Source organism: Scyliorhinus torazame, chromosome 7 (genome assembly GCF_047496885.1).
Source record: "Scyliorhinus torazame isolate Kashiwa2021f chromosome 7, sScyTor2.1, whole genome shotgun sequence".
NCBI lineage: Eukaryota > Metazoa > Chordata > Chondrichthyes > Carcharhiniformes > Scyliorhinidae > Scyliorhinus > Scyliorhinus torazame.
Genome location: NC_092713.1, coordinates 206,894,377 through 206,966,465, shown reverse-complemented (window position 1 = coordinate 206,966,465; position 72,089 = coordinate 206,894,377). Strand labels below are relative to the sequence as shown.

General features: G+C 46.3%; 1 protein-coding gene across 1 annotated transcript; it reads right to left on the bottom strand.

Annotated features, from left to right (window-relative positions):
* Positions 1–22,015: 22,015 nt before the first annotated feature.
* On the bottom strand, positions 22,016–49,791 carry emx3 (empty spiracles homeobox 3). Its single transcript, XM_072512014.1, has 3 exons — positions 49,091–49,791; positions 35,103–35,287; positions 22,016–23,036 (listed from the first exon to the last, which is right to left on the bottom strand). The coding sequence occupies exons 1-3, from the start codon at positions 49,737–49,739 to the stop codon at positions 22,869–22,871; spliced, it is 1,002 nt and encodes a 333-aa protein (XP_072368115.1). The 5' UTR covers positions 49,740–49,791; the 3' UTR covers positions 22,016–22,868.
* Between the last annotated feature and the right edge of the window lie 22,298 nt (positions 49,792–72,089).

Genomic DNA, 72,089 nt, shown 5'->3' with positions numbered 1-72,089 from the left:
ATCCCAGATGGCTGCACTCCCTCCTTATGATCCTCAACGCGAAGCGTGAAGGATCACATTACTGAATCTTCTTTGTTCTCTGCCTAAGTCGAGCACCCGCAGTCAAGGACAGGTCCTATCCTACACTGTCCTATCGATTCAAACCTTTACCTAAACTGCTTTTATTTATTTCATAGCATTGCAAAATCCTAAGGGGCACTATAACATTCAAGCATGCATTACATTTCTTTCTTTTTAAACACGGGAACCTCTAACTATCTTCCTCTAAACTACATTCAGGCTGTTTAGCCAATAAAAAGAATTTACAAACAGTATAAAACTATACAATAGCAGCGTTACATTTCTCTGCATCTTGGCAGTCAAGTACAGAAAATTCAAATCATTTATTTTATTGGAACAAAACAAAAAAAATAGTCGATGCACTTTATTTACTTAGAGAGAGTGGGGGGTTTGCTGGAGTCCGAAAGTAGGGGGTCTAAGTGTGTATCCTGGAGTGCGGGAGGCTTTCCATTGCCATTTCCGAAGTCTCAGTGTCTGGATGACACTACAGAGTATTGCTATCACTAATAGGGCTTCCACAATGTATGAAAGGGAACACCATTTTATGAAGTTGTCGCATCAGGTTGGTGTGTCAGTGGCTGTTTCTGGGTATGGTGTAGATAGTGATGGGATACATTTCCGGCCTGTGTGGTGGGGGTCAGGGGGGTCACTTCCGCGCGCAACTGTAGTGATCCCACGATGATCCAAATGTAGGTCATTATGTCCATCTTAATTTTTCTCTTGGTCTTCCTCTGTCTCCTGGTGTTTGGATTTCCTGTGGACATAAGCATAATATCTGTTATTACCTTGTTTAATATCTCGTATGTCTGCCTGTCTGTCATTTTATCATCAATTGCCCATTAGAATTGTCACCATATGTAACTCCCTCATTTTTTTTTAAACCAAATATTTTTGGGGACAAGACATCCAAAAAAGAAATACTGTCACAGTGCGAGCAATCTCACAGCCTGCGTGGTCGATGTGCTGAGTGGGCGGACAATTTCTCTGTCCAGCAGCAAATCGTTTCACCCAAGTGTTTGAAGATGTAAATAGCATGTGGGGATAGTGACCTAATGGTCGCGGAAAGCAAACAAACTTGTGGCAAAGAGCATTCTTTAAACCACAACCTAAGAAACAGTAAAAGAGTTTCGAAATAAAAGTGCCGAATGGGGTGTGTGTGGGCCGCAGCGGGGCAAGAATGGGTGGAATCCCCGGGTAGGGCAGTGACCAGTGCCGTAGGTGCACTACCCGAGCTTAGCTGACCAGATGGGGGTCCTCAGGCAGGGCGGGGATCAGTGCCGTTACTCCACTGCCTGGGTGACCAGACAACAACGGAAAGAATTTGTGTTCATCGTGGATAAACTGGTTCTTATGATTGCCGTTGAATCAGAAGAGTAGTTATGACTATATCAACAAGCTGTATCATGAGTTGAACAACATACAAATATTCAACAGTTAAAAACAACAAGCTGAAACAAGAAAGTGGGAAGGCTCCATCAGAAAGAAGGACACCGTAAATCTCAATGGGTTCCTTTTTCACATCATCTGGAAACCTCATTGTTCTACTGTAAACAGAGTCACAAAGGGGCTAGCCTGGTGGGAGTCAGACTCTGAGTCATCATCTTCTCCCGGTTGCCAAACTCGTGACTGGGGGAGGTGTGCCAAGGCGGCCAGGACCGATGTGGGGTCCATCTCATCGTTACAGATGAGTCTGTAGGAATTGTCATGGTGCCAATGCTTAGTGTCTAGGGTGGAGGCGGTAGGGGGCAATCCATCATCATCGGGCGGTGGGTCCGGTTCAGGGGCTTTAACATAAGTGGTCTCATAGGGGTCCAACATATCCTGTTCGGAGTCACTGGGAGTGGGGCTTGGTACAGGATTTAAATCGTGTGGCAGTTCCATGAGGTCTGATGTGTCAGAACTGTCGCTGTCGGTGCTGATCGAATGAAGGGAGGGGTGGAGTCGTGTGCCTGGGGTGGAGTCAAAGTGGTGTCCATGGACGGGCTGGACTGGTTGGGGGAGGGTAGGAAGAGGTCGTTGATGGGTGAGGCGTGTTCATCACCTGCTGCGAGTGCAATGTGGTGGGAGTGGTTGCGCTGTGTCCCATAAGCCTTAAGCTGGTTTATGTGATACCATCCTGACTTGCCATTAGGATAAGTCATCTTATAAATGGAGGGGCTGACTTTGTCTGAAATTGAATAGGGTCCTGCGAATTTGGGGGAAAGAAATGAACTGGGGTTATACAGGGAGAGCATGACTTGCTGTCCTACTGAAAATTCCGTTGGGTGTACCGTTTTATCAAAACATGCTTTACTCTGTTTTTTTCATGTGCCAAGCCGAACAGCTGCGGTGAGCTGGGCTCCTTTAACGTTTTCCAGGATCTGTTGTACTGCTTTCTCATGGGTGAGGGCGGTGACTGTGAGGCTGGCCAAATCAAGCCCCAATAAGTATTCCGTTCCCTTCACGGGTCGTCCGGTCATGAGGGTGTGGGGGGTGTATCCTGTCGAAGTAGATACCGTGTTCCTAATGAACATGAGTACAAATGGGAGAACTGTGTCCCATGTCGTATTATGCTGCTGTACCATTTTCCTAAGGGTTGTTTTGAGGGTTCTATTCATGCGTTCTACAATTCCGCTTGATTGGGGGTGATAGGCTATATGAAATTTTTGTCGTATGCTGAAAATTGTGAGGACATTTTTCATGACGCGTCCTGTGAAGTGTGAGCCGTGGTCTGACTCGATAATATGGGGAAGTCCCCATCTTGTGAAAATTTGCTGTGTTAGAATCTTGGCTGTCGTTTTAGCCGTGTTCGTCCGAGAGGGAAAAGCTTCCACCCATTTCGTGAAGGTGTCGATCACTACCAACACGTATTAACATAGAACATAGAACATTACAGCGCAGTACAGGCCCTTCGGCCCTCGATGTTGCACCGACCTGTGAAACCACTCTATAGCCCATCTACACTATTCCCTTATCATCCATATGTCTTACCAATGACCATTTGAATGCCCTTAGTGTTGGCGAATCCACTACTGTTGCAGGCAGGGCATTCCACGCCCTTACTACTCTCTGAGTAAAGAACCTACCTCTGACATCTGTCTTATATCTATCTCCCCTCAGTTTAAAGCTATGTCCCCTCGTGCTAGACATCACCATCCGACGAAAAAGGCTCTCACTGTCCACCCTATCCAATCCTCTGATCATCTTGTATGCCTCAATTAAGTCACCTCTTCACCTTCTTCTCTCTAATGAAAACAGCCTCAAGTCCCTCAGCCTTTCCTCATAAGATCTTCCCTCCATACCAGGCAACATTCTGGTAAATCTCCTCTCCACCCTTTCCAATGCTTCCACATCCTTCCTATAATGCGACGACCAGAATTGCACGCAATAATCCAAATGCGGCCGCACCAGAGTTTTGTACAGCTGCACCATGACCTCATGGCTCCGAAACTCAATCCCTCTACCAATAAAAGCTAACACACCGTACGCCTTCTTAACAACCCTCTCAATCTTGGTGGAAACTTTCAGGGATCTATGTTCATGGACACCGAGATCTCTCTGCTCATCCACACTGCCAAGAATCTTACCATTAGCCCAGTACTCTGTCTTCCTGTTATTCCTTCCAAAATGAATCACCTCACACTTTTCTGCATTAAACTCCATTTGCCACCTCTCAGCCCAGCACTGCAGCTTATCTATGTCCCTCTGTAACTTGTAACATCCTTCCGCACAGTCCACAACGCCACCGATTTTAGTGTCATCTGCAAATTTACACACCCATCCTTCTATGCCCTCCTCCAGGTCATTTATAAAAATGACAAACAGCAGTGGCCCCAAAACAGATCCTTGTGGTACACAACTAGTAACTGGACTCCAGTCTGAACACTTCCCATCAACCACCACCCTTTGTCTTCTTCCAGCTAGCCAATTTCTGATCCAAACTGCTAAATCTCCCTGAATCCCATGCCTCCGTATTTTCTACAGTAGCCTACCATGGGGAACCTTATCAAACACTTTACTGAAATCCATATACACCACATCAACTGCTTTATGCTCATCCACCTGTTTGGTCACATTGTCAAAGAACTCAATAAGGTTTGTGAGGCACGACCTACCCTTCACAAAACCGTGTTGACTATCTCTAATCAAATTATTCCTTTCCAGATGATTACACACCCTATCTCTTATAAACCTTTCCAAGATTTTGCACACAACAGAAGTAAGACTTACTGGTCTCTAGTTACCGGGGTTGTCTCTACTCTCCTTCTTGAACAAGGGGACAACATTTGCTATCCTCCAGTCTTCTGGCATATTCCTGTAGACAAAGATGACTTAAAGATCAAAGCCAAAGGCTCAGCAATCTCCTCCCTAGCTTCCCAGAGAATCCTAGGATAAATCTCATCCGGCCCAGGGGAATTATGTATTTTCACACTTTCCAGAATTGCTAACACCTCCTCCTTATGAACCTCACGCCCTTCTAGTCTAGTAGCCTGAATCTCAGCATTCTCCTCGACAACATTGGCTTTTTCCTGTGTGAATACTGATGAAAAATATTCATTTAGCACCTCACCTATCTCCTCGGACTCCAAGCACAACTTCCCACTACTGTCCTTGACTGGCCCTACTCTTACCCTAGTCATTCTTTTATTCCGTACTCACTTCTCATGTCCCCTCCTGGCTCTTCTTAGCTCTCTCTTTAGGTCCTTCCTAGCTAACTTGTAACTCTCGAGCGCCCTAACTGAACCTTCATGTCTCATATTTACATAAGCCTCCTTCTTCCTCTTGACAAGTGTTTTGACTGCTTTAGTAAACCACGGTTCCCTTACCCGACCATTAAAACCATTTTTGCAGGGGACCTATATAATCTATCTGTTAATTCGTCCAGGGGCTATTAACAGGGCGGGTGTGACTGAGTTGACCTTTCTTCGCACACCTGTCTGGATTGTTCTGGGCTCAAATCAAACAATTCTCAATGTAATGAGTCACATTGGATTTTAAATCGGGCCACCAGCAGAGAGGTCTGAGGTGGGCAAGGGTTGAATCTATCCCTTGGTGTCCGTGGTTGTCATGGAATTGGCAGATAGTCTGGTTTCTATCTTGGGTGGGGACCACATAAATACCGTCTTTTAAAATTATGCTATTGTGTGCTGTTAAAGCGTTACTACATTAATACCACAACCTGTGATCCTTTTACCATTTAAAACTGTGGAGGAGCCATCCACATAAATCCCAAGAGCTGCGTCTGTGTCTATGGGCTGGGGTCTCTGGGGTGTAGTACATGGTTTCGGGGGAGCTGATTTGGGGATAACGGGTCCTGTATTGCGCTTGGTGATAATGATCTCACACTCATGTGGGGTGCCTGTGTACTGTAAATTGTCTGCTAGAAACGTGTGTGTCTTAGCCCTTTTAACCGTAATGTCTCGTCCTTGTAGGAGTAGGGTCATCGTGCTGCGTGAATTTGGCTGACTGTGCCGTCCTTTAGTCTACCGTCTAGTAGAAGTTGGGTTGGGGTGTGCTCTGTCAAAATGATTACGGGGTTGAGTCCTGTTATGTATGCAAAGTACTGAACAGCCCAAAAAACTGCGAGCAAGTGCCTTTCACAAGCAGAAAATCCTTGCTCTACCGGATCGAGAACTCGTGAGGCGTAGGCTACGGGGCCTAAGCGATCATGTCTTTCCTGAAGGAGCACGGCAGAAAGGGTTCGGTTGGTGGATGCTACCTCTATTGCGTATGGGGAGAGTGCGCCTGGTACCTGTAAAGCGGGAGCTGTGCTCAGGGCGCGTTTCAATGCATCCACGGCATCCGTGTGCTGTGGAAGCCATTTCCATGGGGCTTGCTTTTTTAGGAGCTCGGAAAGAGGGGCTGCCTTTGTGGCAAAACCGTCAATGTGGTTCTTACAGTAGCCAACCAGTCCTAGGAATGAGCGGAGGGCTGTAACATTATGGGGCAAGGGTAATTTAACAATGGAGTCAATGCATTTCTCCTCGATCTCGCATTTGCCGTGGGTGATTACTGTGCCTAAATAAATGAGCTTTTCCTGTAGAACCTGGGCCTTTTTGGGGTTAACTTTACATCCGATTTCGTGAAGGAGTCCTAATAATTCAGTGAGAAGTGAAATGTGCTCTCCCTTAGTGTCTGTCTGTAGGAGTAAGTCGTCTACATACTGAACGAGGCATTCGGGTCGGGAAAATTTAGCTAATTAATTTGCCAATTGTCTGTGGAAAATGGAGGGGGAGTTGTGGAAGCCTTGCGGTAGGCACATCCCACCTGCATTGCTGTCCCTGGAAGGTGAAAGCAAATTTGTATTGGCACGCTTTATCCAATGGAATGGACCAAAAGCCGTTGCTGATGTCCAAAACCGTGAAAAATTTTGACTGGAGTCCCTGTTTTAACATTGTCTCGGGACTCGTGGCCACAGTGGGGGCTGCTAATGGGGTCACTTTGTTTAGTTCCCTATAATCGATGGTCAGTCTCCATGAGCCATTGGGTGTCCTGACGGGCCAAATTGGGGCATTGTTAGTTGAGGCTACCGAACGAAGTACGCCTTGGTCAAGTAAACTTTGGATGGCTTTTGCAATTTCTCCCTCTGCTTGTTGGGGGAAACCGTACTGTTTCTGGGGTTTAGGATCGCGACCTGTGATGTTAACTAAAAATGCGATCCTGCCGCAGTCGTGCTTGTGCTGGGCTTCTGTAAGTTCTTTGTCTTGACTAATGGTTCATGGATCAAACCAGAAGTCTCCTACTGCGCTAATCCTGTGTGCGTAGTCTCCAACTGTGAGCGTGGCGGGGGCTTGTGCTGCCTTTGCCATTCTCCACACACGTCTATTGACGGGGTCGAACGAAAGATTGTGGGAGCTCATGAAATCTATCCCCAAAATGTGTTTGGCTGTCTGCGGTAGATCTACTAGAACAACGGGGTGTTTTGTCTTAATGTTGCCTATCTGAATAGCCGCAGGGGCCATAATGTGTCCCTGCTGTAAGTGTCCTGTGAAGCCGCTACGGGTAATGGTGTCTGTGGTGGGCCCTGTATCCCGTTGGAACATTGTGGAGGAATTTAATGTGGTACGGGACCCTCCTGTGTCCCAAAGAAATTCTACGGGGTGTCCCCGGACTGTGCCTGCTACTACCGATTTTCCGGACTTGTGCCAAAGGGTGTCGCAGACCCAAGTTGGGGAGTCCGAACACCGTCAATCGGTGCCGTTCATGTCTGCGTCTCGGAACGGGAGCTAACACTGTGAATGGGCTTGGCTTTGTTCTTATTTGGGCCATTTATCTTGGATCCTACGTGCTGGCAGCAGCGGAAATTCCCTCACCTGCCGCCTTACAAACGCCCTTACCTGCATGTACCTGAAGGCATTTCCAGGGGGGAGCCCGAATTTTTCCTCCAACGCCCGAAGGCTCGCAAACGTCCCATCTATAAACAGGTCCCCCATCCTTCTAATAGCTGCTCTGTGCCAGCTCAGGAACCCCCCATCCATTCTCCCCAGGACAAACCAATGGTTCTCTTGGATCGGGGACCACACCGAAGCCTCTGCCTCCCCCCTGTGGCGTCTCCACTGCCTCCAAATTTTGAGGGTCGCCGCAACCACTGGACCCATGGTGTACCTCGTCGGCGTGAGCGGCAGCGATGCCATCACCAGCGCTCTTAGGCTCGTGCCCACACAGGACGCCATCTCCAGCCTCTTCCACACCGCCCTCTCTCCCTCCATTACCCACTTGCATATCATCGCCATATTGGCAGCCCAGTAGTACCCACACAGATTAGGCAACGCTAGCCCCCCTCTGTCCCTGCTCCGTTCCAGAAACACCCTTCTCACCCTCGGGGTCTTTTTCGCCCATACAAACCTTATGATGCTCCTGCTGACCCGCTTAAAAAAGGCCTTAGGGATCAGGATAGGGAGGCACTGGAATATAAAAAGGAACCTCGGGAGCACCGTCATCTTCACCGACTGTACCCTACCCGCCAAGGAGAGTGCAGCATGTCCCACCTTTTAAACTCCTCCTCCATCTGCTCCACCAGCCGTGTCAAGTTGAGCTTGTGTCGGGCCCCCAGCTCCTGGCCACCTGGATCCCTAGGTACTGAAAACTCCTTTCCACCCTCTTCAGTGGAAGCTCGCCTATCCCCATTCCCTGGTCCCCTGGGTGTATCACGAATACCTCACTCTTCCCCATGTTGAGCTTATACCCGGAAAGGTTTCCAAACTCCCTGAGGGTCCGCATCACCTCCGGCATCACCCCCACCGGGTCCGCCACATACAGTAACAGGTCGTCTGCATACAGCGATACCCAGTGTCGACCCCCCCGTCCCCCCCCCCAGCACCAGCCCCCTCCAGTTCCTGGACTCCCTCAAAGCCATCGCCAAAGGTTCAATTGCCAATTCAAATAGCAGGGAGGATAGGGGGCACCCCTGCCTCGTCCCCCGGTACAGCCAAAAGTATTCCCACCTCATCCGATTTGTGGCCACACTCGCCACCGGGGCTTTGTAACCTAACCCAACTAACGGACCCCTCCCCGAACCTGAACCTCCTCAACACTTCCCACAGGTACCCCCACTCCACCCTATCGAAGGCCTTCTCAGCATCCATAGCCGCCACTATCTCCGCTTCTCCCTCCACTGCAGACATCATGATTACATTTAGGAGCCTCCGCACATTGGTGTTTAGCTGCCTTCCCTTCACGAAACCCGTCTATTCCTCGTGGATCACCCCCGGAACACAGTCCTCAATTCTGGTAGCCAACACCTTCGCTATCAGCTACGCATCCACGTTGAGGAGCAAGATTGGCCTATACGACCCACACTGTAAAGGGTCCTTGTCCCACTTCAAGATCAGCGAGATCAGCGCCCGGGACATCGTCGGGTGTAGAGAGCACCCCCCCCCCCCCACTCCCTCACCTCATTGAAAATCCTCACTAGTAGTGGGCCCAACAGTTCCATATAGTTCCTGTAAAATTCCACCAGGAACCCATCTGGCCCCGGTGCCTTCCCCACCTCCAAACTCCCCAGCCCCTTAGTCAGCTCCTCCAGCCCTACCGGTGCCCCAAGCCCGGCCACCTGCCCCTCCTCTACCCTCGGGAACCTCAGCCGGTCCAGAAAACGACGCATCCCCCCCTCCTCTGTCGGGGGCTCAGACCTATACAGTCCCTCATAGAAGTCTCTAAATACCCCATTTATTCCCACCACACTCCGCACCGTGTTCCCCCCCTTTATTCCTAACTCCCCCAATCTCCCTCGTCGCCTCCCGCTTCAGCAGCTGGTGAAGGAGGCATATGACGTACATAAACAACTGGGATCAAGTGGATCCTTTGAAGAGTATAGAGATTGTCGAAATAAAGTTAAGAGGGAAATCAGGAGGGCAAAAAGGGGACATGAAATTGCTTTGGCAAATAATGCAAAGGAGAATCCAAAGAGCTTCTACAGATACATAAAGGGAAAAAGAGTAACTAGGGACAGAGTAGGGCCTCTTACGGATCAACAAGGACATCTATGTGCAGAGCCACAAGAGTTGGGTGAGATCCTGAATGAATATTTCTCATCGGTATTCACGGTGGAGAAAGGAATGGATGTTAGGAAACTAAGGGAAATAAATAGTGATGTCTTGAGAAGTGTGCATATTACAGAGGAGGAGGTGCTGGAAGTCTTAAAGCGCATCAAGGTAGATAAATCCCCGGGACCTGATGAAATGTATCCCAGGATGTTGTGGGAGGCTAGGGAGGAAATTGCGGGTCCCCTAACAGAGATATTTGAATCATCGGCAGCCACAGGTGAGGTGCCTGAAGATTGGAGAGTAGCGAATGTTGTGCCCTTGTTTAAGAAGGGCAGCAGGGAAAAGCCTGGGAACTACAGACCAGTGAGCCTAACGTCTGTAGTAGGTAAGTTGCTGGAAGGTATTCTGAGAGACAGGATCTACAAGCATTTAGAGAGGCAAGGACTGATTCGGGGCAGCCAGCATGGCTTTGTGCGTGGAAAATCATGTCTCACAAATTTGATTGAGTTTTTTGAGGGGGTGACCAAGAAGGTAGATGAGGGCAGTGCAGCAGACGTTGTCTACATGGACTTTAGCAAAGCCTTTGACAAGGTACTGCGTGGTAGGTTGTTGCAGAAGGTTAAAGCTCACGGGATCCAGGGTGAGGTTGCCAATTGGATTCAAAATTGGCTGGACGACAGAAGGCAGAGGGTGGTTGTAGAGGGTTGTTTTTCAAACTGAGGCCTGTGACCAGTGGTGTGCCTCAGGGATCGGTGCTGGGTCCACTGTTATTTGTGATTTATATTAATGATTTGGATGAGAATTTAGGAGGCATGGTTAGTAAGTTTGCAGATGACACCAAGATTGGTGGCACAGTGGATAGTGAAGAAGGTTATCTAGGATTGCAACGGGATCTTGATCAATTAGGTCAGTGGGCCGATGAATGGCAGATGGAGTTTAATTTAGATAAATGTGAGATGATGCATTTTGGCAGATCAAATCAGGCCAGGACCTACTCAGTTAATGGTATGACGTTGGGGAGAGTTATAGAACAAAGAGATCTAGGAGTACAGGTTCATAGCTCCTTGAAGGTGGAGTTGCAGGTGGACAGGGTGGTGAAGAAGGCATTCGGCATGCTTGGTTTCATTGGTCAGAACATTGAATACAGGAGTTGGGAGGTCTTGTTGAAGTTGTACAAGACATTGGTACGGCCACACTTGGAATACTGTGTGCAGTTCTGGTCACCCTATTATAGAAAGGATATTATTAAACTAGAAAGAGTGCAGAAAAGATTTACTAGGATGTTACCGGGACTTGATGGTTCGAGTTATAAGGAGAGGCTGGATAGACTGGGACTTTTTTCCCTGGAGCGTAGGAGGCTTAGGGGTGATCTTATAGAGGTCTATAAAATAATGAGGGGCATAGATAAGGTAGATAGTCAACATCTTTTCCCAAAGGTAGGGGAGTCTAAAACTAGAGGGCATAGGTTTAAGGTGAGAGATTCAGAAGGGCCCAGAGGGGCAATTTCTTCACTCAGAGGGTAGTGAGTGTCTGGAATGGGCTGCCAGAGGTAGTAGTAGAGGCCGGTACAATTGTGTCTTTTAAAAAGCATTTAGATAGTTACATGGGTAAGATGGGTATAGAGGGTTATGGGCCAAGTGCAGGCAACTGGGACTAGCTTAATGGTAAAAACTGGGCGGCATGGACTGGTTGGGCCGAAGGGCCTGTTTCCATGCTGTAAACTTCTATGATTCTATGATTCTATGATCCAGCTATCCTTCTCCCCGTATTCATACACCGCCCCTTGCGCCTTCCTCCACTGCACCTCCGCCTTTTTGGTAGTCAACAGGTCGAACTCGGCCTGGAGGCTTTGTCGCTCCTTGAGTAGTCCCTCCTCGGGGACCTCTCCATACCTCCTGTCTACCCTTAAAATCTCCCCCACCAACCTCTCCCTCTCTCTCCTCTCCTTCCCCTCCTTGTGGGCCCTAGTGGAGATTAGCTCTCCCCTAATCACCGCCTTTAGCGCCTCCCAGACCACCCCTACCTGCACCTCCCCATTATCGTTCACCTCTAGGTATCTTTCAATGCGCCCCCAGATCCGCTCGCTCACCTCCTCATCCGCCAGCAAACTCACCTCCAAGTGCCACAGCGGGTGCTGGACCCTCTCCTCCCCTAGCTCGAGCTCCACCCAGTGTGGGGCATGGTCTGAGATGGCTATGGCCGAATACTCCGTGTCCTCCACCCTCGGGATCAGCGCCCTGCTCAAAACGAATAAGTTAATCTGTGAATAGGCTTTATGTACGTGGGAGAAGAAAGAGAATTCCCTGGCCCCCGGCCTGACAAACCTCCATGGGTCCACTCCTCCCATCTGGTCCATAAACCCCCTCAACACCTTGGCTGCCGCCGGCCTCTTACCCGTCCTGGACCTGGAGCGGTCCAATGCTGGATCCAATACCGTATTGAAGTCCCCCCCCCCATTATCAAGCTCCCTGCCTCCAGGTCCGGAATCCGGCCCAACATGCACCGCATAAATCCGGCATCGTCCCAGTTAGGGGCATATACATTCACTAATACCACCCTCACCCCTCGCAGCTTGCCACTCACCATCACATACCTACCTCCATTGTCTGCCACGATGTTCATCGCCTCAAACGACGCCTGTTTCCCCACCAAAATCGCCACCCCTCGATTCTTTGCGTCCAACCCCAAGTGGAAAACCTGCCCTACCCACCCCTTTCTCAGCCTAACCTGGTCTGCCACCCTCAAATGCGTCTCCTGGAGCATGACCACATCTGCCTTCAGTCCCTTCAGGTGCGCGAACACACGGGCCCTCTTGACCGGCCCGTTCAGGCCTCTCATATCCCAAGTTATCAGCCGGATCAGGCCCCCCCCCCGTCCCACCCTGCTGATTATCCATCTCTCTTTCTAGGCCAGCCACGTGCCCGCGCCTCCCGCACTCTCCATTCCCCCCAGCGGCAGACCCCCGCCCCGACTCTGTCTTCAGGCTCCAGCTCCCCTTTGGCCAATACAGCAGCAACCCATTCCACCACCCCCGCCCCCCCAGCTAGGTCCCCCCCTAGCTGCGTTGCTCCTCCCATAGCACTCCCGTATGTCAGCTGACTCCTGCTGACCCCGGCCGCTCCCGCCACTCCATCGACCCCCCCAGTGTGAGAATCTCCCGCCCCCCCCGTCCAACAGCGGGCGCTCCTCTCCAGCACAAACCCTCCCCCCTGAACCTGCCCCCTTCCTTCCCTAGCGCGGGAAAAAAAAACGCGCTTTCCACCAAGCTGGCCCTGCCCCCTCAGGCGCAGTTACCTTTCGCGGCCTGATCCCAGCTCCCCCACCTCGGGCCTCCCCTCTCCCCTTCCCCCCATTGGGGCCCCCTCTTCCAACCACCGACGCCCACACTCTCACCAAACCCCCACTACGAACCATTTCACCCTACCCCATCAAGCACCCAAAAAAAACAGTACCAAACAGATCAGAACATCCCCCCAAGACACAACAATCACATCAATCCCCTCTCCACATCCCCTCGCAACCGACCCTCAATCCGAGTCCAGCTTTTCGGCCTGGATAAAGGTCCACGCCTCCTCCGGCATCTTGAGGTAGTGGTGGCGGTCCTTGTGACCCACAGTCACGCTGGCTGCAACATTCCAAATTTCACCCCCTTCCGACGCAGAGCCGTTTTAGCCCGATTGTACCCCGGTCCTCTTCTTGGACACATCCGCGCTCCAGTCCTGGTATATCCGGACCTCTGCATTCTCCCACCTGCTGCTCCGCTCCTTCTTTGCCCACCTTAGGACACACTCCCTGTCCACGAAGCGGTGTAACCGCACCAGCACCGCCTGCGGCGGCTCATTGGGCTTGGGCCTCCTCGCCAGGACTCGGTGGGCCCCCTCCAGATCCAGGGGCCTCGGAAAGGCACCCGCGCCCATCAACGTGTTCAGCATCGTGACCACATATGCTCCAACATCCTTCCCCTCCACTCCCTCCGGGAGACCCAGAATTCGCAGGTTCTTCCTCCTCGACAGGTTCTCCATGTCCTCGAACTTCTCCTGCCATTTCTTATGCATCGCCTCGTGCACCTCTACCTTCACCGCCAGGCCCAATATCTCGGCCTCATTCTCCAAGGCCTTTTGCCGCACCTCCCGGATCGCTGCCCCTTGGGTCTTCTGGGTCTCGAGCAGCTTGTCTATCGAAGCCTTCATCGGCTCCAACAGCTCTGCCTTCAATTCCATGAAGCAGCGCTGGAGAAACTCCTGCTGTTCCTGCGACCACTGCGCCCACGCTGCCTGGTCTCCATTCACCGCCATCTTAGCTTTCCTCCCTCGCACTTTTCACTGCTCCAAAACTCCATTTTTCACCGCTCCATTCCTGGTCCAATCCATACAGTGCCGGGGAAATCGTACTGTCACCTTCCCACACTGGGAACCATCGAACAAATTCTGCTGGGGGCCCTAAAAAGTGCCCAAAAGTCCGTTTCTGTTGGGAGCTGTCGAATGTGCGACTTACTTCCGCATAGCTGCAACCGGAAGTTCCCATGCGGGGTTTTGATGTGTCCTGACTGGATGCATGTTAGCATCTGCCTGCTCTTCCTCTACTTTTCCTTGTTCTGACCTTCCCTTAAGGGATTGTTCCCAAGCTCGGGATAATCTCTTTAATACCCATTTCTCATTATGTGTGTCATCTGAGGGGTCATAATTGGCGCAAGCTCTCTGTCCTGCTTCGGTTGCGTGGGAGACTAGGATACGAGACCATTTGGCCATATTTTCTGGTGTCAAATGGGCACAGACTAACTCTCCAAATACTGCTGTAAAGTGGGTCCAAAGGCATCCAGCAATCGTTGTTGGGTGCTCGGTCTTTTTCTGTCTACATTTATTGAGTCCTTCTACGGGATCTCCCTTAATGTAGCCGATCGCATCTAGGATCCCTGCATGCATTTCTTGGAGGGTGCCTCCTCCTGTATTTTGTGGGTCGGGAAGGGCTGCCATGACTGAGGGGTCGATGCTCAAAACTGTGAGCTTAACTTGCTTTTTTTCATCCAGGCCGTACATGGCCACCTGTTGCTTAACTCTCGCAAAATAATGGTGTGGGTCCGATGTGGGTTGGAACGGTTTGATTTTGTCACACATGTCCCTTAATTGAGTGACGGTTAATGGGGTGGTGTACAGAAAATCGGGGTCTCCGTTTGTTGTGGCCCTGCGCTGTGTGGTGACAGGGTTCATGGGATTGTGCACAACCTGTGCAGTCGGGGGTGGGGGTGCTTTCCTTTTCTGGGTTTTATCTTGAGTACATGCTCCATGCACATAGCGATGGGCAGTTTCATTTAGCTCCTGCCAATCGGGGCCATTTTCCTGATCTAGCTGGGGTCCAAATGTATCTTGGAAACCATTTTGTACTGAGAGCAGGGATTGCAGGTCTGCAATTTGCTTTTGGCATTTGGCATGGTCCACCGAACTCTGCCTTTGTTCCGTCGTGGAACTGTGGAGTGCTCGTAGGGCTGCCTTTAAACCCTTACATTGCATCTTTAGTTGTTCGACTTGGAGTTCTGTCTCTTCTCGTACCAACACCGCACGTTGCGTGTCTTGGTAGGCCTTATCGTACTGGGACTGAAAGCTGCTTAGGTGAGCGAGACAAGATTGGTGTGCCCGTTTGGCATCAGCCATCTCCTTGTCCTTCGCTGCTAACTGCTCTCTGAGTTGCTTATTAACTTACTCGCATTCAGTGCCGTCTTCCTCACTATTCTTCCCTCTGTCTCGAATCTCTCTGCGGAGCGTCTTCACGACCTCCTCTGTGCCTCGCAATTGTGCCAAGCAGGACACGATTGCCATCGGCTTATGAACTTTTCCTAAACTCTTTTTATGGATCTCGGTCAGGTTATCCCACCAAGTCTATCCTATACTTCCGGGACCTGTTTCCTCATTTGTGCAAAATTCGTTCCAAAGGGGCCATTCTTTCCCTTTTAGATATTTTTGAATCTCCTCTTCCTATATGGGACACTGCTCTGCTCTATTGGTCGCTGCGACCTCGAATTCCTAGGGGTGCATAAGACGTTCCATTGCCTTCATTGCTATCCCTACTGTAATCTCTGGGTTTCTACCGTAAATTTGGGGGAATAAAGCGGTGATGCAAATACGGGTACGGCTCAAGCTATTTTCCGGTCTACAAAACTCCCGACAGTTTTACGCAACAAAATCTATCGAGGTTATCTTATATCCCTTGTTAGTATGCATGCAAAAATACACTTCCGAATCTTGGAGGTTTGATCTATATCGGTCTTATGCTTGTGGTTTTTACTTTTTCCAATTGGGTTTCTAATTCAAAGTTGGGTTCTCTCGGAGTGACAAAGTCACTTCTAGGTCGAATCCCGCAAGTAATGTTGCTATCTTTTAAAGGCTATAAATATGGTGATTAATAAGGTCGCCTTCCTTAATCTTAATGATGAATATGCTTTCAGAGTCGCCCGGTATCTCTTGATACCACGACATGGTTCAACCGAATACCGATCAAAGAGCCAATACACCAGTTAGTTAGTTCAAAGTCAATGGTACTTTATTTACACACAGTATGATTTACTCATGCACAATAACACTACAGGCTAAACTATGTCTATCACTAACACCTATACTTAACTTCGGGTGCCCACTTAGGTCAGAGGAACAGTGGCCATTGTTCAGATCTGAGGCTGTTGGGTTCGAAGAGGTAGCAGGAGTATAGCTATGGTCGTCCGTCTGGTAGCGAGCATTGAACTTGAACGTACTTGCTTCTGGAGGTGTAGGTGTAGGGGTCACTCCAGTTGAGAGCCGATTCCAAGAGAGCGAACACATGGCGGGGTTCCTTCTTATACTCAGAGGGCTTTGCGCGCTTTTAGGTGGGCCTTAAACTTGGTCCCAATCAATTGGGCAACTTCTCGATCACCGCCATCGATCTGAGCCAATAAAGGGGCGGGTGCCCTGAAGGCTGGGCGTGTCCTAATTGGCCGTTGGCCTTGCTTTGTATCTTCTTGCTGAGCTAGTGGCGCCGGAATGTCTGGGACGGTAAAGGCTACCTGAGCACTAGTCTTTTGTTTATCGGAGATGGGCCATCAATATGCAAATCGGCCAAGAGCTTCGGTTCTGTCTGCAGTCTGTCTTCTAAATACACATTCAGGCTCTGTGCCTGCTTGTTACTTTGCATTGTCCATTTTTCCCTGCATGCTCTGCGAGTGTCCATTTTATATGCTGAAAGTGGCCATCCCAGATGGCTACACCTCATACAACACCTTACAAACGAGTGCAAAACTGCTCACAATACTTCAAATGGGGTCTGACCAGAGCCTTATACAGCCTCAGAAGTACATCCCTGCTGTTGTATCCTAGTCCTCTTGACATGAATGCTAACATTGCATTTGCCTTCCTAACTGCCGACTGAACCTGCACGTTAGCCTTAAGAGGATCTTGAACAAGGACTCCCAAGACTTTTTGTGCTTCTGATTTCCTAGGCATTTCCCCATTTAGAAAATAGACAATGCCTCCATTTCTCCTTCCAAAGTGCATAACCTCACACTTTTCCACATTTTATTCCGTCTTCCACTTCTTTGCCCACTCTCCTAGCCTGTCCAAGTCCTTCTACAGCCCCCTCCTTCCTCAATACTACCTGTCCCTCTACATATCTTTGTAACATCTGCAAACTTAGCAACAGTGCCTTCAGTTCTTCTTTCCAGATCGTTGATGTATCTTGTGAAAAGTTGTGGTCCCAGAATGCCTGTGTTCTGAGGGTTCTCATTGTGTCTGCAGCCCCAACTTCGCCCTATGCACAGGTGTGGTCTTGCTCCTCCCTGGCCAGCTCAAGGGCTCTTTCCTCACAGATGGTGAGGCATCTGAACTTGCGCATGACTCCAGATGGCTATGTCCACTGGGGATGGGTGGTCGAGGACTTCTTTTTTTAAACTTTTATAAATTTAGAGTTTTCGAATTAAGGGGCAATTTAGCATGGCCAATCCACCTACCCTGCACATCTTTGGGTTATGGGGGTGAGACCCACGCAGAAACGGGGAAAAAGGGCAAACTCCACACAGACAGTGACCCAGGGCCGGGATTCGAACCCAGTTCCTCAGCGCCGTTGGCAGCATAGAACATAGAACATAGAACATAGAACATACAGTGCAGCAGGAGGCCATGCGGCCCATTTAGTCTGCACCAACCCACTTAAACCCTCACTTCCAGCCTATCCCCGTAACCCAATAACCCCTCCTAACCGTTTTGGACACTAAGGGCAGTTTAGCATGGCCAATCCACCTAACCTGCACATCTTTGGACTGTGGGAGGAAACCGGAGCACCCGGAGGAAACCCACGCAGACACGGGGAGAACGTGCAGACTCCTCACAGGCAGTGACCCATCAGGGAATTGAACCTGGGACCCTGCCGTTGTGAAGCCACAGTGCTAGCCACTTGTGCTACCGTGCTGCCCTAACCACTGTGCCACATGACGCCTGGCCGAGGACTTTGTGATAGACGTTGGCAATCCGCAAGGTGGCTGGGTAAGAGATCACCTTGGAGGTGTGAGAGGTGTGTGAGGGGGTGCAGCAAAATACTGGAGGTGGCAGACGTACCCGAGCAGCATGAAAGAGGTCATTCATCTTTTTGCGGCACTGCTGCCCCATCCTCGCCTGCAGTGAGCTGGCACTGACTAGGGCTGCCACTGCCTCCCCAGCTGGTGTGGTGGCTTTGTTGGATGGACGTCTGCATGGACATGGATAGAGCACGTCCCACCTCTGCTGTCCTCCATCCAGGGGTCTCGTCAGGGTTCCCTCTGAGAAATGTTGTACTTTCCGTGCAGGTCATCCCCTCAAATGGATCTGGACCAAGTGCCGGGGAGTGTTTATATGGAGCTCACCACTGATTGCGAAAATTAAGTTACCCCAGGGCGAGTGAATCAGCAGGCGGCCACCATGAGTGCAGTGTGATTTGCTTGGTAAAAAAAAATTGTTTAAGAGGCTCTGTACTCTGTACAGATTTCCTGCCGACGATGCCAATGGGATTCGCACGAGTCACACCGAAACCGATATTTGGCCAAATTTTGATAAGATTTGGCCAATTGATTGTGTCTGTGCGAGTGCTTTGGATGAGATTGTGTTTATATGTGCATGGTTTTTTGGTTGAGATTCAAAGAATTATAGAATCCCTACAGAGCAGAAGAAAGCCATACGGCCCATCGGGTCTGCACCCAACCTCCGAAAGAGCACCCTATCTAGGCGCATGGCCCCATCCTATTTCCGTAACCCCATCTAACCTTTGCATGCTAAGGGGCAATTTAGAATGGTCAATCCATCTAACTTGAACATCTTTGGACTGTGGGAAGAAACCAGAGCACCTGGAAGAAACACCCACAGAGATAGAGAGAATGTGCAAACTCCACACAGTCAACCAAGGCTGGAATTGAACCCAGGTCCCTGGCACTGTGAGGCAGCAGTGCTAACCACTGAGCCACCATGCCGATTGTGTATGTGTTTTGTGTGAGATTGTGTATGTTTATTTGTAAGTGTATTTTAGGTGAGATTGCGTATGTTTATTTGCATGGGTGTTTTGAGTGGGATTGTGTATGTTTATTTGTGTGTGTTTTGGGCGAGATTGTGTATCTCACCCAAAACACACATGTAAATAAACAGACACAATCTCACCCAAAACACACACACAAATATGTTTTGTGTGAGATTGTGTTTGTGTGTGGGTATTGGTTGAGATAGTGTTTGTGTGTGTATTTTGGATGAGATTGTATTTGTATGAGTTTTGGGTGAGATTGTATTTATGTGTGTGTTTTTGGTGAGATTGTGTTTGCGTGGACTTTTTCTGTAAGATTGTGTGGGTGTTTATGGAATGATTGTATACATTTGTTTGTGTTCTATGAGATTGTGGGGGCTTGTGTGTGTGTTTATTAGATGAGATTGTTTCTATATGTCTTTACTGGGGGAGGTTGTGTGTTTGTGCCTTGGCTGTGATTGTATATGTCTGTGGGTGTTGGGTGAGATAGTGTTTGTTTCTCTGTATGTGTATGTTATTAATCAGATTGTGTTTGTGTTTTTCTTTGTGTGTTTTGCATAAGATTCTGTGTGTGTGTTATTTGGGGTGAGATTACATTGCTGTGTGAGTGTTGGGTGTGATTGTGTAAATGTGTGTACCTTGCATGGGTTTGTGTGTGTGTGTTGAATAAGATAGTGTGTATTGGTGAAATTGGTCTTGTGTGGCTTTTCTGGGTGAGTTTGTGTGTGTGCACCTTGGGTAAGATTGTGAATGTGCATGGGGCAAAATTGTGTATATGTGTGTGTATTCAGTGAAGTTTGTTTGTGTGTCTGTTTTAGATTAGATTGTGTTTGTTTGTGTGTTTCAGATGAGATCATGTGTGTGTGTGTGTTTTGGGTGAGATTGTATTTGTCTGTGAGTGTATTTTGGATGGGAGTGCATTGGGGGAGATTCTGTGTGCATATGTGTGTCTTCAGGGAAAAGTGTTGTTTATATGTTTTGTGCAAAATTCTGTGTGTGGTGCATGTGTGTTTGTGTGTGTATGGGGCAAAAGTGTGTGTGTGTGTGTGTACTTTTGCTAAATATTGTTTGTGTCTGTGTGTTTTGTATGGGAGTGTATTTGTGTGTGTGTTTGAGTTAAGATTCTGTGTGTGTTTGTGTGTGTGTGCTGGGGAAGGTGTGTGTGTGTTTTGGGTGAAATTCTGTTTATATGGGTGTATGTGTTTTGTGAAAAATTCTGTGTGTTGTGCATGTGTGTTTGCATGCGGCTGTGTGATTTGGGCAAAAGTATGTGCATATGTGTGTTTGCCTATGTGTGTGTGATTTTGGCTAAATATTGTTTGTGGCTGTGTGTGTTTTAGATTAGATTGTGTTTATATGTGTTTCTTGGGTGACATTGTGTGTGTGTTTTGGGTGAGATTGTGTTTGTGTATCTTGCGGATAAGATTGGGTTTGTGTGAGTGTTTTGGGTGAGATTGTGGTTGTGTGTTTTGGGTGAGATTTTCTTTGTGTGTCTTTTGGGTGAGATCGTGTTTGTGTGTGTTTTGGGTGAGATTGTGTTTGTGTGTGTGTCTTTTGGGTGAGATCGTGTTTGTGTGTGTTTTAGGTGAGATTGTGTTTGTGTGTGTGTCTTTTGGGTGAGATTGTGTTTGCGTGAAATTGTGTTTGTGTGTGTGTTTTGAGTGAGATTGTATTTGTGTGTGTGTGGTTTGGGCGCGATTGTGTTTGTATGTGTGTTTTAGATGAGACTGTGTTTGTGTGTGTATTTTGGGTGAGATTGTGTTTGTGTATGTTTTGGGTGATATTGTGTGTGTGTGTCGGGCGGGTGTGATTGGTTGAGATTGTGTTTTGGAGGGTGTGTATTTTGGAGTGAGATTGCGTTTTCTGCATGTGTTTTGAGCTATTGTGTTTTGTGTGGCATTGTGTGTGTTTTGTGTGAGGTTGTATTTGCTACTCTGTGTGTGAGTAGCACCCCTACAACTGCGTGGAGAAAGTAAGATCGCAGCAAATTTTTTTGATCAATGCAATCGCCACAAACCCGTCGCACTTCCCCTGCATGAAGAGGGGCGGCCTAATGTGAAACTCGAACAAGTCTGTAGTGTTTCCACCTGACGAGTTTCCACCTTGAGTATAAAAATTGGCAAGTCATGTTGAGTTTAAAAATTGGCAAGTCATGTTGCAGCTGTATTTCAGTATAAAAATTGGCAAGTCATGTTGCAGCTGTATAGAACTTTAGTTAGGCCACACTTGGAGTATAGTGTTCAATTCTGGTTGCCACACTACCAGAAGGACGTGGAGGCTTTAGAGAGGGTGCAGAAGAGATTTTCCAGGATGTTGCCTGGTATGAAGGGCATTAGCTATGAGGAGAGGTTGAATAAACTTGGTTTGTTCTCACTGGAACAAAGAAGGTTGAGGGGCGACCTGATAGAGGTCTACAAAATTATGAGGGGCATAGACAGAGTGGATAGTCAGAGGCTTTTTTCCAGGGTAGAGGGGTCAATTATTAGGGGGCATAGGTTTAAGGTGCGAGGGGCAAGGTTTAGAGGAGATGTGCAAGGCAAGTTTTTTACACAGAGAGTAGTGGGTGCTTGGAACTCGCTGCCAGAGGAGGTGGTGGAATAGTGACATTTAAGGGGCATCTTGACAAAATACATGAATAGGATGGGAATAGAGGGATATGGACTCCGGAAGTATAGAAGATTTTAGTTTAGACAGGCAGCATGGTCGGCGCAGGTTTGGAGGGACAAAGGGCCTGTTCTTGTGCTGTACTTTTCTTTGTTCTTTGGTCCTTTGGCGAGAGTCAGAACTGGCCTGTAGGTGTGTGTGTGTGTGTTGAAGAGACGGAGAAAGCCAAGATGTCGCTGCACAGATCAGGCACGTGTGTAGAGAGCCTGACCTGCTTAGTCTTTTCCAGCATTTTCTGGGGTGGTTTGTTCAACATCTGGAGTATTTTCCTTTCTGGATACTGAGAAGGATTATTTCCAGTTCCTAACCATGAGTAAGCGTGGAGCTTTTTTTTAATATATTTTATTGTGGAAAAAATATTTCCTTATTATTCTGTAGTACAGACACGCCATTCGTGACACACATATATTTACAATCGACATGAAGACCATAATAGAACAGATCTATGGGAGGGGCGAGATAAGACATCAACAGGTACATCAAGAAACAGGAACCGCAAAAGTGTCAGTCATATACACGAGGTCCTCGGGCAAAAACTCCTACAGACCGTCCTTTTTCTTTGTTTAAAAACCCGTAGAAACTTTGTAAATCAGCCTTTCTCACTCCCACTTTCAAGGTGTGTCCAGGCAGCTCGGAGATGCCCCCTTGCTCATGTGGGCATCCTTCCTCTTTCCAAAACGAAATCTAAAATGCTTTTTTTTTTTAAAAAGCACACACCAACCCCGTGGCTCTAATTGGATGCCGGATGCTACTAACCAACTTTAATCAAATCCGTCTTAAAAAGAATTAAATTCTCAGTCTCTAGTGAGGGACGAGGCGGGCTCTTTCCATTCCTGGCCTCTTTGTCCCAAAGACATTTCAAGAGTGGACGGTTCGTCTTCAAATTGTTGCAGTCTTTTATATGAAAAAAAAACATTCTTTTTAATTAAAGTATAATCACACGTTTGAAGTTTTTTTTTAGTCCAGCTTTTGACTTGATTAGAAGTGGACTGGATAACTCCACAATGGGCCAGTATAATAAAAGATGTTGAATATATATATATTTATATATATATTTATATATCTGTGGAATGATCTCCGTCCATGTGTCCGCCTTCACGGGGTGACCATTGCACGAATTATACTGAGAAGTTTGGCTCGGTTGGTTATTTGTTTTGTTGCTTTAAATCCAAACGGCCTCTAATCTTCTGAGATGACATCTATGTCTTCTGGGCTGGTCTGTCTGGTGGCCATTCTCCACCTGTTAACGTGCTGTGTCCCTTTCCGTTTCTGCTGCGTGTCTGGGCTCTCCTCTTCCAGTTTCTGTCGCTTGTATTTAGTCCTTCTGTTCTGAAACCACACTTTCACCTGGCGAGAGAAACGGGAAAAGGTGTCAGATTTTCCGCTTTCCGTTATTGTGCATCGTAAGGGGAGGGGGGTGGGGGGGTCGTATCTGTTTCGCATCCCTCCCCCGCCACTGTACTCGCCGGGGACGCCGTTGATGCAACCACATGTGTTACTGCCGAATAGTTACAGAGGTATCATAACACTGGCTTTGCCCGATTTTAACCTCAGCTGCCCGCAACTTTCCGCTATTCGTTTTAACGGAAGGACTATCCTGGGTTAAAGAGGGCGGGGGTACCCCCCAGGGACCACAAACGTCAACCCCCGACAGTGGCAGCCTTCTTTTCACGTTACTTCATCAATGTTGCTTTTGAAGGGACTTTGAGTCACTTGTCCCCAGTGACCCTCTGTGGTGAACCATTCCACAAACGGAAATCTATTCTTCCCCGCTTATATTCAAATCTCCTACACACTAAATTTAGGATTGACTTCTCTATAGCCCGAGGCTTACTCATTTGGAACCCCCAATCATACCTTTCCTCTCCCTACCTTCTCATCAATGAAGACTCAAGTTCTTCCTTTCTCTCTTCCTGTTCTGCTCATTCCTCAGCATTTAAAGTTTTTTTTCTCAGTTTTTGTTTGTCTGGTTCAACGGCATTCTCACTTAGGCCTGGGTTCCAGAACTGCGCACAGTACTCCCAGTCTGGCCTGGTCAAGGCTTTCTAAACAGGACAGTCCCATCGGGCTGCAGTCTGTCTTTTATAGAACCGAACATACCATTCACTTTTTTATATAACAGCCAAAACATTGGCTTGGTGTGCTGATGGGTAAAGCGCTGGAGAAGGCCATTCGGCCCATCCAGTCCGATTCTGTAGAGCAAATCAATGGAACCCATCCATTCTCACCTTCCCATTTCCCGCCAAAATCGTTCAAGCCTTCTCAGAGCGGGCCTTTGCCTTTTTACATTGAATTGTTGACACATCTCGCCACAAGCTCTGAGTCCGCTGCTGCCTCCCTTTATCTTCCACCATGACAAACAGCCCTGATATTTTCACTGACCCACCTATCCACTCTGCCGAGCTCTACCCTGTCTGCCTATGTCTGCCCGAGCGATAGGGAAAGGAAAGGCTTTGCATTACGTCTTTTGCAACTACAGAGTGTCCCGATGGACTTTGGAAGTGCGGCCGTTGTTGCGGTGTAGAACAAGCAATGTGTGCACAGCCATCTCCCACACACACAGCAATGAGCTAAACCACTCACTGCTGGTTGAGAAATAATTGCCATGTACAGGCATTTCAAGAACAACCTCTTATCTTTGTCTTGGGTACCCTCTGGACTAAGAACTGATCTCCCCCTTTTGTTACAGTCTCACAAACAACCCCATTTCCATTACATTCGCAGATTTTCCATCTCGCAGATCTCCAGACCTCCTCTTCCCTTGGCTAGGTGAAAACCCGTTCTTTTCCTGTCTATCCATTAGTTCATAAAGGTGATGTGGCTGTATCATTCCAGTCATCAGTTTCTTCTGGAATGGTCCCCATTCTCCCCTTCTGTTCCAATTCTGATTCAACTCCTGTACCCAAAAGATCAACACAATCCCTTTTCTCTACCAAACTGCTGACTAACCTTGCTAAGAGAGATTTTTTCCAAATCATTTATTAAAATGAAGACTATTTGGTTTAAACTATCATGTTTCAGGGATTCCTCCAGTTAATCCACCTCGACACGCTGCTGCCAACACGCTGTTGGCTCATGTTCTGAACTATTCCCAGACCACAAAACATCTTTACTAAAAATCCATTTTCTCCAATGGATATTCTTACCCCTAATGTTATCTTTCCTTACATTATGTCTGTCGTCCTGTTCTGACATGGAGCTTCCTTTCGTAAATTAATGCCAAATCTTACCAAGCGCTTTCCATCTCCCTAATGAGTCTCCTGCCTGGATCATTCATTCTAAAACGTCCTTGCTACTCATGTAAAACTAACCAATCTAGGGCAATCCAAATTCGCCGTCTCGAAAAACCCCTAACTCACCAATCATTACTTACTTCTGATAATGTTTCTGCATATCACAGGAGAGTAAAGGACAATTTAGCATGGCCAATCCACCTAACCTGCACATCTCTGGACACTAAGGGACAATTTAGCATGGCCAATCCACCTAACCTGCACATCCCTGGACACTAAGGGACAATTTAGCATGGCCAATCTACCCAACCTGCACATCCCTGGACACTAAGGGACAATTTAGCATGGCCAATCTACCCAACCTGCACATCCCTGGACACTAAGGGACAATTTAGCATGGCCAATCTACCCAACCTGCACATCCCTGGACACTAAGGGACAATTTAGCATGGCCAATCTACCCAACCTGCACATCCCTGGACACTAAGGGACAATTTAGCATGGCCAATCCACCTAACCTGCACACCCCATGACACTAAGGGACAATTTAGCATGGCCAATCCACCTAACGTGCACATCCCTGATCAATAAGGGACAATTTAGCATGGCTAATCCACCTAACCTGCACATCCCTGGACATAAGGGACAATGTAACATGGCCAATCCAACTAACCTGCACATCTTTGGACTGTGGGAGGAAACGGGAGCACCCGGAGGAAACCCACGCAGACACAGGGAGAATGTGCAAACTCCACATAGTCACCTAAGGCCGGAATTAAACCCGGGTCCCTGGCCATGTGCCCCAGTGCCACCGTTCTGTTCAGGGATCCTTGCATTCCCGGGAACCTTGGAGTGAAATGGATCTGGCCCGCAGTGCTCGATTTGTTTCATTCAAGCATCCAGCCATTGACTCGGTGTTAAGATGAATTACGATACACGCCTCAATCTATGCTCTTACTCTGCAACATCAACGTTACTATTGATCCTAAATTGTGCCTTTCGCTCATGGAGATAAATAATCTTTTAATTCAATAGGTTTAGTCAAGCACGGGAAATTAAACTAAAGTTAAGCATTGTTTGGCGGGGATTGTTCGAGGCGGCTCACCCACTCAAGGGAAAGTAGGGATGGATAATAAATGCTGGCCTAGCCGAAGATGTTCACATCCAGGAAATAATAAAATAAAGCTAGCAATCCTGACGCGATTTTAAAAAGGCTACTTGTAATCCTAATGTTCCAACAAGTTTCCATTCACGCCTGTCCTCTCTGTAGCGGCCGCAATTTCCCACCTCTATTCTAATCCGTTGTCCTGGACAAAATCCAAACACATCAAATCATTTCTCTTCCACTCCTATTTAATTCCACCCAGATGAGAAAACAGTCGGTATTCAGTCAGTCAAAATGTTCGCACGATTTCAGTTTCCAGTGTCCAACACGCTAGAACTATCTGACCCGCTTGTTCCCAACGTAACTTCGGCGGAAACCCTAAACTGTGGAAGTCCCGTCGAAAATTGCTGGCATATGTTTGGGTTTAACTTGCCCGCAGTACCTTCCCATAAGGAATAGTCTAGACTAAAGTGCAGAACGAGTGTTTACGATTGGCCTTAGTACAAAGCAAATTGGATGGGCCGAATGGCTTATTCTGCTCCTTCGTCTTAAGGGTCTAATAAACCATCAATCGGTCTATCATCAATGGTCTCAAGCTGACGGTTTTTTAATGCCGTTTCCAGGGGTGGGGTTTGTATCCTGGAGAGCTGGGCATCCTCCAGGCCATCCAGTGTGAAAATATACATGATCCAGGAAGGAGTTTCAGAGAGAAGGGGGGGGGGGGGGGGGGTTGGGGATCAGTGTTTACCAGTTTTAGAAACGTTCATGATCAACCGAATATTATGTGAATGGACACTGAAAGATTCCCTCTTCCCCAGCCAATCCCACAAATGGACCCCTCCCGACCTGTTCCCGGTGTCTGGTTAGAATAGTTTAATTGCTGCCAGCGCATTCGTTTCCACTACATTCCTCTCGAAAGCCACTTTCAGAAAACACAGTCCGAGTGTCACTTTCGACTCAATCATCTGAAATTGACCAACCTTTCTTTGTGTCTGATATCACCCCCAGATTTCGCTTTGCTGGAATTCTAAAAATATAGGAGCTGTCCTTTCCCCCGGAATCTGAAAGTCTTCATTATAACTATAACAAATGGAGTTTTGCTAAGCTCTCGAGTGAAACAGACATACCATTTATCTTCTGTACAAACATCTCACTCAGGGCCCGCAAATACATTTTAATTAATTGCGAGAAGGCTTGTTTTCCGTTTCATTTTCACACAGAACCCGGGGCGTCAACACTCGAGTTATGATCATCACAAAAATAAATAACTGCACCGAAGATTATTCAGCATGACAACCCCGTACGGCAATTGTTCACTTTATTCAATTTCTTGAACAGAAAACCCAACACCTGTACTTGTCCCTCTCTGTGCCCCCCCCCCCCCCCCCCCCCACAGCCTGGAAAATCCTGCTCGCTGACCAATTTGAATGCCGCGTTTGTGTGTAGGACACGGTATTCGAAACATTCTGGTGTTTAACACTATATACCTCCAGCCGTTGGTGCAGTCATAGGCTCGGGGTTCCTAGTAAAGAAATTGTAGAGGAAATCAGGCCCATTTCGCACAGTGCCCGAGTGTGCTTGTATATAAATGCAGGTCTGGGGCACCGTTTAATATGGGGAGAGTTCTGCCGAATAAGTCTAAACGGTGAAGTCAAACTGAACTCCGTGTCGAAACATCCCCGCAGAATGTGCGAGGCTGTGTGGTGCTGGGCCCTTCGAAGCTGTCCTCCAGGAGGAAGCAGGGAACAGCGGCTACTTTGCCTGCGCTGAGATGAGCCATTGAGAATATCCGGAGCTGATGCGTTTGACTGGTCTTGAGAATGGTGCATGTGGATTAAGAGTTTGGTCAAAACTCGTCCGGATTCCCTGTGCTTGGGTCAGTTTGAGTTTCGGGAGCTTTACCGCTGGTGTGAACAATTAGAGTTCAGGGCAGTTTGAGCCCGCAGACACCACTCTCATGTACAGGGATATAGCAAATCTGTGATTCATTCATTCAGAGGCGCATTTAACCTTGCCGTTTTACCTTGCAAATAAATCATCAGCTCGGAACCCCTGCTGCGACCCACGCTGAGTTAGACGGACCTGAGACATTCTGTCCTTTCTATTTCCTCAAATGTAACGCGGGAAACAAGGAACATGTGGAGGAAGAAAAAAAATCCCCGTTGTGTGCCTTAACCATTTAGAATGGACTTGCACGGATGAATTTCTACTACAGAAACATTTAAGTATTGAACCCTTTAATAAATATATTGCACATCTATTAATTTTGGTTGTGTGGATTAAATGACACATTGCATTGACATGCCGTTGAATTGTCAGTGTTCAAGGTGTTTAATAAATGCACACATTCCGAAAGTATTTTCCTTTGAATTATATATTTTGTCCCGGAGATTGAAAGATCCGAATGCGCCTGTGCACAATGATGGGCTGTTGGTTTGGGAGAATGACTCCACAGTTGAACATATTAATCAGATATGTTGCAAGAGTTCGTGCAAACACCGTTTCCCTGAAGACTATTTTCCTGTCCTTTCTTTGGGTTGGTCTGGGGAACGTTCAGGCCAACGGGGGAGGGGAATCTACAGTAATAGAGGGAATAGAGTAATACAGGGAAGCTGGTGGATTGAAATGCCAGTGAGCGGTGTTATTGAAGAGAGGGCAGCACCCTTGTGCTGAGAATGGGCGCTCCGGAGCTGCAGGTGAATTTGCCAGAAGCCTACATACAACTTGGTCCGTTTTACATCCAACCTTCTCCCCTATCGAATACCTGCTATCACACACGACTTACCTTGGCTATGGTTTCCCGTCAGAGCCAATCAAAATATACTCTCCCACCTCTGTGCCTTTTAACTCCACTTTCTTCTATTCATTCACAGGGTCTTCCTTCCCCCCCCCCCCCCCCCCCCGGCCCCTCCGCAGTGTCCCTGTTGTAAAGAAATGCAGCCGCGGGGGGCCTCCTGCGTTGTATTTGAAGGAGGGCACATTACCATTGCACCGAGAGAATGGTGGAGGGATTAGCCACATCCCTCCCTCTTACTTTCATTATTTCACACACTACACTGAGGGGTTCTTTCAATCCCCCAGCACTCCTGCACAACTCGATCATATTCTCTTTTGTGTTGTTTGGGGGCTAACACTCGATCGGCCTCCCGCTCCCAGAGTGAGCCGCCGCCGCGGGTTTGGTTCTTTGGGCAGATCTGAGATTGGACATCTGTGGAAGCGGCTGTACAGTGAATGGGTCAGCGACCATTGGGACCAGGCGAGCTCCTGTCTGAGAGGGCTCCCCTCGATACAGAATCCGAGGCTGTTAGCCCCAATTGAGGGTGGGCACTGGCATTCCCCTGGGCTACATACTCAGCTTAAAGTGAGGGTGAACGAATAAAGCCAGTGAAAGACATTTCTATCTTCACGTCACCTTCGAGCGGAATTCCAGTTGTTCATTTTATTTTTTTATTTGTCCCAGAAAAGCGGATTGACGCATAAACCGATTGGAGGTTAGAAAGGCAATCTCTGCCAGGAAAGTGGCTCTTCTAAAGACCCGACACGAATCCCCTGGTGCCGTCTGTGTCCCAATGTTACACGGTGGGTGCCACACACCCTGTCCTATATATAACCAAATATGTGCCATTGGCAGGGCAGCCTGCAATTGATGCTGAAAGGCAATATTAAGGGAATACTATTTAAAACGAATGAACTCCTGGGCACCTTGACACGTAACGCGCACACATGGGAAGTTTTGAAAGCCGACGTGGGCTACTTTCATCTGGAGCTATTGCCGCATGGATTCGCTTAATCGGTGGAAAGTGAACAACATAATAAAATGCGTGTCAGTGTGCTGGATGAGAGAACCAGTACGTTACTGGCCTCGGGGCAGAACGTGTGATTGGTTTGGTTTAGCATTCTACATTTTTTTTTTCAAATGGAGAGGAGTCGTAGCCGCGTTTGAATGTGCTCTAGTACATGACAACTGTCCCTTTGCAGGGGACTAGGAGCTCTACTCCGTAAACACTTGCCCAGAAAGAGACTTGAAAACATCGCCCTTTTTAATAGGCCCGACAATACTCAGCATTTGGGGGCTGGGTTCGTTAATTCAGGAAGAGGGCACATGTACATTCAGTGTACATTTCCAACAAAATGGGCAGGAAGTTAATCTAATTTGCTCTCAAGAAGGAAGCGGCGTCGCTCACCAGATATCTGGGGACCGCAGCCCTGGATCTTCCTGTTAGTCTCTCAGTACATGACACTGGAAAAGCCCAGAGTTAATCCCCACGAGTGCATGTTGGAACATGCAGTCGTCTGACTTCAACTACCGTCGGCCTGTTAAAGCAAACATTCAGAGTGATCCCCGCGTGTCTGTGTTGCAAACGTGAAATCTGTGACTGGAGAGGCGCGATTTGATTTTGGAGTAATTTTATTTTTGGAGAGATTTGGCCGACTGCTGTATGTGTCCCCAATCCTGTTCCAACTCAAGGGGGCAGTGGATACTATTCTTTCGCTGGTATTTGGCCGCCCCACAGAAACAGCACTGGGACAAACGTGGCCCTTCTTCATTGATAACCTTTAATATTCCTCATTGGAGCTAAATACAATGACCATCTAACCAATCTCCATCAACTGGACAAATTGTTGCGGAATCTCTGACAGATGGGATTTTTAATGTTTGTGGATCATTTGTTAATTCTAGTTGAAATTATTATACAGATAATTCATAAAAATACATGCTAAAGTATTAATAGACGAACAACAACAAAAAATGAGAAGAAATTATTAATGGGCCTTTGGTTAGATTTGTAATATTTAGATGCAAAAGCGCCTCGATTGCTAGGTGTGTGCCTGACTCGTACCAAACAGCGGAAAGTAGAATTGGGCCTTCATCTGAAATGGGTCTGGGCACCTGAATTAGAATTCCTCATAATGCAAATCATGTCCTCCCTTTTCTAGCCCATCGTAGAATGAGTGTGAAGTGGTTTAGGATCCTGTTCGTATAATGCAAGTCAGAAATAATGGGTTTACCGAGAATAAATATAATGTGATTGAAGTCTATAAATAGAGGCAATGAATAGCCATAGACGATGGACTTATCTAGTACTGATTCCGGGTTCCTTCACAAACTTTCACAATGTGACTTCTAGTGCTCCAGTTAAACGTCCACCACACACCTGCAAACTGACCGCTTTTTGTAAAAAAAACATGAAAACGAAAGTCATTTTTTAAAATTGTAGAATTCTCCACAACTGGGTTATCCAATCCGCTTTGAAGATTGGGGGAAATGTGAATGAAATGAAGTATAATTCTGTTCGTGTGTCTGTGATTATCGATCTGTATGTGTGAGTCAGTTTATTTCCGCCATTGTGCCTGGGCGATTGTATGTTTGCGCTTATGGATCTCCATTTATAAGTCCGCGTGTTTATAGATGTGTGTCCATGTATTCCCGTCGCTGTGTTTGTGTGTTATGTCCATAGATTTGTATGTGGAAGTCAGCGTATTTCTGTGTCTGTATGTTTGTTCCCGTGGATATGTAGGAGTCAGTGTATGCCTGTGTCTCTGTCTGTGTTTCGGATCTGTATGTACGAGTCGGTGCATTCGTGAGATTTACATGTGTGTCAGTGTATTCCTCTGCCTGTGTTTGTGTCCACAGATCCGTTTTTGTGTGTGTGCCTGTGGATTTATATGTGTATGTCAATGCATATTTATATCAGTCTTTGTGTGTGTCCATGACCTTTATATGTATGTCAATGTATATTTATATCACTACTTATGTGTATATGTGTGTGTGTGTTATTGTGTGTTTATGGGCCTGTTTGTGTATATCAATATCTATTAACATTGGTATTTGTGTGTGTGTGTATATCAGCCTGTTTGTGTATATCAATAAATATTAACATTGGTTCTGTATGTGTGTGGGCCTGTTTGTGTATGTCAATATATATTAACATTGGTATTTTTGTGTGTATGCATATCAGCCTGCTTGTTTCTATCAATGTATATTTACATCGATATCTGTGTGTGTGTCTATGGGCTTCTTTGTGTACATCAATATATATTTACAGTGGTATATGTGAGTGTGTGTATGAGCTTGTTTGTGTATATCTATATATTTACATTGATATTGGTGTGTGAGTATGGGCCTGTTTGTGTCTGTCAATATATATTTGCATCACTATTTGTATGTGTGTGGGGCTGTTTGTACATGTCAATATATATTTACATGGATATTTGTGTGTGTGGGGGACTGTAGGTTTGAGTCTGTATATCTTAGCGGTTGTGTGCTGGTATCCATATGAATGGTTTTGTCTTTGTTAGAGAAAGTCTTCTCCATTTGCACAGCATTAAATTAACTTCAAAAAGAACCAATTCGTGTCCTAGTAGCTGATTTGTATTTACTTCCGAAACTCAATCTACACAGGACAGCGCTGCCAATCGACACAATGGCAATATTTTGGCTTGCCCCCCCCCCCCCCCCGCCCCTCAACTAGATATTACTGGAACTGTAATCAAATCAGAATTCTCGAATGGGGTTTCATTTCTTTGTGAGACAGTTTGGGAGTTGGTTGTTACTGGCGTATAACTTTGGACTTTATTTTCTCTTCCCGATTCTGGATTGTCCAGTTCGCCGACAGGAGGCGCTGAGAAGCAGCTCACCTCATCTTCAGAAGGCGGTTTGGCCTATCAGTTTTGCCCCGTTCGTGGGATCTTCAATCTGAAAGACGTTGTCGAAAACCGAATTCGCATCCACGCCGGTGTTCAAGGGCTGGGCAGCAATTTACAGAGGTCACAGACAGAAATGGACCCCCGCACCCCCCCCCCCCCCCGCATTGTCTCCTCGCCTGATCCATTCTATCCTTGATCGCCGCAGCTGAATATGTATATCGGGAATGCTTCATCGGACAAGCCCTGCCTCTCATGTGTTCACTTTCACCAGGATAATGCAGACCCACTCCAGAACGGCCGAGGATCATAAGCAAATCTCAACCCACCTTCAGTTAGATTATTTAAACCTGTTCTAGTTGGTGATACGGACACTTTTGGAGGATTGGAGTAATGTGCTACGTTGATATATTGTTCTGTTTATCAACAAAGGTCAATGGGCAAATAATTGAACAGAGTATGAATAACCTGTCCATATCCCTTTTCTAAATACTGAAGTGCCTATATTAATACACCACGGTTTCCATGTAGTTGGTTGGCACCGAGACTATTGTGTAGGGGAGGTCGCTTTTACAATTACAGTCATAATCAAAAACCGCTCGATCAGATATCTTGCCCGAATTGATATTCGTTGTGCTAGCTGACTTGGGACTATAGTCGTGTTCATCAATCCAGAGAACTGCAAAGGTCATGACCCTCAGTTCCAAAATGCAAGACTAAAGTGACATTCGAGTCATTTTAGTTGAAGAATTGCAATGGTGTTTTAGTTAAATGTTTCAGCCAATGTTCTTTTACGGGCGTAAAATATATATTATTTATATTAATTATCAATGTAGTTCACTCCAAACTCAGAGAACCGTTATATGGGCAACGATCGCTGCATCTTACTTTCAACCAAATCCCAATGAGCCACGCCACATGGTAAATGCAGAACACCAGGGCAAAATCATTTGCTGTATTAAATTCTAATAAAACAGCTCTTTCCCATCTCCCCCCACTGTAGAGAAAATGCTAAGTATTTTAACGCACAGTCTGGATACAAACAAACCTCCTGATTATGCATGTTTACAGTACTCAACACACTGAATATTCTAAATCCTCCCGCGTGCCTTTCACTCGAGTTCTGCAAAGCTGTATCTAATAAATTTACACATTAGCGCCTTCTGCAACTTATCCTCTTTTTGGATCATTTTATCACGCTGCAGTTTTGATTCAGACCTTGTTGCGGAATCGCTGTTTAAACAGACTGCGGAGTACATTCTAACACATGTATTTGTTCATATGCAGTCTGTCCAAACGCCAAGCCAACTGATAAATACTGCCATTGCTTTTGTCAGCATTGTACAATTCTGGGGATGTCGATCTAACTGAATCGCTTTCGAATATTCCCTCGGCTTTCGTGTTCTAACATTTAGTCCTTAGCAAGAGGCTCAGGACCCTTCCTGCTTGTTCATTTTGGTCGTTGGTGTTTTTATTTTGGAACATGTGACCTGTTACATTAGTAAAATGTGATAGTTTCCATTTTACACCAGGCTGAGTATGGAGATGGCACAATAATCACAAGAAATCCATGCTACAGCAACACTCATATGTCGACAGAATGTTCAATTTCTTGCCATTTGCATGTCATTTGTCTTTATCGTTCATAATGTAGTCTCCACGATTAAACATGAAGCACCTTACTCCCCCTAGCTTAAATAAAACTGGCCTGATGAGAGCGACCATGAAGGACTTTTTTTTCACTCTCTGCTTAAATGAAACAATCTGAAAGACCTCGGGTGTCCAGATAATAAATAGGTACAACAATAAACTAGGTGCCTGACACGTTGACATGTTGCTGTCAAGGTCCAAAGACTGTCTTGTGCATGTTGGGTTAGTTCTATGTTGTGCCCCTCCCATTACATCTGGCCGTTTCACTGAAGAGCAATGTTCTGAATATTTGCATTTAATGGGATCCCCCTCCCCGAGGTATTCCCATTGAATTATTTGGGTTTATTTTACATTCTGCGTTCTGAACGACTATTTGATTAGTTAACCAAGGCCTATTTATAAGCTGTCTGCATACAACTGGGGAAGGAGAAGGATAGTGGAACCGTACAAGCAACTGTTCAAATCCTACTGTGGGGGGGGGGTGGGGGGTGGAATCATACAACTTCAAAGGGGGGATTCGGCCCATCGCGCCCATGTTAGTTCTTTGAAAGAATGATCCAATGAGCAACAGTCCCGCGCACTTTTCCCATCGCCCTGCCAATGTTTCATTTTCAACTGAACGTCCATTCCCCTGTGAAAGTTGCTGGCACCGCCTCTTCAGCGAGTGCATTCTAAAGTCAGAAATCCCTGCAACCCTCCCTCCAACCACGCTGCTCCCTGCCAACCCCTAGTATCAATCCGCCCCTCTCTTTCTCTCTCTGTCTACTTCAACATTCTTACCTGGGTTTCTGTGAGACACAAGCTGTTTGCGAGTTGTTTTCTCTCCGCTCCCACCACGTAGTGATTTTTCTCGAAGGCTCGCTCTAATCTCAGGAGCTGGGACGGGGAGAAGGCTGTTCGAATCCGCTTGGGTTTTCTGGTGAAGGGGCCGTGGAGTAGCAAGCCCTCGGCTCCCCCCTCACTCCCTACAGACAAAAAAATATATACAAGGAAACTGGTATGAGGGGGCATTCGTTTCCGATTACTCCGGCATTACATTTTTATTCTACTTAGAAAATATGATGAAGAATAATGCCTGGATATTGTGTGTTCTGTACTCATAAGTGATTGTAATTGCACACAGACTGCTGTCACTACACTTTAACATATTGGGAGCCATACACTCGCAGAAATCGCACTTCAGCCAATATGTTTTATTTCTCTGCCAATCCGCGTGCTACTTTTAATTTATCACCTCAAATCGTTCCACAAGGATCATTAACGACAGACCTGTTAACAGCAATACATCGCTCTAGTGCTGTACAGTTCAAAATGCTCTTTCCAGGTTAGCAGACACCTTTTGGAAGGACAATATGGACAAGCACATATCCGAGTCTTGCCCGGGGAGCTATGTGGATCAGCTCCCGAACTTTCACGCGTCTGCCAGAGCGCTTCACCCACATCTTGAATGGTGACACTGATATAATTAACACACGCATCTACCTGATATCGAAGTGTAACTGTGAATTCTAAACCGCTAAGTTTATTTACGTGGCAATGCATTGAGCTGTCCCGTCAATGAGACACAAACGGGCCCAACCATTAATACTTGTTTCTTGCAACAAAGCAATTCGCATTAAATCCGAATGATTATTAATTGTACAGTTATTAATATCTGAGCCGCTGCTGTAACATTATAAAAGTGTTATATATTAGATATGCGCAGTGTAATTAAACACTATTACACTGCAATATGCCAACAAAATTCACACCTTAAAAGGAAAAGAAAAAGAACACTGGTATTGGCACAGTTCCCATTTAATCAACAACATCTCTACCAGAGTTGGGATCAGCAGAAACTATAATCTTACTTTGGGACTAAACTTCATTAAAACCCCAACCGTTTGTTTAGTGGATATGGTTAGGACTCGGTTTAGGATGAGTAGAAATTGCGTCCCAGTTTGTGAGTTCAGAGTTGTCTCGGTTGAAGTTAAAAGGAAGCAGAGGATTGAATTGGGATTATGGTGAAGGGTAGATGTGTGGGAGGGGGGGGGGGGATAATTATATATTTGTGTGGAGTTCGTCAGCTCACGATTTAGGGTTAGCGGAAACTATAGTGTGGGGTTTAGAGCTACATTTAGGAGAAAGGTTTGATACAAGGGTAGGATTTGGCTTAAGGGTTTGGGTTAGAGTTAATGTTTGATTTAAGGGTTGGTTCTATGGAGTGGTTTAAAGGTTAGGCTTAGTTTTGGTTCAAGGGTTAGGGTTGGTTTTAGGATTAGGTTTGGGGTTGGTTTAATGCTTAGGGTCGGGATTGGTTTTAGGGTTGGTTTAAGGTTTAGGGCTTCTTTAAGGGTTGGGGGTAGGGATGGTTTAATACTTCGGGTTGGGGATGGGTTAAGGGTTGGGCTTGGGGATGGATTAAGGGTTGGGGTTGGGATTGGTTTTCGGGTTAGTGTCGGGGTTGGTTTAAGGGAGGGATATGGCTTGGATAAGGCTTAGGTCTGGTTCAAGGTTTAGGGATGGGGTTCGTTTAAGGGTTACGATTGGGCTGGTTTAGACCATAGTCTCTGTTCTTTCTGTACTCATAGCTTTCTATCCATAATATGTCTGACATCTACACCTATTTAATCTGTACACTAATCTATATGTATGTTATCAAATCACGTCTCAAACCATTCAGTAATTGGTATTTGTTGGGCACCGGAATGTTTTCACAGGAATGTGAAGTAAATAAAAGCACAATGCATGCATCATATGTAAACTTTTAGCACGTTAGACATTTAAGTTTCCTTGGCAAGCCAGCACGCTTTGCTTAAACAGACAAGAGGAACTGCTGGTAATTGCAGGACCGATATAAATCATTACATAGAAGCATGTCAGGAATGCACACGCATCTCAAATATATATTTTCTTCCACATATTGGACAGGAAACAGACCATGTTTTAACTATTTCCGTCCTGTTAACGATATAGTGGTAAGGCATTGCTCCTCATCATTCCCGAGACTACCGTGCCACCTATGGTAATACTAACGATAACAATCAATGGCGGCAACCAACAAAAATAGTCTTTTAAAGCCTCTCAATCAGTTTCCTAGCAACTTAACCACGACCGTCATTCTTTAATTCAGGAATGTTGTGCAATTCTCGAAGAAAATGACAACGAAATTTGAGAACAGCTCTCATTTGATCCACCAGATCGGGAACCCGAATAACCTCGTTGTGGGGAAATGCCACTTAGAACATAGAGCAGACAGTGCAGAACATAGAAAAAATACAGCACAGAACAGGCCCTTCGGCCCACGATATTGTGCCGAACCTTTGTCCTAGGTTAATCATAGATTATCATAGAATTTACAGTGCAGAAGGAGGCCATTCGGCCCATTGAGTCTGCACCGGCTCTTGGAACGAGCACCCTACACAAGGTCAACACCTCCACCCAACTCTAAGGGGAATTTTGGACACTGAGGGCAATTTAGCATGGCCAATCCACCTAACCTGCACATCTTTGGACTGTGGGAGGAAACCGGAGCACCCGGAGGAAATCCACGCACACACGGGGAGGATGTGCAGACTCCGCACAGACAGTGACCCAAGCCGGAATCAAACCTGGGACCCTGGAGCTGTGAAGCAATTGTGCTATCCACAATGCTACCGTGCTGCCCTTAAGAACAAATTAATCTACACTATATCATTCTACCGTAATCCATGTACCTATCCAATAGCTGCTTGAAGGTCCCTAATGTTTCCGACTCAACAACTTCCACAGGCAGTGCATTCCATGCCCCCACTACTCTCTGGGTAAAGAACCTACCTCTGACATCCCCCCTATATCTCCACCATTCACCTTAAATTTATGTCCCCTTGTAATGGTTTGTTCCACCCGGTGAAAAAGTCTCTGACTGTCTACTCTATCTATTCCCCTGATCATCTTATAAACCTCTATCAAGTCGCCCCTCATCCTTCTCCGTTCTAATGAGAAAAGGCCTAGCACCCTCAACCTTTCCTCGTAAGACCAATTCTCCATTCCAGGCAACATCCTGGTAAATCTCCTTTGCACCTTTTCTAAAGCTTCCATATCCTTCCTAAAATGAAGAAGGCCATTCGGTCCACCGAGTCTGCCCCGACCCACTTAAGCCCTCACTTCCTCCCTATCCCCGTAACCCAATAACCCCTCCTAACCTTTTTGGACACTGAGGGCAATTTAGCATGGCCAATCCACCTAACCTGCACATCTTTGGACTGTGGGAGGAAACCGGAGAACCCAGAGGAAACCCACGCAGACACGGGGAGAATGTGCAAACTCCGCACAGACAGTGACCCAGCGGGGAATCGAACCTGGGACCCTGGCACTGTGAAGCCACAGTGCTAGCCAATGTGCTACCGTGCTGTCCCTGGTTTTCGACCTGATATTTTACTGTGGAGGGGGGGGGAGATGCTTCCTAAATATGAAAGTGTGTAAATGAAAGAATAAAGTTTGTGCCAACCATGCTGAGTAGCTGCTGGAGGTTGAAATGAAGCTACAAGATCGAAGTAATCCCACCAAGGCTTTGATAATGATGTAAAGTAACAGTACCGGATATAGGTGGACATGAAAAATAAACTGCCATTAAAATCTATGAAAGTGCTACACTGCCACAGAAAGGAAATATGAATCAAATAAAATAGAAGTTTGGAGATGACCGTATACATGTCATGATAGGAGAAAGAGAGTATACGGAAGGAATTAATTTCTAGGGGCACAACATTCGGCTTATTCCTTTATGTTTTAATCTGCATATAAACAGAAACTGGAGCTTGGAGGAAGTTTTGGACAGTGAGACACAAAATAGCTCATTCCTCAACTGCACCTTTGTTCAAGAGGAAGACTGTGGAAAGTTTTGGGTCTCTGGAGATACTAGAGCTCAGAAGTTAAATTGTGTACTATATCATTTGAAATTTCAATGATTTGAGCAATAAACATCGCCAGACTGGATAATTCAACACTAACCCTTGACAAAATATTGGTAATATCGTATCAAAATTGATAAATGTGCACATTTACTCACAATGTATTAGCTGTTACTTTCACAGGAAGATGCCAATGGTTCTCCAGTCACATTTGAACAGTAGTAGCCAACAACATACATAATGACCTTATGCAAAGTATATACCAACATAGCAATCTTCATACTGTCAATAGCCAATGATTGAGGAGGAAGCCAATGGGCATTGGTGAGGAAAGGATTGCAGTCTTACTAATCGAACCATAGAATTCCTGCAGTGCCAAAGTGTCCTTCGGCCCACTGAGTCTGCACTGACCTACCTGGACCCACTCCTCACCCCATAACTCCACCTATCCTGCACATCTTTGGACACCAAGGGATAATTTAGCATGGCCAATCCACCTAAACTGCACTTCTTTGGACTGTATGAGGAAACCGGAGAACCCAGAGGAAACCCATGCAGACAAATGGAGAACGTGCAAACTCCACACTGTCACCCAAGGCCAGATCACTGGCGCTGTGAGGTAGAAATGCTAACCACTGTGCCACCATGCCGCTCCAGATGTGGTGAGGTTAAAGTATGATCAGCTGATCTAGAACATATGCCTATGTGTGTACTGCATTGGAAGCTGGTCTGGGTAATGTGGGAGAGTACAACATGCAGATATGCCCGTTACCATGAGTAAGGGCATGGAACGCCAATTGGCTGCATTGCAGACTGCCACTGAGCACGTGACATCTGTAGAAGTCTAAATTATACAGACCATAAGCAGAGTAGAAACATCTCCTTCATTGCTGTATTTCATTGCTGCTTTGGAGGCTTAAAAGTTCAAATTCCTATATACAATAATGGCTGGATTCATGTATTTTTTGCAGAATGGTTTCAGACAACAATAGGAGAAAAATATCAATATTTCATAAGTAATCAGCACCCGATCTTGAGGCATGGTATGACCTTCATGAGAAGAAGTACTTCAGGGGATGTATGTGAGAAGTTGTTTAAAGTGACTCGTAGGTATCATCAATCAACTGATATAATCCTGCACAAGTAGATATTATCTCTAAAGATACAGAAATCACAGTGACTTCAGCAAAGAAGAGCCCCATCTGTGATCCAGATGTTTCAGAATTGGCCATAGAAACATGTAGGAGGTATTATGTATCCTTTATATCTCATCATTGGCTCTGCCTTCATACACAAATGCTTCCCTTTCAACGACTTTAAAATTAGGATATTGTCACAACCAGCATGAAGATGTTCACGCTGCATAAATGACACGCATATATAAAACATACACACGCATAATTGAATAAAATTCATTCAGGTTTAATTTTTTTGTAGCCTACAAATTCTCAAGCTCTGGAATGAAGACAATATCAGCTCTCTGAAAGACAAAGTGGTTGACTCCTTCAATGGCACTGGTCAGAAATTGCAGATAACTGATAGTTCCTCACCAGAGTCACAGCTTCTTTACAGTACACAGTGGTGCTGTGCCCTGCTCCAGAGCTAAACGCTGTACACTCACATCCTGGGCCTGTACACCCTGTGATTCTGGAAGCCTATGGTTCTTAACCTGTTTATACTTCCCTTCTACATGTTGCTACATCGTCAATACCAAATGGAGCTTTGCTGATGGACAAAAGAACACCCCATTTACCTTTCACTTCTCCGACTGCTTGATAACAGTTTGCCATTTTGCCCTTCGGCCAGCTCAGTAATTCCAAGACTGAACTGGAATAAATTACTCCCTTCTACATTCGACTGAACAGCTGCATAAGCCTCTGTGTAATCATTACTAATGGAACGAACAAATTGCTAACACTTCAAAATATTGCATTTTTCTCTCAATTCTCTTTTACTGTTTGTTAAAACAACTCTGGAGGAATAGAAATATAAGAGCAACACGAAAGAGACAAATAGCCACTGTAATTTTGCTTACATGACACCTTGATTTACTCATTATTATTTGTTGTTGATGTTTATGTAGCAAGCAATATATGGTCTTTTGTGCCTAATCCAGTTATAGGTAGATAATGATAGAATATCAGGCTGTTTTAATTCACTACTGAATACAAATGCCTGTTGTTGTTAATAATGAAAATATACAAGCGGCACGGTGGCACAGTGGTTAGCATTGCTGTCTCACTGTGCCAAAGACCCGGGTTCAGTCCCGACCCTGGGTTCCGGTCTGTGTGGAGTTGGTACATTCTCTCTGTGTCTGCACGGGTCTCACCCCCACAACCCAAAGATGTTCAGGGTAGTTGGATTGGCCACACTAAATTGCCCCTTAATTTGAAAAATAGTTAAAATATGAGCAATAGGACTTAATCAAATATCTGCTGAGGCACCAATCACAAACCAATAATCCTCTTGCCATGCATAAATAGCTAAATCATTTGCAGTTCATTATTCTGTCCCTCGTCAATTTTCCATCCTCTTTTCTGTCCTCTCCTGAAGATGTTAACGCATTGTTAGGGTATTATTTCCTTCAATGCCTTCACCCATGTTTTCATTATTCCTTTGTGATATTTGACAACCTGAATCTGCAGGTTATTCAACGCAGAAGACATCATATCCAAGGCCAATTCCATTGTCACCCGATATCCAATCACTGAAACTTTAGGAATGTAAACTATGGCTACTTTATCTTTTCGTGATCAAATGGTGGTAAGGCTTATTCACTGTCCCTACAGGCACATGGTTAAGATCAGATAACAACCAGAATGAACCTGGGATCTTCTTGATTTAATGTAGAAGTTGGTGCGTTACAGAGTAGGCACTAATAGTATATAACCTATCGGAGAAGGAGATCAAGGACATTTAAATCAAGTTTCCATGTTGACTCAGTACTTCAGAGGCATTCCATATCTTAGCCTGTGGTACTTCACTCTGCTCCCTTAACTACAGGAATAGGAAAAGTGGATTGTTTGAAGACTGCCTGGTGAAAGTTATATGCTGGTAATTATATTCATAGTCCACGTTCATTTCATTGAGCAGTTTCAATTGGAAATAATTGTTTGAAAAGAAGGCATAGAGCCTTCAGACCTCCTTTGGATTTATTATTTGTTTGAGTGCACATTTTTGGAAGAGATCTCAGCTTATGTTGAATCAAATACTTTGTAACTGAAATAATTATTCTTGGTTTCATCAAGGAGGTCTGTGTTTGGGGCAATCAAGCTGATTCAGTTCAGAACAGGCTAGGATTGAATCCAGATGCTGGATGCATTCACCATTATGATACAGCACGACTGTGAATTTTGAACATAGTGGCTTCTGCTTTGTTCAGGCAGGTATTCACCTTGACTAGATTACAGAGGAAATGGTTTTTTAATACAAATGACTGACCAATGAATGTAGCCATGTGAAATTGTTGCACCATAATTGACACCTGAATTCCTATTTACAAACAAATGAATAACTGTGCAGGAGGTAACTAGAACAGTGCATCAGTAACAGATTCATTACCTTCTCTTCAAAAATATTATTTTTAATTCCCCACAGTTGGGACAGTACCTTTTTAAATTCAGGATTTAGAATGGTCCTATTACTTAAATATATCCATAATCCCAGGAAAATCACTACGTGATTATTTCTTAAATGAATATGCAGCCCCAGGAAGATTAATTATATATTAATTGAACCATTAATCAATCCCAAGAGTACATTATTTATTCCTTAATTGGGCCACCAATCCCCAAAAAACAGTGCTTTTATGTTAAATAGATTCCAAATCCCAATAACAATGTCGCGCAGATTTTCTATTAAACCCAACTGTTTCAAGAAAACTGTCAAGGAATAAACCCCTAACAGTCAGTCAAACATATCCTAATAGAAAGTATCTCATTGTGTTTACTCAGAAATATAGAATTGTACACTTCAGAAGAAGGCCATTCAACCCATGTCAATGCTGACTATTTTAAAAAATAAATTTAGAGTACCCAATTACTTCTTTTTTCCAATTAAGGGGTAATTAAGTGTGGCCAATCCACCTAACCTGCACATCTTTGAGTTGTGGGGATGAAACCCACGCAGACACGGGAAGAATGTGCAAACTCCACATGGACAGTGACCCAGGGTCGGGATTCAAACCCAGGTCCTCAGTGCCATAGGCTGCAGTGCTAACCACTGTGCCGCGTGCCGCCCCTTCAATGCTGACTCATTACTGGAACAATCCCACTGTCTGGCTTATTCCCTCTGGTTCGATATCTTCTTCTGGTTTAGAAGTACATCTAATTTTCCTTTCAATTTGTAATATAATATTTATTTTCTTTTACATATTTTTATTGGGATTTAACATTTAGTAACAAGATTTATACACAAGAAACAGAGCCACTGGCAAAACACACAAATGAAGAAACTAAGCAACAACTTCATAAATGTCTGCACAACCATTATTATGTTGTCACTTTTCCTGTGACCAGGGTTCCCATGCCCGCATTTTCTGATTTACATTCATATTTACAGTTCATGCCAGAACTCTGTAATGATAACATTCCAATAGATTTACATGGCAAAGTTCTGATACATTTTGTAAATAAATTTCCCCCAGCTTCTCACCTTACTCTCTGACTGGCTATTTTGAATTGATAACCTCTTTTTTCTGACCCCTAAACTGGGGAAAACAATCCTTCACCCTATCCAAATTCTTCATGATTTTAAAGGTTCCTAATAAATCTCCGCAAAGGCTTCTTAACTCCAAAGGAAATAACCATGGTGTCTTACATCTAGACATAGTTTGAGTTTTTAATCCCTGGTAACATCCTTGTGAATCTGTGTTGTACATTCCATTTGGCACTATGTCCTTCCTCTCGAATGACATAAATGCACACAATCCTCTAACTACACCCTGCATGGTGGCGCAGTGGGTTAGCCCTGCAGCCTCACAGCGCCGAGGTCCCAGGTTTGATCCCGGCTCTGGGTCACTGTCTGTGTGGAGTTTGCACATTCTCCCCATGTTTGCATGGGTTTCACCCCCACAACCCAATAATGTGCAGGCTAGGTGGATTGGTCATGCTAAATTGCCCCTTAATTGGAAAAAATGAATTGGGTACTCTAAATTTATAAACAAAAAAAAACTATTGCCTTCTACATATTTATCATTATTCTGTTTTCTTGTATTCCATGACCTTATTTAGAAAACCTAAGAATGTGAACAGGCGTTGTGGTTATGTGTTGAAATTGTGATCAATAATACTGGATTTGAGGATTTTGTTAAAAATATATACAAGAAAGTTGTATAATGTGATCCATCCAGTTAAGGTTTCAATTGATGATTATAATATACAGTTTCCTTTAAGAAGTTATACTTGTTTAAATTGTCCCGCATTGGACTCTATAGACTCTAACAGGAGCAACAGTGGAATTAACTGTCAATGGCCATTTGTGGTGCTTCAGAAAAAAAAGTTATTTTCTGAATGTTACTGTCAATTGCAATATCTTCCAGAGAGAGACTTGGATGCTTCCAGACATTATACCAGAAACATTTAATCAAAGAATGCAGAAATAAACATATAATGAAATTGTAGAGAATAAAATACCTTAGTTAGGCTTAACTTTATAATTGTTTTTAAATTACTGAAAACAATACCATCTTTGCATAGTATTTACATTTCAAATGTACTGACATATGCAGCACATACATAACAGAAAGCTTGTAGAGGTTACAATAGGTGATCACACATGGCCTATCTGTGGCTTACCATGAGGCTTATGAGTGAAAAAAAAGCTTGCAACAGTTAGCATACATACCATGTATGGGTCGGGAGGTACAAAACCTGTGCAAGTCACATACATTATCATACAGCATGATTTTTGTAGAAAACCTGAATATTATTGCACTTTTTGTGATGGCCATTTTGAAATGCTTGTAATGCCCTTTCAGATATTTTACAAATAAAGTGCCTTTTTTGCAACAACAAAAACACTGTCATACATGGTTCAATTTTAATGCTACAGGAAACTTCTAACAATCTGGTTAGAGCAACTACCCTGCAAAACAACAGTGAGGTCATTGGTAATTTAAGGACATTTCTCCTTCAATAAAATGTCTGCAATTTGCATATGTTGCAAATGTGAAATATTTGTGTAAATGATTGAGGTTAATCATGGAAAGCAAGATTACATCATCTATTAAAGGATTACTCAGAATGACCTCTAAATTGTGTCTTTCTGATGCACTGTTCATCAGTTCGATGGTAACTCTGGAGTCAATAATACATCGCTATGCAGCCAGCATAACGCTCAGAACACGTAGTTTCAGGGAATGAAATTCTATATTGGAGAATTACCTATGAAATTCAACATATATCTCTACTCGGTCTGGTTGAGGATAAGTAGCAAGATACTACTTCAATCAAGGGGTCCAGTGCATGTCATAAACAGCGGGATGATAAACGTTTTCCATTTTCAGTACTGTTGGACCATCAACTTTGAAGCACCATTAATGCCCCTTATAATGTAAAAAAAAATTCAGCTTGTTTTCTACATAAGGCGTGTATTATATTTTCGATCGCGTTATCGCAATGCCCCTAATGTGCGTGCGAGTGAAAAGGTGAGTCATGGATCAAAATTAACATTTTGTAAATATTCATGAGAGGGAACTAAAACATGCACTAAGTACTTCGGAAACTATAGGTTTATATCACAGTTCAAATCATTTCCACGTTAAGGAAATTGCACTTAGCTTTGAATGTAGCAAGTCAGGCACACGCGCCGCAGCTCTAGCCACTCATAATGTGTTATCTATTTTAAAGTGATTACAGGTCTGAGGAGCGCTCTGCACAGTCTTCCACCTAAGATTAGTGAAATATTTACATACCTTGCAGCATTCTCTGCGGAAGTTTAATGTTCTTTGCATGTATTTAGCGTGCAGCGCGCTGGGATTAAGTTTCCCCTGAATCTAGTATGCCATCAGTGCGCCAGATCCGAAGTCTTTTCACCTTGTAACATGCTCTAGAAGACGTGTATTTATTATGTAACCTGCATTGTATTGAATTCCAAATGTAACATACTTTGCACAATATGTAATATACTCAGCATGATTTACTGCAATATACTCTGCATGAACTATGGACAGTGTAAAATACGTTTGTGTTCTGCACAGTATAAAACATGCTTTATCGATAAGGACCTTCAAGGGACAGTCTATTGCACGTCTCCAAGTCTGCATGATATTCTAACATGTGCAAGATAAAGATGTGCCGACCACGGTCCCCATCCTGTTTTTCACAATAACTTCGTTGCAGTGTTAATGTAAGCCTACTTGTGACACTTATAAAGATTATTATTAGTCTGCTGTATGTGTAACATTTTGTAAATATTTCTGAGATAGAACAAAAACATGTAGTACAAGTAGTCATTTTATTGTTTTACTCCATGAGGTGCGTGTGATAAAGTTAATATTTTATCGCGAGTTTAATTTTTACATGTGAGGGTACAACTGAAATACTCCAGAGGGGTGATACCATATTTCGGGATGTTCATTTCTGTCTTGTTTTAAAGTTATGGACTATAAATACAAATCTTCTTTTAAATGATCTCCCAATCTAGTTTCTCTCCGCAGATGAGGCCTGGTTACTCGAAACAATGTGTCAAAGAATTGTTGCCTTTTCCGAATAGGTTACATTTCCCTCCCCCTGAAAACCAGTGCCCATCCCCACTTCTGAGCCACGAGGTCCAATGTCATTCTGTCCCGCCATCTTCCTCCGAGACCCAACTTAATGCCCCAAGGAATGGGTAGAATTTAGAACTAATTTGCATCATTTCCTCCCTCGCTCCTGAAGGGGTGTGCGTCCAGAGTGTTTCAATGGAATTTTGTCCCCAATCTATTTCCCTTTTCAATTATTGTGTTTTTTAATATTCCCCCCAAAAATAATCTCGTCGCGATCTCCATTGAGCAAGAGTTTGGGAGTTCTAATGTGCCTCCCGCGACCCCAAAGTTGTGGTAATCTTTATATTGATTATCAGAGCGTTTTATAACAGCTCCAGCGAATTGTACGTATCATGTTGTGTCACTTACAGACACTTCAAATGATTCTGGTGTATAAATGTCAGAAGACAACTTTAAAATATCTGCGCGTTTAAACTGCTACGCAGAAGTTCAATGTGTTACCAGAATCGTGCAACTCAATTGTGCGATTGTATGTAAATTACTTACATCCAGCAAAATGCCATTTAAAATTTATCGAATTACACTTGTGGAACAATGCAAGCTAATTTGTAAACCGCATATATATTTTCACAGCAAGGCAATGCGCATCGTCAGATATTCCAGGAGAGAGATATTTGTCTAATTCACCATTTTTTAAATGGTTTCCGCCAAGTCGTTTTTTAAATTCTAGACGGTGACTGGATTTTTTTTTTAAAAGCTACATACATTCGCGACAAGAGAATTAGACTTGCATCGTAATGGCTGATGAAGGTTGTTTTTAATGGGGTAATGGTTGTAAAGGTGTTGAGGCCATCAGTAAAACGCAGTGGACCATTTAAGCCCAGGTCTGCTTCATTTTAAAATGATGGTGTTTAAAAGCCCTGTTCAAATGTCTAAGAGAATAAACAGCGTCGTCAATTTAACAGGGCTTTTCTCTCCTGCTTAGTACGCATTGACTCACAATGCAGCAAGTTTCAAATGAGAACATGATGAAGGGTCAGCGAACTGAAACATTAACTCTGTTTCTCTCTCCACAGATGCTGCCAGACCTGCTGAATATTTCCTGCATGCTTTGTTTCAGCACTGACAGACTGCGAGCCACAGAAACAAGGGTGCGCCGGTCCCTGGAGCAGCAATGCCTATTCAACCAGCAGTTTTACTGCAGCCTCACCGTGTGACCATTTGCAACAAATACATCGATTTGCATTAAAGCAAACAAACACTTTATCGCAAACGGTGTTTTTAGAAATAAATCCGACCCTCTTTATGAATTCAGGTGCAGTTTGCAAAAAAGGGTGCAGCGTTTACAGGACCGCATGGCCATCCTATTCCTGTCTTTTCATTCCAGATTTAAAGTTCCCAATCGTCGTGTGGAGTTTTATTGGTTCCAGGTTAAACCTGCAACTTTTCAACTGGATCCCGGACAGGAGCAAGAGCATTAGAACGTCCATGACCACCTTTCCAATCTGAGATTTAAATCTGCAACTGGGGATTGAGGCCTGATAGCTCTGTGCACCCCCTACCCCCTCTCCACCGCCCAACGTCCAGGAAATCCCGGGAAGCTGTGACAATCGGAAGTCGAGCTGCAGGCCAGTCTACCCACGTGAAGTGGCGGGAGAATCCCTGCTAACTCCTGATTCTTACAGAGGCTTCTCATTGATACCCCCCCCCCCCCCCCCCCCCAACAACCCCAGCAAGACCTCGGTTCAAAATGACCCCTTCCTCATTCCCGCAGTGTTTATTCCTGAATCCAACTTTCCCATCTGAAGTGACCCGCGGTCCGATTGCACAGGTATTGTCCACTGCAGAATCCTGATTTACATACCTAATGGTTTGTTTGTATTTTAAGAATCAAACGTCAAATAAAGCGTCTGCACAAGATATGTCGGCAGTCGAACGCTGTGAAATTGGCCGATTTTGTTTTTCAAATTACCCACAGCAAAACCCCGCGGTGTTTACAATCTATCCTCCCAGACACAGGTAATACAGGAAGCAACAAACTGGGGTTAGGAGTCTGCTTAATCATTCTGAACGGCAAGAGTTGGGTTAGTGAGTTTTATTCAGATGCAATTTAACATTTTGATACCTCTCTGCACAGCATTGAATACAATACTTACAAAACTGTTATCACTTTAAAAATGCGATCGATTTACCTTGAAACCTGTGACCCAGGTATCTGTTCCTTAACACCCATGGGTAAAAACTCAGCGCTTCCCTCTGCTGCGGTGCAAAAAAAGACTGTGCGGGCAGGTGGTGTGGATTCCCCGGGTGCATAGAGAGAGCGGGGCTGGCCGCGTGTGCCACCGGCTCGGGGAACAGGAGCTCGGGGCTGCCGTAGAGAGTCCTGCCGGCGTTCTGAAAGCCGCTACCAAAGGGAGAGGCGTGCACCGAGTCGGCGTACCTCAGCGCTGTGGGTCGCAGGGGTTCATCCCCGAGTGTGGAGGGGCTGTCTTTGCCTACCAGAGCCTCGATGGTGAAGCATTTCTTGGTCGCGGGCTGGAACATGGCTTTCGCCAAATGGGCTGGCTCTAGATGCCAAAGATCAGGAAGGTTTTGAGAAAGTCCAAAACAGGGTCGAAAGGTTTTGGGGGGGTTTGTTTTCCCCCCTCCCCCAAGCAGGCACAATTCCTTAGATCCAATGTGGACTCCAATCCATGTAACAATCCATATGCGTACCTGGCAATGTGTGATTCGGTTTAAAAAAACTGGTGTTAACGATTTGGAGCTGGATGATCTAATTAAAAGGGGGCTGACACTAAACAGCCCATTGATTGCCAGCAGTTTCTCACCGATTGGCTCCATTACCTGCCCTGCAGCTCCTCTCAGTTACAGGCGTGGTGGACATGCGCAGAATGCACAAGGGGAAAGAGTCCAACCTATTTCCCAGCGAGAGACTGACCGAGAAACACACTCACTTCGCTCACAGCGCAGGTCTGGCTATCTGTGTGTAACCATTTGCACAGAGCAGGATGAAACCTCGCTGGGAAAGCTACCAAATCCTCCAGTCCCAACCAAATTCACCAGCTTCATCGAGGCGGCGGCATTCAAAGAATTAAATACTTGTTCCTTCGAAATAAATCCACAGCACTTCCCCGGGTGAGAAGCAGCACACATACGGCATCTAGCACAACCCTCTATAGGAATCCAGCGAAAGATTTGCCTTCTCTCTTGTCCATTAATCCATCCACCTCTGTATAGAATACAAGGTGCCCATTCACATTTATTTTGTTAACAATATATATTAATCAACCATTTAATTATACATATACCTAGTAATCTGTCTAACTGCCCATATCAATCCACCTCCATATCAATGGATATGCCATTGTGTAGCTATCTATATATCTGCTCGCTCAGTTTTATCCAGCCATCTCTCTATCCCTGATCAATCTCCCTATAAGTCGTAACAGGATGCCGAATCCCACTCTGTGTGCCCGAACCCCAGCACATTGCGGATACACCCGCCTGCGCTCTCTTCCCGCTGGCGAGCTGCAGAAACTGCGGGCTTCCCACCAACAATAGCGCAGGGGTTAGAAAGCTTGGGCAGTATCTCCCGAGCCTGAACTTCAGTCCATTGGAAACTCACAGTCTGACCAAAGTAATTCCGAATCCCGTGTGTGGGGCGGGGGTATGTGTAGATAAGAAACAATCAGAGCGAGCAAGAATCGGAGCATCTTGCTAACCTGGAAGCAACAGTTCCACATGTACTGATCCCAGTCCTTCCAAAACCATCGGAACCAAATATATTTAAATTAACCCTTTGCCTCCTCCTGCTGGAGAAAGACTGCGCATTTCACTGGGCACATTCCAAAGCAGATTAAAGAGCGATTAATATTGGGAAAATGTTGTAAATGTCAATTTGCCACCAGAATGTTGCAGCATTAGGTTAACAATCTGCTTCGCCGTGGCGCAGCTTTGCTGTTTGCCTATTCAGACAGCTTCTTAAAAATATGTTTGATTTATTGGGGTCCTGTTAATGATTTTCACCCGTTGTTGGAACAATTAATATTGCTCCTTCGCTTTTTAATATATAGTATTGCGCCTGAGATTACAGGTCCTTTCGGACGGTTTGGTCAATGCCTGCAAATCCTAACATACCTTTTGATGTTTAGTGTGCGATATTCCCAATCTGGAGACTGAATTTGCTTGGATTTGTATAGAAGCACTGTCGGAGACATAGGTAGACTGCTTTCTGTTTACCTCACTAGACAGAGGATAAAACACTTCCTCGTCCCATTTCGTTCGTGATATTTTCACCCTGGGGAAAGGAAAACAAAACTCGACTGGAGAATGTAGATATTTACTAACATGGAGTAACATCCAATTACATATTCAATTACCCTTACATAGCCAATATTGCTGTTACCTTTTTCGCAATCACACGAAACTGCAAATGCTTGTGTCGTAAGGGCAGGGGGTAGACTGATATGGTGTGGACACTGATTTAAATACTAAACTCTGGAATCCATTCCTCTCCACGAGACTGCATGACGGGTGATTGCATTTTCCTCACAGTTGAATATCACTACAGCTAACGGCAGTTTCCTCTAAATGGAACGTTACTACAGATAAATGCAATTACATCTTGAAACATTACCGCTCTGATCAATCGACTATTACTGCAAGTAACTACACTCCCTTGTCAATTACAGGTGCTACAAGTAACTGTAATTTTTCCCGAGGGAAACATCCCCACAGGTAACCGCACTTGCCTTTTTGGCGAATCCATTTTCGTTCAGATTACCCTCTTTGTCTCTCTGACACTGAGATTACATGCAGTCTTTTCTTCCCCCGTAGCATTCTCCAAATGGCCGTTCTACTATTTACTGTTTGCATAATATAATAAAGTTGAAATGAATGGGTTGTGATAAAGGATATTGGATTAGTAATTAGTTAACCGCCGCCCTCCGCACTGGGTTAACTCCGAATGGGATCTTTGCTACGGGAATATTTCACATCCGAATTTGGGGTGAGCAATGACAATTCACTCGTGTTGCACATTGCTCTGTGTATATATTTTTGGACCCGGCCTGAAAGTTCTTGCCAAGAGGCCAGAGATCAACGCCCATTCGAATGGGAACCGATTGTATTAATGTTGGTATTTTCTGTGCAGTGTTGAATATCAGCTCAAACATTAAAAAAACTGCTGTTTTACTGAACACACCCTTGCAGTCAGGTTAATGTTCTGGAGCAATATTAGTCAAACTGTGACATTGAACCGTGTCGGGGGCTTTTTTTGCTGCGTTATGTTTCACAGATTGAAGTGTCATTTTATCACTGCCACATCCCATCAACATGAAAATGAAAATCGCTTATTGTCACAAGTAGGCTTCAAGTGAAGTTACTGTGAAAAGCCCCTAGTCGCCACATTCAACATTCACCCAAGGTCACGATCTCAAGCCCTTTCGGAGAAGGAACAGATAGGACGTTTTATGAAAATCTAACTGCAGCACAAAAGTCTATGAACCAATGATGGAATGGTGTTTAAAATCTGGCAGCGGGTATGCCTGCAGTGTTGGTATTGGAGCGACCGTGCGAGTTAATAATGCTCACTGGATGAGTGCAATGAGAAACCGGGCATCCGGAACAGACTTAATGAACATTCCCGAGAGTTCAGCTATTGACCAGGCACTAAGACAGGACGGACAGAGCTGGAGTGAAGAGCAGGTCTTATTGAGGAAGTGCATTAGAAACAGTCTTGCACCAGCGGTAGTGGGTACAGTATGAAGACATATTGCCACATTCCAGTGTACAGCGTGCTGTTTGGAAGCGGACGCTGGGCACTCTTTGAGTCCTGGCTAATTAGGAATTCAATGAGTGGTCCAGTCGTTGAAACTCAGATCACGATAGGACACAGGAGATAAACTGTCAGCCCCAACACTGTCCTCTCTATTGTACAATGATGTGTTTTTACCAGCTCATACTTCAGAATGGGTATTACATTCTTGGCTGCCAGAAATGGTTAAATCAGGTTACAGACCACTGGAATCGTTGATGCAAGTATATTTCTAAGCTTAGTTGAGGCAGTTTTTGTCCTAATAAATGTCTCTGGTGAGGCGTTACTTTGAGGGCCAACGCGTGTACAGGTCAATGTCTAAATATCCATCCGACTTTGCTCGACATTACCTGTTCTGTTTTAAAGATTCTCCCGGCGATTCAGCTGCTCAAGGTTTGTCACTAAATGAATAAACAAATACATCCTTTCAGATAGTGAATTTTCAAAATCACCCTCCAAGTGCAAAAAATATATTTAGCAACTAACATCTGGGAAGTTAAGTCCAGCGATTTCCCGTTTGTGGGATTTCACAATATGCACATTGGCAGCGCCTCCATACTAATCCCTACTTTTACCACAGCAATTGGACGGTCCCGAGGGCAGAAAGAGGTTTCATTATAATCTACAAATATTAATAATTTCGATATAATCTGCGAACATTTGCAACCACATAGAGCGTGTTAGTTACAATAACTGCTGTCTTTATGAAACCAACAATAACATTGTATACTCGGGTTTCTTTTCACCGTGTATTTCAGTTGTGAAATATTATTTATTGTTCCATAAATCTCCCGATTGATGCCATGACCCCCATAATCTGGATTGATACCCCACATTCTAACCGGCAGCTCTCCCCCAATCTTGGCTGTGCAGTTTGTGGGGTAGTCCTGCGTAGCCATCTGAAATTATTATTTTTTTCGACATAAATTTGAGATCAGACAAATCGAAGTGTTGGTGGGGAGGGGTCAAGCCAAACCTGAAGAAAGTCAATCCTAACATTCAACTGTTACATTTAATCCTGATTAAATTTAAAGATCCTTTCTATTCGAATAGCATTTCTAAATGGTGTGAAATGTCGGTGTGTGATTGGGAGCGTTTGGGGGGGGGGGGGGGCTTTGGCTACATGACAATAATCAGGGAGCTTCTAAAGTTAACTCAATGTAGAGGAAGAGCTTTGAAACGGCGGTGATCGGCCCGGTGAGGTCAGATATAAAACCCAACCGTTTAACTGTACTGTAAACTTAACTGAAAGGGGTAAGATTACTGGCGATTGGTGATTCTTCTTCGAAGGGAAGAATAGATCAATATACCTGTTTATTGCACGATATCAATTCTCTCATTTTTGAAACTTGATCATTTTAATTAGTTAAAAAAACGTTTATGCAACTGTGCAACCGATTTCCCTCTCAAAGGAGTTCCCAGTCTGGCTCTGTCTTTTAAAATAATTCTATTGGGGTTTCTACATTGTTAATCCCCCTAACAATATAACGTGGTACACTTTCGCTACAACTTCTATCTCAGATACTATTTCAGTGCTACAGGCACCAATAGACGCATTCCCATTCCCACTCAGTGCATTGGCGGTGTGTGCTTACAGCTTTAATATCGCTGTTAAGTGGTTTCGGTTTCATATTTACACGAGAATCAGAGTTGGTTCAAACGAGCATTTGCGCGTTGACATGCCATGGGTTCTAATGTCAAAACCATCTGCAAAAGTGCTCAGGGGGTTCAGTGGACATCCTGGATGTTTCTTTTTAAACATACTTGTGGTTAATTGCTGATTCCCACAAGCACTCCCGACAGAAATTACATTTAAAATACTAGGAGGATAGGGCAGGACCGTGGCGTAGGGTTAGCACTGCTGCCTCACGGCGCTGAGGTCCCAGGTTCGATCCCGGCCCTGGGTCACTGTCCATGTGGAGTTTGCACATACTCTCCGTGTTTGCGTGGCTCACGACCCCACAACCCAAAGGTGTGCAGGGTAGATTCCAGCCAAGTAATCGAAATGGGATCAGAATGGGACTACTGGTCAGAGACTAGTAATGATAGTGTAAAGGCATCGTAAAAACACCATTAGCTCGTAACATTACCCACATACTCAGCCAATAGTTGAACCATACAACCCAAAACCAAGACCCAACCCTGGCCAGTGAACTGAGCAGGTCCCAGGTTCAAGTTCCACTCCAGGATTTCAGCACAAAGTTCAAGGCTGACACTTAGTGCTGGGGGCCTCAGCTTAATACCGGATAGATTTACAACCTGTATTAATGACTTAGATGAAGAGTCAGAGTAATGTGTCTAAGTTGCTGATGACACAAAGTTAGATGAAAAGGTAAGCTACGTGGAGGACACAGAGAGATATAGATAGGTTCATTGAATGGGCAACAAGATGGCAGATGGGGTGTAATGTAGGAAAGTGTGAAGTTATTCACTTTGGTCGTAAGAATAGAAGAGCATAATATTTTTTTTAAAGTGTGGAACATCTGAATGTTGATGATCAAAGATAACTTAGGTGTCCTGGTACAAAGAACACAGCAAGTTAGCATGCAGGTACAGCAAGCAATTAGGAAGGCACATTAGGACAGCATGGTGGCGCAGTGGTTAGCATAGCTGCCTCACGGCGCTGAGGTCCCAGGTTCGATCCTGGCTCTGGGTCACTGTCCATGTGGAGTTTGTACATTCTCCCCGTGTTTGCGTGGGTTTCACCCCCTCAACCCAAAGATGTGCAGGGTCGGTGGATTGGACACACTAAATTGGCCCTTAATTGGAAAAAATGAATTGCGTACTCTAAATCTTTTTTAAAAGGAAGGCATATTACATGCTGACCTTTATTGTAATGTGCTTGGATTACAGGAATAAAGATGCCTTACTGCAATTAGACAGGGTGTTGATGAGGCCATATCTGGAATACTGTGTACAGTTTTGATCTCCACATTTAAGGATATTTTTGCATTGAAGGTGATACAGTGAAAGTTCACTAGATTGGTCCTTGGGATAAGGGATTGACCTATGATTAGAGGCTGAGTAAATTGGGCCTATATTCTCTGGAATCAGAGTTAATGTTTCGGATTTAAATGACCCTTCTATAGATATTAGTGAAAATCTTGGGAATTCAATATCCTAGAATGTTGTGGATACTCCATTATTGAATATATTTCAGACTGGGAGAGAGTGACTTTTGGTCTCAAAGATAATTAAGGGATATGGGAGTGGGCTGGGAAATGGAGTTGAAGCACTAGATGAGCCATGATTGAACTGACTGGCAGAGCAGTTATCAGTGTCCTGACTATTGATTCTTGTGGAAGCTTATTGTGAGCTAATTGGCTGCCTCCTTCCCTACAATCAAATACAGTGACACTTCACAAGTGCGTCATTGGCTATAAAACACTTTGGCAGTCCCCAGGCCATGAGATATGTTCCGGAAATGTGAGTGCTTATTTTTAAACCGCTTGAGAGAGACAGGAAAATTCGACCAGGCACTTCTCCCTTCCCACTGCAATCCAGTGACTACTGTTTCTTGAATTGGATCTGTGTTTTTATTCATTCAAGGGATGTGAGCCTCACTGGTTAGGCCAGCATTTTTTGCCCATCCCTAATTATCCTTGAGAAGGTAGTGGTGATTTTGACCCAGCAACAGTGTTCGGCAATATAGTTCCGAGTGTACATTGTGTGTACTTGTGTACACTAGAACTTGTGTTAGATTTCAGGTGAGGACAGAAACAGAGACATCATAATACAGAAGATGTTGGAAATAATCAGGCATCTGTGGAGAGAGGAACAGATTTGACCTATCAAGTCAATGATTTTTCATCAGAACAAGACTCAATTGTGATTGGTCAAATCATCTGCTGATGTTCCAAGTTAAGGTTTGCCTCACAGCTCCAGGAACCTGGGTTCGATTCTGATCTCAGGTGACTGTCTGTGTGGCGCTTGTACATTCTCCAAGTGTCTGCGTGGGTTTCCTCCGTGTGTTCCAGTTTCCTCCCATGGTCCAAAGATGTGCAGGTTGGGTGAATTGGCCATGATCAATGCCTCTTATTATCCAGCGATGTGTAGGTTAGGTTATGGGGATAGGGTGGGGTGGGTAGGGATTGGGCCTAGGTAGGGTGCTCTTTTGGAGGGGTGGTGCAGACTGAATGGGCCAGATGGCCTCCTTCTGCACTGTAGGGATTCTATGATTGTATGAAGACTCGCACATCAATAATACCCAATCAAGGATGGCACAGTGGTTAGCACTGCTGCCTTACGGCGCTGAGGAACCGGGTTCGATCCCAGCCCCAGGTCACTGTCCGTGTGGAATTTTACATTCCCCCCATGTCTGCGTGGGTCTCACCCCCACAACCCAAAGATGTGCAGGGTAGGTGGATTGGCCACGCTAAATTGCCCCTTATTTGAAAAAAAATAATACCCAGTCGGGTTGGTCCTGTAGCCTTAACCTGGCAAACAGTCAGGACTCTTAGAGGAAGAGGAACTGGCGAAAAAGGGGTGGGGAAAAAAGTTTCTCATCCACAAAAAGATCGCAGCAAGAAACAGATAACAAGAACAACATAAAAAATAAGGAGGCCGACAGCATTTGTGGAGAACATTAGTTTAAAACGTTGCACAAAATGAGGAGATGAATGAAAAGGAATAGCAGAGAAAGACCGAAACACAAGGCTGAAAAGTTAAGACAGCGCGAAAGAGGGAAGGTGAGAAATAAAGTGTGAAATGAAACTTGAAACATAATGGGAAGACATCAAAAAGTCATGAAAAAGGAAAAGTGGTCCAGATGGAAGAGCAGAAAATAACAAACTAAGGAGACAGGAGGAATGCAAATAATATGGGATTAGCACAGAAACAGAGAGGACGGAAGTGTGAAGAAATTAACTACATCACTGACAACACAACTGCTGTATCTGGAGTAAATCCCAGAATTTAACATTTCAAACTGTACCAACAACAAACAGGCAAGCGGCAAGATTTAAATTTACCATTCCATCATTCATTATGTGAAACCAATGTTGACCACAAGAATCTCATAAGGTATACTACTACAAATTATATTCATGGGCAAATTATGTTCAGTACCAGTAGTAAATGTTGAACTGTGAATTCGAGAAGTTACATGGTTGAGATCAACGGGGCCTTAATGGTCATCAATCACCCAGGGAATATCAGCATTCTCATCTTTACACAGACTATCAGAAATAGACATCCCCGATCTATAACTTGCTCTTTGTTCCTGGTATGGGAGATAAACAATGAATTACTTCTATTCCACTCACAAGGACTGTGGATTTAATACTTTGCAGTGGCTTATTTGGGATCATGGATTTTGGGTAGAATCAGCTTGATGGACTGAAGGGTTTTTTCCCAGCCTATTTTAATTTGTTACTCAAATCATTATAATTTTCCTTTTTTATTGCAGCAGTGTTAATCCATTTTATGGCATAATTCTTCAGGCAGGAACCTGACATTGAAAGTTCTTACTTCAATCCAAGAATTTGCTTCTTGACCTGTTTCCAGGCTGTAGATTTACCTTTGGGTGGTAAATGGCTAGCAGACAGGAAACCTTAGCGCCGTGTTCAAGAGTTTCCAGGTCCAGTTTTTGAGACATCTACAGCTTGCCCATAGGGTTTCCACTGGCTCAATAATGAGAATGTGCACTCTCCTGTTATGGACAGGCCCCACTTACCCAAGTTCAGCAAAGTTCCACACAAATTGACAGAGGCAAGTGGGCGGCACGGTGGCACAGTGGTTAGCACTGCTGCTTCACAGTGCCAGGGAGCCGGGTTCAATTCCAGCCTTGGGTGACTGTCTGTGTGGAGTTTGCACTTTCTCTCCATGTTTGCCTGAGTTTCCTCCGGGTGCTCCGATTTCCTCTCACAGTCCAAAAATGTGCAGGTTAGGTGGATTGACCATGCAAAAATTGCCCCTTAAGTGTCCAGGGATGTGCAGATTCGGTGGGGTTATGTGGATAGGGCAGGGGAGTGCGCCTAGGTAAAGCACTCTTTCGGAGGGCCGGTGCAGACCCGATGGGCCAAATGGCCTCATTCTGCCCTGTAGGGATTCTATAGTGCTCATGGTTATGGCTGGAATGTCATTGGGCGCGATTCTCTGGCATCTTGACATTCTCACCTATGCAAAATGAGGCCGGTGAATAGCGGGAGAGACCGAAAACGAGAATCGCGGCAGGCACCAAACAGTTTGCGATGCGACCTGCCCGCTCCCATAGGTGAAATCGGGATCCTGCCGTAGCAAGGCGAGAAACCAATTATCACCACTTAAGCCCCATTTCCATACAATTGGCGTGGGCCACCCCATATCCAAAGGCGTCTTGTCATTCATCGGCCTTCCCAGCAGGTGGTCACGCTGGCACCAATTAGTACTCATTTTTTAAAATGAGAACCTAGCGGAAGGGCTTCTGTGGGAAGCCAGGGAGGTGAGTGGCCATCTTTGCTCACAGACAAAGAGCCCGGGGGTGCCGAACATGCCACCCCAGTGCCTGGGGGGGAAGCGGGGGGGGGGGGGGGGGGGGGGGGGGGGGGGCACCTGGCTGGAGAGGGGGACTCCTCCACAGGAGTGGGCCGCCACGGGAGCTTGTGAGGGGGGGGTGGGGGGGTGCTGGGAGGGCAACCAGAGAGCCAACCAGGCGTGGCACCACAATGCCAACCCCTGGATCATGTGTACCCATTCCTGGGCAACTTTGGTCGCTGACTGTCTGCCCCACCAACCACCCATAACCCCCACCGACTGCCGAGGCCTCTGTACGGCTAAAGGCTATCGCTAATACGGAATTGGCAATCGTGGTTAAGCGAGCACTTCACACAACCCAAGTGGATTACCGTGGGTGGGCGGGCCATGTAGCATGTGGGAGTCATTGCCTAGCATTCGGATCACACAGTGATGCCTGGACACTGTGCCTCCAGTGCAGGAAGAAGGTCAATGACATACACTGGGCAAAACGAATGGGTAGACACCAACGCTCCCCTCCCCAACAAGACCTTTCCGCCCTCACGAGAGCATCCACCCTCCCCCTCAACCCTCCCAACCCTTCCTCCAACTCTGCCCCCCTTCAACACCCACAACCCTTCCTTCACATGCCCCCCCCCTCCCCCACTGTGAGCCACATGTGTGGCTAATGATGCCCACACATTGCCGGAGGCAACACCACACAAATCCAAACATCCAGGAGATGGGACATACTCTGGACATATGTTCATGGCGATGGGTGGGTGAGTGCCAAGGGAAGGGGGGAATGCCTGGAGAGATGTGCCAAGGGTTCGGAAGTCGGCCACATTGCGGAAGAAGGTGACAGAGGCATCATACTAGTTGTGCACAAAGGTGTTTATTGTGTTTGACAATTCCCCACCCTCCCGATAATGCTGCCCCCTCCACCACCCCCAGCCCCTCACTCCCTACCTCCCCCCCACCCCCTCCACCCGTTTCCCCAGTGATCCTCGATATGATTGGCCCTTCTAGCTCTACCACTATGTCTAGGATGTCCCCAGGATACATATCTGTGGTGGAGGTAGCCAACTGCTTTCCTCATCCCATGGCCTTCGATGCCCCTGGCGGGCATCCTCTGGGGGCTCTGAGACCAGAGGGCCCCGGCCCACTTGTCGGTAGCACATGCACAGCCGTGCCGCCCTGTCCCTTGTGCTAACCCCGAGATGCGGCCTCATCTGAGGGCTGAAACTCAGGGGAGCCAGTGGCCACCGTCGCCACTCCATGGGATGGGTTCGAGTTGGTAGCCGGCGCCCCTCCTCCTGGTCAGTGCCCATAGAGTGCTGGGGTTCACCTTGGGATGGATGGGCAGCTGATTTGAGCCTTGGCGGTTCCCCATGGTCCACACCACCATGTCGATGCCCTCGGCGATGCTCCTCAGTGACTGGGACACATCTCCCAGTGACCGGGACATGCTCTGCAGCGCCTCGGCAATGCCCACCTGAGACCGGGACATGTGCCGCAGAACCTCATCCAGGTAAGCCTGGTACTGGGTGACATCCCCCAGCGAGATAGACATTCTGCCTAGACACTCAGCCATGGCCGTCACCGACTGTGCGCCGCCTTGGACACCTTCACTCATGGTGCTGGCGTCGTGCATGTCCCACCGAGGTGTGTGTAGCTGCGTTGGTGGAGGGTGGGGATGACAGCAGTGACACAGTTCATACGGCGGCATCCTGGGAGCTCTCTTCCGAGGTGGTGTCCAGGGAGACCGGAGAGAGTGCTGCCCTGGATGGGCCGGCGCTGTCGGCGGAGGACCTGTAGGAGAATGGACATGTGGTCATTGGGAGGGATGGGTTAGTCAGTAAGGCAATAACAACTCACGTTGAACAGGAACTCCGGATGTGGCCCGGTGGTTCCCCATCTTTGCGGCATCCGCCAGCCTCCGTGTTGGTGATCACTCTGTCCTCGGCCATGCCAGTCACCTCCAGGACATGCTCCTCAAAGGTGGTGAGGATCCTGATGTCAGGCACACCACCGCTAGTCTGGGCTCTCTCCCGGCGATTATGGGAGAGCTTTTCCTGTGGAGACAGAGAGGGCATCATTAGCCACACACGTGACTCACAGTGGGGGGGGGGGGCATCATTAGCCACACACGTGGCTCACAGTGGGGGGGGGGGGCATCATTAGCCACACACGTGGCTCACAGTGGGGGGGAGGGGGGCATCATTAGCCACACACGTGGCTCACAGTGGGAGGGGGGAGGGGGGCATCATTAGCCACACATGTGGCTCACAGTGGGGGAGGGGGGGGGGGCGTGTGAAGGAAGGGTTGTGGGTGTTGAAGGGGGGCAGAGTTGGAGGAAGGGTTGGGAGGGTTGAGGGGGAGGGTGGATGCTCTCGTGAGGGCGGAAAGGTCTTGTTGGGGAGGGGAGCGTTGGTGTCTACCCATTCGTTTTGCCCAGTGTATGTCATTGACCTTCTTCCTGCACTGGAGGCCAGTGCTGCTGGTCACACTCCCCGAGCTCACTGCTGCTGCCACCGTGCCCCAGGCTGCACTAGCTGACTAATGGCACACCCTCTGGGACCCTCAGGGAAACAGGACGTCCCTCCTGGCCTCCACAGCATCTAGCAGCCTCCCCAGATCAACGTCCCCAAATCTTGGGGCTGGTCTCCTCAGTGACATTGTTGCGAGCTGTCTGGGGTTGGCTGAGCAAGTGCAGCGTGAGTGCTGCCTGACCCTGTTAGCAGGGGGCTGGCGAGCGTGGTGCTGGCTAATCGGCTGTCCAGCCTTCATTTACAGCGAGAAGCTCGTGAGGCCTCGTTAAGTGGACCGATTAACATTGAATAGCGTTGCCGGCCTCGCTGGGCCGAGCGCCGGGAAACACGCGACAATTCCTGCTCGCCACGACTTAGAAATCTTTCTGGAAAGGGCAGCATGGTGGCGGAGTGGATAGCACTGGGACGACGCGCTGAGGACCCGGGTTCGAATCCCGGCCCTGGGTCACTGTCCATGCGGAGTTTGTACATTCTCCCTGTGTCTGCGTGGGTTTCACCCCCACAACCCAAACATTGTGCAGGTTAGGTGGATCGGCCATGCTAAATTGCCTCTTAATTGGAAAAAAAATAATAATTGGGTACACTAAATTTAAAAAAAGAAGAAATCTTTCTGGAGAACCGCGCCCATTATGTAAGGTCACACAGTTGCAATTTTCCTGCAAGCTTGCTGGACTATTACTTTTCAGGAGTATCAGGGGAGTTCCCCTCCCCCACCTTTCCTGCTTTTGGAACTCAAGTATAAGAAACAAAAGTTCTCACTCACAAACCTCCACATTGCACAGCAATATTAATTCTGATAGTCTGTCTTCACCTTGCCCAAACTGTATAATTATTATTTTCAATTTTTAAAAAAAAATTTAGAGTAGCCAATTATTTTTTTTCCAATTGAGGGGCAACTTAGCGTGGCCAATCCACCTACCCTGCACATCTTTGGGTTGTGGGGGTGAAACCCATGCAGACACGGGGAGAATGTTCAAACTCTACACGGACAGTGACCCGGGACCTGGATCGAACCCGGGTCCTCAGTGCTGTGAGACAGCAGTGCTAACCACTGCGCCACCCTGCCGTCCTCATTTTAATTTGTTGAGGGGATATGGGCATTGCTGGCGAGAGCACTGATTATTACCCAACCCTGATTGCCCCTGTTTTGGGGCTGCCTTCTTGAACCATTGCATCCATGTGATGTCGGTATGTCCAAATGCTGTTAAAAAGGGAGTTCCAGAATTTTGAGCCAGCGATGATGAAGAGCGGCGACTGACAAATTTCCACATTAGGGTGATGTGTGCCTTGGAGGGAAACATGGTGGTGTTCCCTTCCTGGGTCCCTTATTACTCTTACTGTTTGAGGTCACAGGTTTAGAAGATGCTGTCGAAGTTACAGCAATGCATCTTGCAGATGGTGCACACTGCTGCCATGGCACAGGTCGTGGAGGGAGTGATTGGTTAAGGTGTTTGGTGAGGTGGTGATCAAATCAGCTGTTTCGGCCTGGACAGTGTGGAGGCTCTGGAGTGTCGTTGGAGCTGCACTCATCCAGGCAAGTGGAGAATATTCCATCCCACTCCTGAATTATGCCCTGTAGACGATGGAGCGGCTTTGGGGAGTCAGACGGTGAGTTGCTTGCTGCAGAATTCCGAGCCTCTGAACTGCCCTTGCAAATGAAGTATTTACATGGCTGGTCTGGTTAAGTTTCTGATAAATGGTAACTCCCCCCCCCCCCCCCCCCCCCCCCCGACCCCAGGAAGTTAATGGTGGGAGAATTCAACAATATTAATGCCAGAGATTATTAGACTCTTGCAATTTGCCCACACTGGAACTCACACAGCATCCACATCCTTCCCAAGAACACCAATATTAGATTTTATGGGGGAGACAAGAACGTCTCCAAAACATTTGGCAGCCCACTGTCAACCCCCAATTACAGCAGCAACAACACATTTCTGGCAGTTGACTCTGTAATAAGTACTTGAGCTGCAGTTTCATTTAGATTTAAAACTGAGTTGCTTCATTTTCCGGATTAGCTTTAAATGTTAACGAGAGGTGAAATCACAGCAGTGCTACAATTGGGAACATTGCAGTGGTGTCTCTGTGTGAGTCAACGACACATTCAGATACAATCCATTCTCATTACAGCAAAATTATCACATTTCTCAAGCCTCAGATTAAAGGTGTGAAAGCTGGCTGCTGTTTGAAGCTTCTTTAATCACTTGGTGGGTAGGAGGACATGCTGTACTGAATTTCAGCTTTTAACTAATGAGGTCACTTATTATGAGAGATTCAACAATATTCTACTAAACAGGTATCAAAGCAGAGCATCTCATAAAAGTACACAACTTTACAAGCAATTTACACCTTGAGTTCAAAATTATTATAGTAAAGATTTTTTCACCTCCCTTGGTCCTATTTACATCTCTGCTGTTATTTCCTTCGCTCTTTGAGTTTGGTGTGTTCTTCTCCCTCTCTCTTAATTTGCCATCTTGCTTGTTCCATAAGACCTAGGAGCAGAATTAGGCCGTTCGGCCCATCGGGCCTGCTCCGCCATCCGATTATGGCTGATATGTTTCTCATACCCATTCTCCTACTTTCTCTCAGTGGGCGGCATGGATGCACAGTGGCTAGCACTGCTGCCTCACAGCGCCAGGGACCCAGGTTCGATTCTGACCTCGGGTGACTGACTGTGAGGAGTTTGCACATTCTCTCTGCGTCTGCGTGGGTATCCTCCAAGTGCTCCGGTTTTCTCCCACAATCCAAAGATTTGCAGGTTAGGTGGATTGGCCATGATAGATTGCCCCTTGGTATCCAAAGGTTAGGTGAGGTTACAGGGATAGGGCAGGGATTGGGTCTGTGTATGGTGGTCTTTTGAATGGTCAGTGCAGACTCGATGGGCCAAATGGCCTCCTTCTGCACTGTAGGGGTTCTATGATTCTCCCCGTAACCCCTGGTCCCCTTATTAATTAAGAACCTATCTAATCTCTGTCTTAAAGACACTCAGTGACATGGCCTCCAGAAGAAATGAGTTCCACAGATTCACCACCCTCTGGCTGAAGAAATTCCTCCTCATTTCAGTTAATAAAAAATCGCCCCTTCAGTCTGAGGCTGTGCCCTCCGGTTCTAGTCTCTCCTGCTAGTGGAAACATCTTCTCCATGTCCACTCTATCTAGGCCTGTCAGTATCCTGTAAGGTTTTTTAAAACAAATTTAGAGTATCCAATTTTTTTTCCAATTAAGGGGCAATTTAGTGCGGTCAATCCACTGCGCATCTTTGGGTTGTGGGGGGGTGAGACTCACGCAGACACGGGGAGAATGTGCAAACTCCACATGGTTCGGGATCGAACCCGGGTCCACAGCACCGTGAGGCAGCAGTGCTACCCACTGCGCCACCGTGCCCCCCTAGTATTCTGTAAGTTTAAATGAGATCCCCCCTCAACCGCTCCTCATATGACAAGACCCTCACTCCCAGGATCATTCATGTGAACCTCCTCTGGACCTCTTCAAAAGCCAGCACATCCTTCCTCAGATACGGGGCCCAGAACTGCTCACAATATTCCAAATGGGGTCTGACCAGAGTCTTATACAGCCTCAGCAGTATATCCCTGCTCTTGTATTCCTGCCCTCTCAAAATGAATGCAAACATTGCATTTGCTTTCCCAGCTGCCAAATGAACCCACATGTTAACCTTAAGAGAATCCTAAACTGGGACTCCTACAAACAAAGAACAAAGAAATGTACAGCACAGGAACAGGCCCTTCGGCCCTCCAAGCCCGTGCCGACCATGCTGCCCGACTAAACTACAATCTTCTACACTTCCTGGGTCCGTATCCCTCTACTCCCATCCTATTCATGTATTTGTCAAGATGCCCCTTAAATGTCACTATCGTCCCTGCTTCCACCACCTCCTCCGGTAGCGAGTTCCAGGCACCCACTACCCTCTGCGTAAAAAACTTGCCTCGTACATCTACTCTAAACCTTGCCCCTCTCACCTTAAACCTATGCCCCCTAGTAATTGACCCCTCTACACCGGGGAAAAGCCTCTGACTATCCACTCTGTCTATGCCCCTCATAATTTTGTAGACCTCTATCAGGTCGCCCCTCAACCTCCTTCGTTCCAGTGAGAACAAATCGAGTTTATTCAACCGCTCCTCATAGCTAATGCCCTCCATACCAGGCAACATTCTGGTAAATCTCTACTGCACCCTCTCTAAAGCCTCCACATCTTTCTGGTAGTGTGACGACCAGAATTGAACACTATACTCCAAGTGTGGCCTAACTAAGGTTCTATACAGCTGCAACATGACTTGCCAATTCGTATACTCAGTGCCCCGGCCAATGAAGGCAAGCATGCTGTATGCCTTCTTGACTACCTTCTCCACCTGTGTTGCCCCTTTCAATGACCTGTGGACCTGTACTCCTAGATCTCTTTGACTTTCAATACTCTTGAGGGTTCTACCATTCACTGTATATTCCCTACCTGCATTAGACCTTCCAAAATGCATTACCTCACATTTGTCCGGATTAAACTCCATCTGCCACCTCTCCGCCCAAGTCTCCAAACAATCTAAATCCTGCTGTATCCTCTGACAGTCCTCATCGCTATCCGCAATTCCACCAACTTTGTGTCGTCTGCAAACTTACTAATCAGACCAGTTACATTTTCCTCCAAATCATTTATATATACTACAAACAGCAAAGGTCCCAGCACTGATCCCTGTGGAACACCACTGGTCACAGCCCTCCAATTAGAAAAGCATCCTTCCATTGCTACTCTCTGCCTTCTATGACCTAGCCAGTTCTGCATCCACCTTGCCAGCTCACCCCTGATCCCGTGTGACTTCACCTTTTGTACTAGTCTACCATGAGGGACCTTGTCAAAGGCCTTACTGAAGTCCATATAGACAACATCCACTGCCCTACCTGCATCAATCATCTTAGTGACCTCCTCGAAAAACTCTATCAAGTTAGTGAGACACGACCTCCCCTTCACAAAACCATGCTGCCTCTCACTAATACGTCCATTTGCTTCCAAATGGGAGTAGATCCTGTCTCGAAGAATTCTCTTCAGTAATTTCCCTACCACTGAAGTAAGGCTCACCGGCCTGTAGTTCCCTGGATTATCCTTGCTACCCTTCTTAAACAGAGGAACAACATTGGCTATTCTCCAGTCCTCCGGGACATCCCCTGAAGACAGTGAGGATCCAAAGATTTCTGTCAAGGCCTCAGCAATTTCCTCTCCAGCCTCCTTCAGTATTCTGGGGTAGATCCCATCAGGCCCTGGGGACTTAACTACCTTAATATTTTTTAAGACACCCAACACCTCGTCTTTTTGGATCTCAATGTGACCCAGGCTATCTACACACCCTTCTCCAGACTCAACATCTACCAATTCCTTCTCTTTGGTGAATACTGATGCAAAGTATTCATTTCGTACCTCGCCCATTTCCTCTGGCTCCACACATAGATTCCCTTGCCTATCCTTCAGTGGGCCAACCCTTTCCCTGGCTACCCTCTTGCTTTTTATGTACGTGTAAAAAGCCTTGGGATTTTCCTTAACCCTATTTGCCAGTGACTTTTCGTGACCCCTTCTAGCCCTCCTGACTCCTTGCTTAAGTTCCTTCCTACTTTCCTTATATTCCACGCAGGCTTCGTCTGTTCCCAGCCTTTTAGCCCTGACAAATGTCTCCTTTTTCTTTTTGACGAGGCCTACAATATCTCTCGTTATCCAAGGTTCCCAAAAATTGCCGTATTTATCCTTCTTCCTCACAGGAACATGCCGGTCCTGAATTCCTTTCAACTGACACTTGAAAGCCTCCCACATGTCAGATGTTGATTTGCCCTCAAACATCCGCCCCCAATCTAGGTTCTTCAGTTCCCGCCTAATATTGTTATAAGTAGCCTTCCCCCAATTTAGCACATTCATCCTAGGACCACTCTTATCCTTGTCCACCAGTACTTTAAAACTTACTGAATTGTGGCCACTGTTACCGAAATGCTCCGCTACTGAAACATCTACCACCTGGCCGGGCTCATTCCCCAATACCAGGTCCAGTACCGCCCCTTCCCTAGTTGGACTGTCTACATATTGTTTTAAGAAGCCCTCCTGGATGCTCCTTACAAACTCTGCCCCATCTAAGCCCCTGGCATTAAGTGAGTCCCAGTCAATATTGGGGAAGTTGAAGTCTCCCATCAACACAACCCTGTTGTTTTTACTCTTTTCCAAAATCTGTCTACCTATCTGCTCCTCTATCTCCCGCTGGCTGTTGGGAGGCCTGTAGTAAACCCCCAACATTGTGACTGCACCCTTCTTATTCCTGATCTCTACCCATATAGCCTCACTGCCCTCTGAGGTGTCCTCCCGCAGTACAGCTGTGATATTCTCCCTAACCAGTAGCGCAACTCCGCCTCCCCTTTTACATCCCCCTCTATCCCGCCTGAAACATCTAAATCCTGGAACGTTTAGCTGCCAATCCTGTCCTTCCCTCAACCAGGTCTCTGTAATGGCAACAACATCATGGTTCCAAGTACTAATCCAAGCTCTAAGTTCATCTGCCTTACCAGTAATACTTCTTGCATTAAAACATATGCACTTCAGGCCACCAGACCCTCTGTGTTCAGCAACTTCTCCCTGTCTGCTCTGCCTCAGAGCCCCGCTGTCCCTATTCCCTAGTTCTCCCTCAATGCTCTCACCTTCTGACCTATTGCTCCCGTGCCCACCCCCCTGCATACTAGTTTAAACCCTCCCGTGTGACACTAGCAAACCTCGCGGCCAGGATATTTATGCCTCTCCGGTTTAGATGCAACCCGTCCTTCTTATATAGGTCACACCTGCCCTGGAAGAGCTCCCAGTGGTCCAGATAACGGAAACCCTCCCTCCTACACCAGCTGTTTAGCCACGTGTTTAGCTGCTCTGTCTTCCTATTTCTAGCCTCACTGGCACGTGGCACAGGGAGTAATCCCGAGATTACAACCCTAGAGGTCCTGTCTTTTAACTTTCTGCCTAGCTCCCTGAACTCCTGCTGCAGGACCTCATGCCCCTTCCTGCCTATGTCATTAGTACCAATATGTACAACGACCTCTGCCTGTTTGCCCTCCCCCTTCAGGATGCCCTCTACCCGTTCGGAGACATCCTGGACCCTGACACCAGGGAGGCAACATACCATCCTGGAGTCTCTTTCACGTCCACAGAAGCGCCTATCTGTGCCCCTGACTATAGAGTCCCCTATTACTATTGCTCTTCTGCGCTTTGACCCTCCCTTCTGAACATCAGAGCCAGCCGTGGTGCCACTGCTCTGGCTGCTGCCGTTTTCCCCTGATAGGCTATCCCCCCCCGACAGTATCCAAAGGGGTATACCTGTTCGAGAGGGGGACAACCACAGGGGATTCCTGCACTGACTGCCTGCCCTTTCTGGTGGTCACCCATTTCTCTGCCTGCACCTTGGGTGTGACCACATTTACATAACTGCGATCTATTTTTTTTTTTAAATGTATTTTATTCGAGTTTTTTGGCCAAACATAACAATACGTAGTGTTTCTTTTACACAACAATAAAGCAATATAAATAGCTGTGGCCAGTTTTAAACAAATAAATAAATAATATATATAAACAAAAACAAAACTAAATGGCAACTGCCTTGTCCAAAATAAATACTCTCCAAAATTACAGTCCAACAGTCCAATATACAATTACATATACCAAATACCTATACATGTACAATAACATCCCTGAGAGTCCGTCCGATTCCTCCCCCCCCCCCCTCCCCCCTGGGTTGCTGCTGTTATCTACTTCTTTTCCATTCCCTCTATCTTTCTGTGAGGTAGTCGACGAACGGTTGCCACCGCCTGGTGAACCCCTGAGCCGAACCCCTTAACACAAACTTAATCCGTTCTAACTTTATGAACCCTGCCATATCGTTTATCCAGGTCTCCACCCCCGGGGGCTTAGCTTCCTTCCACATTAACAATATCTTGCGCCGGGCTACAAGGGACGCAAAGGCCAACACGTCAGCCTCTCTCGCCTCCTGCACTCCCGGCTCTTCTGCAACCCCAAATATAGCCAACCCCCAGCTTGGTTCGACCCGGACCCCCACCACCTGCGAAAGCACCTTTGCCACCCCCACCCAGAACCCCTGTAGTACCGGGCATGACCAGAACATGTGGGTGTGATTCACTGGGCCTCTCGAGCATCTCGCACACCTATCCTCTACCCCCAAAAATTTACTAAGCCGTGCTCCAGTCATATGCGCCCTGTGTAGCACCTTAAGTTGTATCAGGCTTAGCCTGGCACACGAGGACGATGAGTTTACCCTACGTAGGGCATCCGCCCACAGCCCCTCCTCAATCTCCTCCCCCAGTTCTTCTTCCCATTTCCCTTTCAGCTCATCTACCATGATCTCCCCCTCGTCCCTCATCTCCCTGTATATGTCCGCTACCTTACCGTCCCCCACCCATGTCTCTGAGATCACTCTATCCTGCACTTCCTTCATCGGGAGCTGCGGGAATTCCCTCACCTGTTGCCTCACAAAAGCCCTCAATTGCATATACCGAAATGCATTCCCTTGGGGCAACCCATATTTCTCCGTCAGCGCTCCCAAACTCGCAAACGTCCCATCTACAAATAGATCTCTTAATTGTACTACCCCAGCTCTTTGCCATGCTCCAAATCCCCCATCCATTCTCCCCGGAACGAACCTATGATTGTTTCTTATCGGGGACCGCACCGAAGCTCCCGTCCCTCCCCTATGCCGTCTCCACTGCCCCCAAATTCTCAATGTAGCCACCACCACCGGGCTTGTGGTGTATTTCTTTAGTGAGAACGGCAACGGCACCGTCACCATTGCTTGCAGGCTAGTCCCCATGCAGGACGCCCTCTCCATTCTCTTCCACGCCGCTCCCTCCCCTTCTCCCATCCACTTACACACCATTGAAACATTGGCGGCCCAGTAGTACTCACTTAGGCTCGGTAGTGCCAGCCCCCCCCCTGTCCCTACTACGCTGCAAGAATCCCCGCCTCACTCTCGGGGTCTTCCCAGCCCACACAAAACTCATAATGCTCTTCTCAATTCTTTTGAAAAAAGCCTTCGTGATCACCACCGGGAGGCACTGGAACACAAAAAGGAATCTCGGGAGGACCACCATTTTAACCGCCTGCACCCTACCTGCCAATGACAAGGACACCATGTCCCATCTCTTGAAATCCTCCTCCATCTGTTCCACCAACCGTGTTAAATTAAGCCTATGTAATGTACCCCAATTCTTGGCTATCTGGATCCCCAGGTACCGGAAGTCCCTTGTTACCTTCCTCAACGGTAAATCCTCTATCTCTCTGCTCTGCTCCCCCGGGTGCACCACAAATAACTCACTTTTCCCCATGTTCAGTTTATACCCTGAAAAATCCCCAAACTCCCCAAGTATCCGCATTATCTCTGGCATCCCCTCCGCCGGGTCCGCCACATATAGCAACAAATTGTCCGCATATAGAGATACCCGGTGTTCTTCTCCCCCCCTAAGTACTCCCCTCCACTTCCTGGAACCCCTCAGTGCCATGGCCAGGGGTTCAATCGCCAGTGCAAACAATAACGGGGACAGAGGACATCCCTGCCTCGTCCCTCTATGGAGCCGAAAATAGTCAGACCCCCGTCCATTCGTGACCACGCTCGCCATTGGGGCCCTATACAGCAACTGTACCCACCTGATATACCCGTCCCCAAAGCCAAATCTCCTCAACACCTCCCACAAATAATCCCACTCCACTCTATCAAATGCTTTCTCGGCATCCATCGCCACCATTATCTCCGCTTCCCCCTCTGGTGGGGGCATCATCATTACCCCTAGCAGCCTCCGTATATTTGTATTTAGCTGTCTCCCCTTCACAAACCCAGTTTGGTCCTCATGGACCACCCCCGGGACACAATCCTCTATCCTCATTGCCATTACCTTGGCCAGGATCTTAGCATCCACATTCAGGAGGGAAATGGGCCTGTATGACCCGCATTGCAGCGGGTCTTTTTCCTTCTTTAGGAGGAGCGATATCGTTGCCTCTGACATAGTCGGGGGCAACCGCCCCCTTTCCCTCGCCTCATTAAAGGTTCTCATCAGTAGCGGGGTCAGCAAGTCCAAATATTTCTTATAGAATTCAACTGGGAATCCGTCTGGTCCCGGGGCCTTCCCCGCCTGCATGCTTCCAATCCCTTTCACTACTTCCTCCGTCTCAATCTGTGCTCCCAGCCCCACTCTCTCCTGTTCCTCCACCTTAGGAAATTCCAGCTGATCCAGAAAGCACATCATTCTCTCCTTCCCGTCCGGGGGCTACGTTTCATATAATCTTTCATAAAATGCCTTGAACACTCCATTCACTCTCTCCGCTCCCCGCTCCATCTCCCCCTCCTCATCTCTCACCCCCCCT

Bases quoted from the DNA above. Each gene is read 5' to 3' on its own strand.
- emx3 (XM_072512014.1), bottom strand. From the start codon at position 49,739: ATGGAGCCAATCGGTGAGAAACTGCTGGCAATCAATGGGCTGTTTAGT. The intron at 35,288-49,090 runs GTAAATCGATCG...TTTTGTCTGTAG, and splicing joins CCTGGGTCACAGGTTTCAAG to GGAGTGAGGGGGGAGCCGAG. The intron at 23,037-35,102 runs GTAAGAATGTTG...TTCTCTCGCCAG, and splicing joins TGTGTCTCACAGAAACCCAG to GTGAAAGTGTGGTTTCAGAA.